The sequence below is a fragment of the Nothoprocta perdicaria genome, unplaced genomic scaffold, assembly GCF_003342845.1.
Source record: "Nothoprocta perdicaria isolate Ctin4 unplaced genomic scaffold, notPer1 scaffold_47, whole genome shotgun sequence".
Taxonomy (NCBI): domain Eukaryota; kingdom Metazoa; phylum Chordata; class Aves; order Tinamiformes; family Tinamidae; genus Nothoprocta; species Nothoprocta perdicaria.
Window position 1 is genome coordinate 2,183,379 of NW_020455721.1, and position 72,089 is coordinate 2,255,467.

Sequence of the window (72,089 nt, forward strand, 5' to 3'; positions counted from 1 at the left end):
CATGCAGAGTGTAGTTGACACTCAGATCACATTTGGAGGCCTCTTTTGGATCTGTGGAGCCCTTAAATTCCACCTAATAAATCTGAGGATCTGGAGCGTGATTCTGCTGCGAGGTTGGCATCCAAAGCAACTTCTCTGGTAACAAGATGGTGCATGGGATCCTGATCATGTTTCTCCTGTAGGAGACACTCAGGTCTAGGTGCAGATGGGCTACGTTTTGCTGCTCTCTTGGTAGCTCATGGAGTTGGTCTCCTCATGGATTGGCCTGCTTTTTGTAGTCACCTTATGCCAGCCTTAAAGAGGATGGCCTTGGCTAATTACTTCTCTGGAGAGCATAGGTGAAAATGATGGAGCTTAGTCATCACAATATTAGCATTAATATGGGACTGGGTCAAAATCCTGCTTGTGGCTATCGCATTCCTATTGGTGAGAAATTCAGGTTAAGTTAATTGCTTTTAGGTAAAGACACAGCTAATGAGGGCTGTATCATTTGGCACTAAGCTGTACCTTAACGTGCTTCTAATGGGGTGATTATTTGGAGCAAATCGGTTTGAGATAGGAATAATGCCCTTTACTGGCTCCATCTGACTGTCATTCTGTCTTGCAGAAGGAACTGAGACACTTGGGTCTGATGACTGCTACAACAGGGGAAAAAAAGGAAAGGAAAAGAAAGCCCTTTCATTCCTATGCATGCTATGAATTTTCATTTCAGCTTTTTAAAAATGAAATGTTTCCTACTTGCACGTTTAGAGATAGAAGTGTTTATTTTTCTTTTTGAAGTCAGCATTTTTGTTTGTTTGTTTAAAATAAGCACTTTTTTATTTTAGGAAGGCGAGCCAAAAAGGATACTGGAGATTTTGTTTAGGCCTGAGCAAAACGTCTGTAGTCAAAGCAAAAGAACAGCTTTGTTTGTTTGTTTCATTATAGAAGTTCAAAGTTAACAATTTTTTTACTCCTGTTTCAGTGTTCTTGCTAGATTTAGAAATCTGTTTTTTACTGCACTCTGTCAGCATACTTCTCTGCATCCTATTGGAAAAAAACCCTCAAATCCAAATACACACCAAATATCTAGGTATTTAAATGATCTGAGTAGCCTAGTTAGAAGTATTAAGAAAAACCACCCAAGAAGCTGGCATATATAAAATTTTGATCTGAATTTTGGACCAGATTTTTTCTTTTAAACCGGTCCAGCTAATTTAGGTGTAATCTTTTCAGTGTGCTGTAGCTGGTTCGCACTAACTCAGAAATGTCACCTCACCTTGAGCTGATTTGAATTCATATATATATATATATATATATATCTGTAAATATTTGCTCTGCAGATTTTGGGAGAAAATTTTGAAATCTGCTTGTTTTGAAGAGTAGTCTGTGGCTAGCTCATTAGCAGAAGACATTCCCATACATACCTGTGTTAGCACTCCCTTTCAAAAGACATGTTTCTCTTGCAAGCTGGATCAAGTTTGGGAGATTGCACCTCAGGGTAGAGAGGAGTAATAAGAGATACTTTTCAATATTTGCTGTATCTGGCAAATTGCTAGATTAATGGCCACAATTTCAGGAGAAAAAAAAAGAAAAAAAAGATCTTTAAATCATTCTTTGATTTTGTTTTTGCTTTTCATTTATGCTGGAAGCAGAGCTGAAGTGCAACTTTTTAATAGAACGCACCCTTCAAATTATATTAAGTATTGTTTTGCCCGCTGAAGCGCATGCTGTTATGTGCAAGGCTTCTGCATATTAGAACTGAATTAGGAAACACTGTTTTGCAAAGGATAAAGACATTGCTTAACCCCGAAATCTCTTCCACACATGGACCATCAGAAGGTTCTGCTTTTCCTGCCTCATTTGTTGAGGAGGTGGTTTCGTATGGAACGAGTATTTTCATTTGCCGTGGGTGTGGGCACAGGTTTTGCAGAACTCAGTGTCTGTGTGATGACAGGATATACTTCCTTCATTATTATTGCCACGTATTGAAGCATTTTATTTCAGTTTGGTAGATTATTTTTGTTTCCATAAATTATGCCGTCTGTTTCTTGCATAAATGATGGGATGGATGCCTGTGGTGTTAAGGAAAATAAAAAGGGAAGGAAAGATATAGCCAAGATTACCTTTAGTGTCATGCAAGTTATTGCCTAGCAGTCTGAGATGAGACTGCAGAAGTGTCTGATAAATATGCCTGGAACAAGCCTGAGCTGGAACTAGTGGGGCAGGCAGCAGTTGCACATCTAGCTTTGGATTTTACCTGTTTTCCTCAAAAGGCAGATGTATCACTTGGAGTCGGAATCCATCATTTCCCCATCGCTTTCTTAGTTTAGTTTGGGTTGACCAGAATGAGTTCTGAGCACTACGTTATCTTTTCCAGGTGGTGTTTAATATCTCGGATTACTGCTTGTTGATAGATCTCTGGGCTTCTTCCATATTTCTGCTACGAAGTGCTTGATCTATTGCCTTGATTTAGACCACTGGGAGCAGGGGGCGCCTCTCTCGCTCAACTGGTGAGGGGAAACAGAGAAAACACAGCCTGCATTTTGGGCTTGGTGGCATTAGCAGGCTGGGGACCAGGGAAGATTTCTCTTTCCGAGATTCCCAGCGGCATGGGAAGGACGGTTTACGCATGCAAGATTTAGAGCTGCCTTGCTGTGGTTTTCCCACTGAGCCCCAAGCAGAGGTCGGCAGCAGGAGGTTGCGGCCGGGCTGCCCTGAACCGCCGGCTCTGGGGGCCGATGTGTCCCCAGCTCCCAGCTCGGAATGGGCTGCCACGCGCATCAGACTCCAACTGGGATGTGAATGCAGGCACTGAAAGGGACTGCTTGCCTCCCCCAATGCTCCAGATTTGCCAGGAGAGACTTTGGAAGCCCAGCTTTGCCCCTCTGCTCAGGAGTGGCTGCTGTCTGAAAGGTTCCTTACTGGCTCCACAAGGGCTGCATTGTGAACAGGACGAGGTAACGATCCTAGGGAAAAGGCGCCTATTTTGGGATGGCAGGCACACCTGGTGGTACCTGGACCAAACTGCACATCAAGCACCTAAATTAACTGTAAGGACTTGGTGTTTGTACATATATTTGAAAATCATGTGCTCTTCATTTGCTAAAGGGACACTGCCAAGACTGGTAGGCCTAAAATTAGCTTTCCAGCTGTGTTTTGCTTTGCAGGCATGTGCATGTCTGTTCCGTTCCTGGAAGCAGCTGGGTGTTGAAATCCACCAGAAACCTGCTCTGTATGAAATGTTAAAGAAAAAAAAAATGGGAAAAAAAAAGTATTTTTTTTTCTCAAGGTTTCTCTCCCTCCTCTTTTTCACACACCCATTCTCTCTTCTGTTTGTTTCTCCCATCTCTTTATGATGATCCTTTCAGGCTGAAGACCAGGACTACCTGTCTTCAAGGACTTCTAATGCCACATTTCCCTAGGGGTTTAGAGCCCAATTGCTGAGGTCTAGGTTTCAGCCATCAGTCTAAGGTGGCAGCTCCAGAACATAAACTCCTTGGCCCCCTCAGAGCCTGTTCAGGGCTAGTCTCAAACCTGAATCTCTGCTTCTCCTTGACATACAAGTTCATGCTGGTGTCTTTCAGTGCATTATCCAGCCTTGCAAGCAGCAGAGGAAGGCCTGTGGATTTGTGGCTACAGAAGAACTTACCAATCAGGTAGTTTTGTCTAAGTCACAGCATTTTCTCAGAGGAGAGACAAATAGATTTCCTAAGCTCAGGAGAGATTTTGCTGTTCTGCTTTTTAATAGCTTTTTGTGACAGTTTATTAATTTTGCGCTTCTAAACTCTGACTCCTTAGCGTGTAAGCTGCTAAGCTCTTGCTTGCTCTCTGCAAAGTTCCAGTTACAGTATCATGGATGTACATGGTTTGCACACCTGTGGATGAATTTCATGTGTTTTTTTTTCTCCTTTTTTACTAGTATTTTCTCCTTTTCTATTAGTATTGAGTGCACCAAAAGCTAAGCTTTTAATTTCTTTGCTTTGCTGCTCATAAATAGTTCAATTTAGCATAATATTGAACTCCTAGAATCTGACTGTTGTTGAAACTTTAACTTGAAAATTGGTACCTGCTATTGCTTCCAAGGGTAAAATGGAAGACAGCTATCCAGTATGGTCCTCTTCAAGTGCTTTACTGATCAATTTTCATGAAAGGCTTTATAAAGAAAAGTATCTGCTAATTATGTTGTCCAGATGGAGAAAGTGAAGGCAGAGAAATGGATAAATGGCCTGTCTGTATCTACAGGGATTGCCAGACTTTGATTCTGCAAGATTTTAGGGTATCTATTGCCAGATCAAAAACACAGGAGCCCTTTGATGCACACTGTTGATCCCGGGTTCATGCACATTGATAGTTTAAATGTGTTGAAAAGATTCTGAAGAGGTAATTTTCATTTGGGCTTTCTGCCATCTCTGCACTCCTATGTCTGCTGGTCATTCACTGTGCAGCTCTCTGTGGACATCTCTTCCCATCTTTTCTTATCTCCCTTTTCCTTCTGTACGTTCAAAGTTTTATGTTCTAGGGTGTCTCATGCCTGCCATCTCTTTTTCTATATGTAAGCTGGAGTGTCTGTATGTGAGTGTCTATGTGTAAGTGGAAATACTACAAGCATCCTGCTTTCAATATTGCCTTGTATATCTAGGAATTTTAAGAATCTAGTTTAGTCACCAAGCCAGAGAGAATATGCAAGAAGTGACTGGTTTCCCTATCGCAATCAAATTGAGGACAGCATGAAAGTATAAGACCTCATAGACAAAAGGCATTTATTTGCCAGATCCTGACTGACATTGCCTGGAGTTTTGTGACTTGTCACAAATGCCCCAACCCAGACACCAGTGGGATCTGTAGCAGTTCAGAGCCAAGCCAAGGGACCTGAGCACAGTCTTAGATGGGAGCCACGAGCAGCTGTGCTCGGTCTGAGGCTGGTTCTGCTCTCCAGAGAGTTCTTCTGTGTCCCACGTCAGCGGGCAGCCACTATTCTGAATGGGTTCCCACAGCAGCACACCTCTTTGATCAGAGATTTTTGGCCATTTCGGTGATGAGGAGTGGTCTGAGAATGACAGCAGGGGCTGCTACTGGGTGCTCAGATAGCCAGGACATCTTCTAGGGGCCCCCAAAGGCCTGGAGGCCACAGGCAAGCTGAGACTAGGTGAGCACTGCCAATTCCTGATCACTCTCTCAAGCTAGCATAGCTGACAGGGGAACATCCCAGCATAGCCTTTCTCAGGGACCTGTGCCTCCTTGCAGTGCTTGGGCTCATTTGCTCTGACCTGGACAAAGGACTCTGTTCTGCTCTATGGCCACGTCCCAGACTGAGTGCCACATTTTAGGCAAAGTGGTGGGGCTTCTGCTTCAGAAAAATAAATACATGTGCAGATGCAGACAAAAGAGTGGTCCCTTGCTTGTCCTAATCTCGTGCAGTAGTTTAGAGCTACCCTTACCCTTTCAGGAATCATCAACTGAATCTCAGCTAGTGTCTTAGAGTTACTGAGCTGTAGCTGAAGATAATGAAGTGTCAGCCTAGATATTTAGAGAGGTGGTGAGAATCTCTGCTGACCCATCACAGCCTGCTGCTCTTGTTCAGGATCCCACTGTTTCCAAACATGATGCACATTAACAAGGCCAGGGCACATGGCCCCTTCCGGGCTTTATGGACCTGGTGTTGCACAGATGACTGTCCTAGTGTTAGATGGAAGTGTTGCCTAGGAAGAGGGTTGCCTGGGAAGAGGGTTGTCTGCCTTGGCTGATCATCCCATGCCTGTGTCTTTAGGGACTGTGGCAGCATAGCTCACCATTGCCTTTAAGTGCAGCCTTTCTTCATCCCTGCTTCCCCAAGCTAATGGAAAACAAGCTACTCATCTGGGTGGCTCCTTATCCCAGGAGGATGCACAGCAAATCTACCATCACTTTGATCTGGACCAAACAAGTGGGGAAGGCTCCGTGCTGTTGCAGAGAGTTGCTTGTTTGGCTGGAGGAAAACAATAAACCATTTTAAGTGTTCTTGCTTGAAGAGCAAGCAGCCCCGGCTTCTCTCCACAGTGCAGGCTGCAGCAAAGAGAAGCTGGCTAAAATATAGCAGACAAAGTGTGGAAACTGATAAGAGAGAGGTGAGGCAATGAAGAAAGCTTTGGCCACCTGAGCTTGTTCTGTTCTGGGTTGGGGATCATCTAGGTCAACCCCAGAGAGTACAGAAGGCATTTCTGAGCTCATGCATCACCTTCAGTGATGTGCCCACACGAGGCTGACGCAGGAGGAGTGACAGGAGCCAAGAGCAGGCGGTAAGAAAGCTAATGTTGGCAGGACCTTGGTGTACCTTTTCCTTTTTCTGTATGCTCACAGTCCTTGCACCAGGTTTCTGCAAGCCCCATGCTCCCCCATGCCTTCCGTATGCCTCCCCCAGTGGGATGCTCTCGGAGCATCCTCAAATCTCCAGAAATCTCCCCAGCAGAGCTATTCTGGGCTGCAGAAGGCCATATGAGGACATCACCCCGATCTACTTTGTCTCAGGGATTCTGGCAGCAAATCCTGCTCTGCTCGCCTTCACCCCTTTCCAAATGTTCGAGTGGTCTGTGCTGTTGTCTTGCTGCATGTTGGTATTTCTGCCTTTCCAGATCATCTGTGCGTCCCTCTTTATTCAGCAGGTGAACAGTAATTATAATTCCTGCTGTCTTCAAGGCAGTGCTTCAGGCTATAGGGATCTCTGGGCTGCCAGAGGCAGTTGGCCTGGGCTGTGGGAGAGGCAAAGCCGAAGAAAATAAGAGGTCAGGAACAAGAGATGTAGAAGAAGATGTTCCATTGCTTTTAATCCAACACATGTACAATTTCACAGCACAGCAAGCAGCAATTAAGGCTTCTGCATAAAATCCCCTCCCAGGGATCTCCCTCGTGCTCTGGCCCTCTTGGCCCTCGCCGGCAAGTGAGCAAAGGGAAGCTGCCACAAGCGGTGGCCCTAATTCCAGGCAGGCTCCCTGCTCCCGGCCTCGCGCCAGCTGCTCCCCCTGGTCGCAGGACAGGTCCTGGTGAGGGAGGCTGGCCGTGCACATGGCGGCGAGGCCCCGCAGATGCCCCTGCTCGGGTAGCCGCTGCCGCAGCTCGGGCAACGCACGTGGGGCCGCAGCACGCCATGCCAGGCCACGCTGGCCCCTGGCCTGTGCTTATCCTCTGCAGTGTCCTGGAGGAGTGATGTTTCCTGCTCATCCTCATCCGCCTCTCCTGACTGGGGAGGAAGGTGGGGAAATGTTTTCCATCTGTGGCCTTGATGCGCTGTGCGAGCAAAGCCAGCCCGGGCCCATTCTATCCTTCAGGGAGAGGCCGGGAACGCAACAGCCTCCTGAGGCGCCTGCTTCCCAATGCTGCGCTCGCTCCCTGCTTCACAGGGCCGGCAGCGTGTCCTTGCCAGCGACCTGGCACCTGTCGCGGCCCCTCAGCACTCGCGGCGCCTTTTGGGGAGCTGCTCCTGCGCCCCGCGTTTGCAGCGGCCTTGTGCGGAGGAGCCCGAGGCTCCCAGACCTGGCGGTGCTCCGGGCTGACACATGTCCTGTGGTGTGGAGGAGCCCGAGGCTCCTGGGCCTGGCAGCGCTCAGGCTCTGGGTGACCCACAGTGCGGAGGAGCCCAAGGCTCCCAGACCTGCCAGCGCTCCGGGCTGAGGCATGACCCATGGCATGGAGGAGCCCGAGGCTCCCAGACCTGTCGGCGCTCCAGCTGTGGGTGACCCATGGCACTGAGGAGTCTGAGGCTCCCGGGCCTGGCAGTGTTACGCCTGTGGGTGACCCACAGCGCTGAGTCTCCCTCTCCTCGCAGGCGGCTGCTCAAGTCACCTCCGCACGTCTCGGAGGTCTCCTGGGCTCTGCGTTTCATGCAACTGCTTCCCTCGGCATGGCCTGCAGGAGACAGGAATGTGCGAGGGGCTCTTGCAGGGCCAGGAGAGGGACGGGAGCCGGGCCCTGGCGCTGGAGCAGGACTTGCCCTGGATTTTGTCTGGGAGCAGTGGTGCAGCTTGCCTGTGCGCTACCAGGTGTAATCCATGCTTCTCAGTGGGCCGGGGAGCTGCTTGCACTAGCGCTGCCCTCCCTGCGTGCGCAGAGGTGAGGAGCTCCAGCAAAACCCCTCCTCCAGGAGCATCTAGGAGCACAGGCTCCTTCAGAGGACTGCCAGGATGCTGCTTTCCAGGGACGCCTCTTCGAGCCATGCTGGACTGTTTCCTCGCCCATCTCCTTGCAGGGCTTGCAAAGGAGCCCAAAACGCCGGGGTTTCACCTCAGTTTGTTTGTTTGCTCATCCCCGAGTGGCGCTCAGGTTACGTTGCCCAGTTCGGCGTTTTGCCGCCTCGGCTAAGCATCTTGTAAGGAAATCATTTATAATAAAGCCGCTACGCCGGGGTTTATCGTTTATAAGTGCGGGTCAGGGTTTAGTTCACCGTGTTAAACTCTCCGTGCTGCATGCGATTTCTCAAGCTTTGTCAGGAACAAAAAAGTTGTAGGGATGTGCGAAGCATGCCTGCCTGGTTTCCATGGCGACGCTGCTAGTTAGGCTATGGAAATCCTGAAAAGGCCACAGGATGACTGACAATACAAGGTCTTAGCGGCTGATCTGAGGAGCCAGCCTGAATTAATGAGATTTTTCACAGAGAGTTATTAGCCAGGCTAGCACCGTGCGGCACTTGGGCCTCTCTCGGCTTCCCTGCTGCAGTCTTGGGAAACGGCAGTGGGAAGAATTTAATTGCTGTTTTTTAAGCCTTTTTAAGAATATTTTAACCTGTAACATGTTAAGGATATAATGCAAAGCAGGTTTGTTTCCTTTTTTTTTTTTTTTTTTTTTCCCCTGGTCATTCAGTTACTGTTATTACTGTGTTTTTGGGTTGCCCTTTATCTGCACAGAGATGGGAAATTCGATAGAACTTATTACATTGAGCAGTTAATTCCCACATACTGTGAACACATTAGTGTTCAAAGTAGGTTATCTAGAGCCCCATTTAGAGCCCAACGAGAGATACCATGTCATTGGCTTCATATCTCCTAGGGCTATATTAATTATTTACTGCTGTCTGCTAATACAAACTGTTAACTCTGGCTAGCCATAGTTTGTTCGTTTATCCATCGCGTACTGCTGCTGTTTCATGTTTCTGCGTATGTACTCTATGCATAACTATAAAGTTGTGTGTAGTTTTGCACGCAATTGAAATGAAACACAAAAGGGGGGGAAATAAAAAAGGACGGAGATGTGGAGTTTAAACCAAGATCCGAGTTCCAGGATCTGAAACGTAGGTTTGGCAGTGCCTGAACGGAGGGGTTTCGCGGGCTCGCTAAGAGGTGGGTGGCTAGCGGTTAAAGGGAGATGTCTGTGCCTCTGACCTAAACAGCTGTGTGTGTTTCTGGCAGGAGAAGCCCCTTTGCTGCCTGTTTCCGACGGCTGCAGCCAAACGCTCGGATGCCGCCCCTGTGTCCGTGTCCGAAAGCGGCCGGCACGGCCGTTCCTGCCCGGTCTGCACCCGCGTGTTTCTGGTAGGTGTAAAACCCTAACGCGGCTGCTGAGTAATCCACAACAAAAGCACATGCGGGCTGCATTCCTTGCATGCCTCTACAGTAGGCTAATCCACTTAATCTCACTGTTCACCTCTGCGGCTGGAATTTCGCAGTCTCCTGTGATTCAAGTGATTTGTACTTCTCCGATTAAGGACTCCTTTAGGGGCTGAGGGGCTGTTTTCACCCAAACGCCGTCTTTCCTCTCAAATGGTCGTATGGAAAGGAAATAGAAAAGGTGATGGGAGCCAGATGGTCTCTTCTGGTTGTCGTCTTGTCATTGTCTTCAATTTTAAAAAATGTTTATTATTAGTTTTCTGTTTTCTCACAGCTCTTCCATATGTGGGCAAGGTCTTTTTTTTTTTTGCTGCATGGCAACACTTCCACTATCCAAGATTAATAGAACTTGCTTTTGATTTGTTGTTTTTTTAAATGGAAAAGATAAATGAAATGCATTGAAGTGACTTTCTTTTACATCAGCGCACCGGGAATTATTGACAAACACAAAATACAGGAGCTGGATGCTTGTTGTGAAACAAATAGTCAAAAACCTGCTATAACCAACTGTCTACAGGCACTCGCATGATGTGGGGATGAATGTGAGATAAATGCCTAGATAAGCAAGGGGATAAATGGGGGAGCTTGGCCTCAGAAGGTGCTCGGCTGATACAAATATCAATTTAGGGCCTGCCCTTGAACTACAAAAGTATAAGCAAATAATAGAGGTGTCTCACCTGACTTAATGAGTCATAAAGGAGAGGAAATACAACCCCAAGCCCCTGGAATAAACCTTTCATTTAAAGCAATAAACTGGTCTGCCCTGAGCCCCTCAGTTCAAGCCAAGCTTAGAATTCCTGTGGGGTCGCAGGATGTCTCTTGCGCTGGAAGAGCTTTCGCTTCTGCTCCTCCTGCCCTCCAGCAGTCCCGTATCCCACCCAGCTGCCGGGGAGGACCCACCGCTGGGCAGGGGTGGCTGCCCATCAGTAAATGGGTCAGCAAGGGGCTGAGGAGGCAAGCAAGCAAATAAACAGGTGGGCTACCTGGCGAGACGGTGCTGGCCACAGCTTTTCTCAGGCACAAAGGGTAGGAATCCCCCACGCTCGCTGGAGAAGGCCAGAGCCATTTTACATCTAGATCCAAATTAGGTTTAGGCAGCAGATTAAAGCCTAGGTTTGAGTCTGAAGATGCCAAACCTGGCTAAGTAACCTCTGCCCAAAGCGATGAGAACCGCACGAGAGCAGCTTCTCTCGCGCGCTCCTGCCATGTGGGCTCGAGCCAGGGCTCATGGAGGAGAGACGCAGCCCGCTCCCGAGATGAGCCATCCTGGTGGGATTTCAGCTGCATCAGAAAAAAGTCTCTCTGAACTTTGGCCATAAAGCAGAACTAAAGCTGCCAGGACAGTCAGGCAGTATGAAGCAGACCTCACTGTGAAGCCTGGAGGTCTTGTTGTGCTGTGCCTGCTGCAGTGCATGTGAAACGCACAGAAACACTGTGCGTCTCCCCACCGATGCAACTGTCTTTGTGCAGCTAGTGCAGCCACCATCACCGTTTGGGAAGGGCTCCCTGGTAGAATTATTGCAGCTGAAAGGGAAAGATAGGAAGATAAGAGGTGATGGGCAGTCATCGGGAAAATAAAATAGAGGCTTGCTGGGGTATATTCCCACAGGGAATTGATAAGAAAGGTGATAGCTAAGTGCCACCTGAACTTTGAGCTCAAGATGTAGAGCAGATAAGTGAACTAGAGTGACTCAAAGGCAATAAATCTTCTGATCAGACAGAATTAATTCAAAGTTGTCACAAGAGGCTGGGGAGAAAATTTGGAAACCACTCTGGAGCAAGTGTCTATCAAACTGGGAACAAATACATTGTGTTACGAGCTGTCAGGCTTCCCAAAATGTGTCCCCCATGCTCCTGGGGTGCAAGCCAGCCCCTTTCCTGTCCCTCACCGTGCACATAGTGCTGATACAAAAGAATAACACAGGAGCTCACAGATAATCTTTTCTATCCAGGTAAGCAGCTGCTTTTGAACAAGTGCAGGTACAGATAAAGAAAATACAAAAGAGCACATGTTCTTCAAAAGGCACCATAGCAGAAGTAGCATCAGATGAGACTGGATGTGACCAGAGAGCTGTACCACCCAATTCAGTGCTTCAGTCTGGTTTGCAGAGCCACATCCTTGCTAAGACTTAATGGAGCGATACACAGTTGGTTTAATCACACTCCTCCTTCTTACGTTTAGTCACAGTCCTCCTTCCTCATGTAGCAAGATAGGCTTGCCTTTGCAATGCCCAGGTTCACTTGTGCTATCTAACTGCAGGAGAAGACCACCATGCAGGTTCCACCAGCATTTTATAGCACCCCATCATGATGGCACTCCCACGATCTCTCTCCTCAGATTTAAGCAAGTCTTTGAGCTCTGTTTCTATCAAGGCATCTGGGCAATGTGTAGCCACTGTTCCGTGACACTCCGTGTTTGGTGGCACCAGGGGCTCGGACGGTTGCTGAAGTGTGACCTGCTGGGTCCTGAGGAGGTTGTGAGCAAGCGGTGTTCATAAACCCAAGCTTGCTCCCTGTAATCTCACCCAACTAAACTTAACTAACCCTGGGAAGGTTACCTTTCCCACTACAAGGGCTAGAAACTTTGATTATTTTTCTAATAGTCTGTAGCGTATTGGCCATGGATGGAAAGAGCCAGCCCAAAGAGACACATGCATTGCAGACTGTCTTGCTTATGTTCTTAGTCTGAAAACATTCGTTTTTTTCACTAGGGAAAAACTGAAGGGATGGGCTCGATCTAACCAGATTGATTAAAGATGTCTCTGCCTCCACATTTCAAGTGGTGAATGTAATATGGGGGTTGGCTGTGATTCATTTTCGTGCAAAGGCAGCACAGCTCACGCAAACCACCTTCACCAGCAATTTAAGCCAAGACAGAGGATGTTGCACGGAACAGGATGGGGCCCACTGGCACCGGCTGTTCTGGCAGCTCTGCTTGACAGCAATAATTTCCTTCAGAGAAGTGTTAAAAATACCTTGGGGAAGTTCAAATTATCTTGAAGAGGCCTTTGGGGTAGTGGGGAGGATAGCAACGAACTGGAGTTGTGCCTGGGCCCTGATCTATCTAAAGAAGAGGGAGAAGTCGTCTTTTTTAATCATCCTAGGTTGCATATTGCAGAGAACTTTTTAAAAGAAGTGCAGTTCTTTGTCCTTCAAAGGCCAAATTTGAGAGAGACCCAGAAATCGGGTTGCTGTCTCTCAGACTCCTGTGGGGATGACGAGAGGAGACCTGTCAGCCCTGAGCCCTCCAGGTCATGCCCCTAAGCAGAAAGAGGGGCAGCACGGGGAGGCGAGGACAGAGGAGCCTCGTGACAGGAGCCCTTTTGCTGATTGTCAGTAAATTTGCTGGCTGCTAATGAAGTGCAGTGAGAAGCAGCTTTCAGTGAAATCTATAAAAAAATGTATGTAGCTGAAAATGACCAGCTATTTTGGGAGAAATTTCCCCACCATATTTGAGCAGCATCCTATGGGTTTGTTTGTTTTTATGACTGTTTTTTTTTTCTTCTTTTTTTTTTTTTTTCAGCAGTGAGCTTAATAAAGATGGATATCAGCAACAAACTGTCAAGTCTTGAGCTAGAGAGATTTTTCACTGAGTGAAATAGGCCAGGGAAAATAAATAATCCAAGAAGTGGCAGAGCTTGTAAATATTGACATGTACAAGCAAGGAAACAGAAGTTGGGCAAAATAAAAAATAGGTTGAGGACTGCTATTTTTAAGGTTATTGCTTGAAAAAAAGATCGACATTTACTTGGCATCTTGTCTGGGGGAGAGGTAATATTTTTTTTCAGTTAGAATATAAGGCTTCAAGTGTTTGAAGGTGCATATTGTTGTTTCTCCAAGCCAGGATCTCTATTTCAGTCAACCTTCCTTCCTGGCCTTTGGAACTGAGGTCAGGAATAGTCCTTTTTATTCCCTATAATGTCTGTAGGAATTTCTAAGGAAGGGAAAGAGGAGGAAAGAAAATCAAAGTGAGATGAGTGCAGAGACCACTCTTTTCTCTGGTTTCCCAGCAGTAAAGAGGTTTGTTTGAGATCCCAGTAAGATCTTTTTTTTTTTCTTTTCTTCTCCTCAGCTGGACCCAAGTCCACTGCCCCATAGGGTTTGTCAGTGCCAGCCAGCTAGCTGAGGGGAGCAGGGTGTCTTTAAAACCCTTTGTGCTCAGTTGTCTTGCCCTGTGCTTTCCTCGGAGCTCTGACAAATTAGGCTGGACTAACATCCGATCATTTATGGGTACAGTAACCAGCCGATCAAAACTGGTTAGATGCCTGAGTCTGTCTTTCCTCAAGCCAGTCTGTCAGCTTTGGGGCCAGGGGAGGGTTTGCCTTGTGGCTCTGTCAGCACAGACTGTGAAAGCCCTCAAGCCCTTCAAATATTGCTGTCATACACAGAGCAAACTAGAGATTTAACCTGAAAAAGAGACTTTTTTTTTTTTTTTTTTTTTTTTGGCAGCCTCTTAGAGATGGCCAATCTTATTGTTCTACCCTGTCAGGGAGTATAAGTGATGGCTGTGCAACAGCCAGTAGAGATTTAGCCACTTGCAATAACTTAGTGGTCAAGGTGCTATAATTACAGGGAGTGGAATGGGGTTATGAGGGGTGGTGTTCTTACAAGGCAGCTATAAAATTCTAAATAAAAAATATGTTTCTATATTCAGTGAAATTAATGGGAGGGAAAGAAGAGTGGTCTTTAATTATTTCAGACCCAGACAGTTAAGGCAGATGTACATCATCAGTCTTCGAGGAATGTCCTGGGGACACAGCCAAGACAGTTCTTTTTTACTTTTTTTTTTCTCCTATCACTGCTGATTTAATATCTGCAGAAGTGCACATGGAAGAGGATAATACAAAACTTGCACTTTTCAGTTCGAGTCCCTGTAAATGACTCCCCCTTGGAGACTGTTGGAAAAGTAATGGGGTTATTTTAGCACATGGGAATTGGTGCCTTCAGTCCGTGTGCCAGAAAGGCAAAGGTGGGATGACCTCCTCTCTGTTAAGTCAGGGAAACTATGGGGCTGAGCTGAGCGTTTAATGGAAATAAAAAGCAAACCTAATTCCAAGCAGGCCCCAGTGAGCATGCTTTTATCCAAAAGGCAATCAGAGAGAGGAATATGACCTACCAGACAGAATTGCTGAGGCAGAGGTGATGCTTAGAAACAACAATAACGAAACACGATCAAGTATAATTTTGATGGAATGAAGATATTAGAGGGAAAAAGCCCCAGTGGGCCAGTTTGGCTCATCCCAGCCCCAATATTTCATCGGCTCTCAGAAGACCCCTGGAGGAAGCTGTGTCACAGCAGCATAAAATGTCAAGGCTAAACTAGGCTGAGCGCTACAGTACCTGCTGCTGTGGTAGAGGAGCCTGCTGGTAATGAACTTGCTGGCGTTTCCAGGCTGCCAGGCTTGGGAAAGGGACACTGAATGGTGCTGGCGTCTACTTCATGCTCCGATTTTCCCTGCCCCAATACCCACCTGCTTCGTTGGTGCTAGCTATGGTGCTAGCACAGTGGGGAAAACGTCGGGCACCAACTTAACTCCCAACCCTGCTTTTGCTGCAAAAGGCATTTTGAGTGTCACGAATGAAATTCAGACCCACTTCAAGGCGCCTGAGGCTGCTAAATAGATACAAGAGATCCTTAGTAGGAATGAGAATCGGGCCCACTGCGCCTGTAAATTCAGGTCTGTCACTTGGAGCCCTTAACGCTCAATAAATTTGCGAGGAAAATTAGAAAAACAAACCGGAGCTGCTGTGAGGGAAGTATGCTGGAAAGAGAGGAGCGTGTTTTTGGAGTCCCCCAGAGGTCCGGGTCGCTGTTTGGTGGCGCGTAGATCTGCGCTGCCAGCTCCCGGAGCGCAGCCGCCGGGTTGGGAGCAGGGAGACGTTTTCCCAGCCTGGGGAAGGTGGCAGCGATGGGAAGTGGCTCTGTAAATCCTGTAATAACAGGGTTGTCTGCTCGGGCTTGGCTCGGGACCAAGTCAAGGTTTTTACAGCGTGAGTTCATCTGCTGGCTTTTCCCCGGCTGTGATGTAATGCTCTGCGCCCCTGCCATATTTATTACACCCGGCTCCGCCGCAAGCCCGAGGAGCCAAGCCTGACCTTGCCAAGTTTGGAAACGGCTCCCTGATCTTACTCGCATCCTTTTGTCTGACCTGTGACATAATCAGAGGAAGGTCGGCTCTGTGGCGCTTTCCTTTGCACCCACCCCCCTGCCCCGGTGCCCTCCTCCTCCTCCTCCTCCTCCCTTCACCCAACGGTTCGTCAAACTGTCTCGCCTTTATCTCTCCTCGCAGGCTTCGCGACAAGTCACCGGATGATTTATGCCCTGATAACTTCTGCTTTCAAAGGCCCAGAAAAGCGGCCTGTGCAGGGGCAGCTGGTGCGGAGGCGTGAGGAAGGCCGCCAGCCGCCGCGCTCTGTGCCTGCAAACCTCACCTCAGCCTCAATGCCCACAGAGCAGGGACAGGGAAGAGTCCCCTGTCCCCCAACCGCTCTGCAAACACCAGATTTGGTGCCAGGTTTCTCCTGCGCCTCTGCTTGCCCCCATGTGGCAGCTCCCAGGGTCTTCTCTACCCTCCACTTCTTCCAAAACCACCACCAGGCCCTGGCTTAGCTGCGGGCTGGAGACACAGCCTGTGTTCCTGTGCTGTAGGCATCCCTGCAAAGCAACTCCTGCTTCCAAGAGCTCCTGGTGTAATTGTAAGACCAGAAGTGGGAGGTGGGCGTAGACAGACCTGGAAAAAACAGGACTTTTAAAAAAATTAGTTTTATTTTTTTTTTTAAGATCCAACACATTTTAATTTGTCTTGCCGGGTGATTTTCTCATTTTTGTTTGAATTTCTTAACTGTGAGAGCAAGGATGTTCCTCTGATCGCTTGACTAGTGTGCGTCTGAAACCACCGCGCCTCCCCGAACCAAAGGAGAAAAAAAAAACATGTCAAGACGAAGGGCGGCGGGATGAGGCGGAGAAATCATGAACAGATGAAAACCAAGTGTTGAAATGAAAGCCGAGTCCTCACCTAAACTGAAACCTTTGCAAGTAACACAATGAGCACAGAGCAAGGAACAATTTAGATTTAGGTAAAGATTCTTTGTAATTGCTTTTTGTGTGGTGTATTTCATTTCTCTGAGCCTTTTTTTTTTTTTTCCCAAAGGACGCGGTTGTACTTGCCTGAACTCCTAGGCAAACTAGTTAGACCTGAGCAAAATGTTCATAGCAAAATATGAACTTAGTTGAAACTTGCTTGGTTTCAGGTTTCTTCACAGCCTCCAAACTCAACCCTGGTTCACTGAGAGGTTTGCTAAGGACTGTGAACTTCGAGAGTGAACGTGGACAGATTTATGGGCCTGCGTGAAAATCCATGTGAAGTTTGCCTTTCACATGGTCATGAGGCAAAAATACCTCCTCTCCCCCACCAGCCCCTTCCTGCTCTGGCGAACTGACATTGATATGGTTTATCTTGTGTTTCTGCATCTGAGGCCACCCAGCACAAGCAGCATTTTGCTTAATTCAATATAAATTTCATCAATGTTAGCAGCATAATGTTTGCAGCTCTAGGATTACTACTTGTTGGTTTGTTGCTGCCATCATGGCCGAGGCAGGATTTTGGAGAACCCCCAGGTTCTCCAGATCTTTATTGATTTGTTTTGAGCTGAAATGAACGTTATAGCGCACACTGCACTCTGGATTATAACAAGCAAAGACAGACCTGGGCTTCATGAAGGCCTGTTATGAGATGTGAGCCTGCTGGTGACAAGCACCAGGTCTCAGGGTGGCAGGTCCTTGGGGGGAGTTGCATGCCTGGAAAAGGAGGACACTCCATCCCCAAGGAAGAGCTGAAGGTTTTGTGCTTATCAGGTGGTACTCATACTTGTGGCCTTGAGCAATGTTGGCTCTCTCTATGATCTCACCATCAGAATAATAAAATATTTTGTTAGGGCTAAGGGATTCCTTGGCCTCTGTTTTATCCTTGCAATTGCACATGGAAATGGCTGGATATTTGAACCTGTGAACTTCCTGTTTCTCTATTTCTGAACCATGTGTAGGATTTTTTCCAGCTTCAGAGGCCACAGAGATTTTTCCTGGCCTTCAGGTTGACTCTCTTCTCACGCGATGGGCAACTGTTTCCTCTTCTATTGGTAGGAGTTGCTACCTACAGCAACCTTTGCAGATACAGCCACCATTCAAGCTGACGAAGCAGTTGTGTAGAGACTTGGCCCTAGAGATCTAATGATAACTGATAGCACCAACCAAAGGGTTTCTGGTTGCTCATTTTTGGAGTGGTGTAGGCGGCCCATGGAAAGTTCCCCTCTGGCTCATGTCACCAGAAAGGAAAAAATACAAGAAGCTACAAACGAGGAATATGCCGATTGCAATGGCTTCAGCACCTCCTGAGAGACTTCTGACATTATAAAATTTTCACACACCAAGACTTGTCATAGAAAAGGCTGATTCTACCCCCAACAAACATTTGTCCTGTATTTCTTCTATTACGGGTGGAACACCAGGGAAATAAAAGTTTTCTCCTTCACCACATACCTCATTTCAAAACTAAACTGAAAATTACTTTTCCAAGTTGGAAATTCCTTTCCATTTCCCATTTCAAATTAATTTACCATTAAATGAATGTGTCTAGTTGTGAAACTTGAGGGAAAGCACTTGGAAGCAATCCATGTCTTGATTGAGCATCACTCATTTTTCTCTTTCCTTCTTTGCTGTCCCTCAGACTTTCACTTGTTGATTTGGTTTTGTTGTTGTTGTTGTTATTCCTGTGTAAGGTGGGATAGACATTGAATATGGTGACAATTTAGATGGGGTGAACACTGTAGTTGTCACCCAGCTTTGCTCAGTGCCTGTTCATGTCGCTTGTACAACAGGTAGAAGGATCTTTGCAAAAATACCTGACTCATTTTGTGGGATTTTTTTTTCATGTGCAGATGATGTGTATTAACCTGGGAATTAAGAAACGGGAGCGGATGGATCCTGGGTCTCTCCTGTACTTCTGAAAAATACAGATGGGCAGAGCTTATAGGCCAACTCATAGGTCATATGCCCTACTGAGAATCTTTCATTATGCTAGTCTTGCTCTTGATATATTTTATTTCTTCTGCTTTGGTTACTTGTATTACTTCAGTATTTATCACTTTGTGGTTTTATTTTATATTATCCCTGCTCCATAAAGACTCATCAGGCTGCAAATCCATATAATGAAGCCTGAGATGCTTTTTGCTAGCAGAGTTCAGCAAGCAGAGCTCAGTTTACAAAATTCCTAGCAGCACTCCTGAGCCAGTGTGCTTCATAAAGGTGTGAGTCAATAATTCAAACCAACATCTTACCTGCTCTCAAAATACAATTGCTTAGAGGGCAAATGTGGCTTCAGAAATAAAGGCTTGTAGGATTGAATAAAAAAAAAAAAAAAAAAAAAAAAAAAGCAATTTCAGGGCAGGGTAAGCTGCTGTTGTTTTGTTTGTGTCTACCCAAAATATAGCAGTGTTTTATAACAGATGAGCTTTTCCCAATGGGAATGAGTGAGACACTGTAATGGATAATAAATGCTGGGGGTCAGGAGGTTTTCAAACTTCTTGTGCAGAATGTGTTGGCTCTAAGTGACTCACAGCCTTTTATTCTTTTGTTCCAGTCAGCATGTATGAGTTTCCCACCCCTTCCATAAGACCCAGAGGGTCTCAGATGGAAGTTCAAGCCTTCCTTTGGGCTCCAGCTGAGGTTTGCATCCAGCTGACCTGGCTGTGTGGGGCAGTCTGGTTGGTTGGACAGGGAGTCAGATGGACTGGAAGTCATGTGAGTGAGCTTGTCAGAGATCATACTGGACCTTTATGCTCAGGAGCACCCTCAAACTTTAATAACAGTATGCTTCTAAGTAATCACTTGTTGTGAGAACGTGAGAAGGGATTTTGAGAACAGTGTTCCCCAGACAGTTGCATGCTATTTGGATGAGGGAACAAGGGTGGATGTCCTTACTAGTAAGATCCTCCAGATCTTCTAACAGCTCTAGCAACGTCCTGAAAGAAGTCATCCACCAAGCTGTAAGCCACAGTCTGGGAATGCCTGCCTTACAGAATGCCATGTCATACAAACCTCATCTTCTCTGTTGGCTCCACCATCTGGTTCACTGCCTTTCACTGTAAGACCTAGAGTGATGCAGCCCTTCCCTTCTTCAAACCATCAAACCATCCTGGAAACATATCTCAGCCTTCAGCAGCCTCACAAGAGCTCCAAGGAGCTGTCGATGATGAAGGGTCTTTGGCAGGAAAAGTGTATACTCTTGAATGGAGTCCCTGTGCCCTCACCTGGTCCAGGAGGTAGTGGGTAGCTGGGAGAGGTTCAAGGTAGATTTCTCAATGCTTCCAGCCATCGATGGTGCAATCCCTTCCCTTTCCCTCTTTCTATTAGATGAGAGCCCATAAGAAGCCAGGTACTCCAAAACCATGACTTGCGCAATGAGCAGTCACTTAGCTAAAAAAAGAAAAAGAGAGAGAGCAACTCGAGCAACTTAATCTTCTACTTCCTCCTGCTAATAAATGTAAAATGATGATAACAAATTTTCCTTACTTTGTGGATCAGTGTAAGTATGGTATGGATGATGTGTATGGATTATGGATCAGTATGAATCAAAGGATTCTCATTTACCGGGGAAAAAGATAGTCTTCTTCAGTTTGTGTCCCTTTTGTGAAAACTCCCTAATGGCTACTTGAAAAGAACAATCACTTCACACACCTACTATCAAATAAGAGGAAAGGTAGGGACTTCCCAGCTCTCCAGCTGCATTCGTGTGCTTTCCTAGCAGCTTCAGTTCTGACTCTGGCTCCCTTCAGATTAAGTTATCCAGTTTCATTTGGGTCATGAGGTTAAATAGATCAATTCCTGATGGGCCTCTGGTTCCTCCATCTTGCAGAGAGGCAAGTGAGTCTTTCTACAGCTCTGGGAATGTCTCTGAAAGCAGATTACAGAAGTGCAGAGTCCTGTGGGTTATAGCCTGATGTGTCCCACCCTGATCTGAGCATGAGGAGCTCACGGTGCTTGTGCTTAGGTTATGCAGTGCCAGACATCCAAGCTCATTGAATGGGAGGGAAGGCAGGAACATAGGCAGCTGTGAAAGCTCTTATATGAATACAGATGCTACTGCTGAGAAGTTGCTGGGAAGATGCACACCATTCCTAGGGCTTTTGCCAACATTCAAAAGAAATACATAATTTTTTTCCTCAGAGGATATGACATAACAGGAAAATAGATTCCCCTTTTGCAATAGTTGAATATCACAGTAGATTTGTTAAATTCTGTGCATAATTCTTCCTCTTATGGAGAAGTTCTCAGCCTCCCTCTGCTTTCAGTAGGTGTGAAAAGAATATTCTCATGACTGGGTGGTGCTGAGTGGGTGAGTGATACTGGGAGGATGGCAAGTGCGGGGGAAATTCTGTACTTAATTCAGCTGAACGTGTGAATGAGGAACTCAACTTCCTCTCACACGGCCTTGATGTGTGTGAGGGAGGGAAGGGGGAGTGGTGAGAGGATGGTAATTTCTTACTAAATATTGTATTCCTCATCAGATGGCACTGGGAGGACTGCACAGTGTAATTCAAATGGAGAGAAAGTTCTTGCATTAGGGAATGCATAAGCAATTAAATAACTCTTGGTGCTTTCCTCTGTAGTGTCTGCAACCACAGATCCCAAAGCCCGTTAAAGGCAGGTAGGCCTTGTGTAAGGGAGGAGAGCAACAGAGAAAGGGGCTTCTCCAGGCACAGTCGTCAATATCTGGACCTAACAGAAGTACAGAGGTGACTGATAGAGATTCACTGGCTGTGAATACAGTTGGGGAACATCTTTGGCCTGATACACAAGCCTGGGTTGCTTGAAACATTTTTTACAGACTTGCATCATACTGACTGTGGTGTTTTCACACACATTCCTTGTGCGCTCTCCCCTCCCCTTCAAAACACTAGCATATAAAAGGTTGAAATACCTAATATTGACATTTGTAAACAAGGAAATTGATTGTTTTAAAATATTTTCCATAAATTAAGTTCTCTGAAAACATTTTTCTTCAGGCAGTGTGGAAGAGGGAATTGTTTTGTGTTGATTAATTTTTGATTTTGGGGTTTTGAATGGCCTAAGACATCATTTGCAAGTGGGGAAGACATTTCTTTGTTCAGATAGTCTTACTATTATTTGTCACATATATATACTATACTTCCTATTTCACATCATTGACCTGCTGAAAGGCAGCAGTGGGTGAACTGCAGTGGATCATTTTCAGTGTTGGAGATGGGGCTGAGACCCTCTGAACATGCCACAGCCTGGTGCAAGTAATCTTTAGGATTATGGGGTAATGTGCTGTTTTGAGACCTGATCTACCATGTTGAGATAGGTATCTGGGCTTGGTATGTGCCAGAGGCTGCCGAGAGTTTGGACTGCCAGCACAGTGGAGGACCAGCAGCCTGTGTTAGGTAGATGCCCCGAATGAAACTGGATAATCTAACCTGAGACATGGCCCTGTGAAAACCTGCTGCTGCCCAAGCTCATTTTCATTGTCCTTTCTCTTTCAATAGTATGAACAAGCTGCTATCTATTTTTCAATGAAAAATACTTTTGCTTGGCGTGGTTTCATATTGCACTGTTACTATTTCGTGTTGCGGAAGCTGCTGCAGCTATAAATAACTTTACCACAAGCTCCTCTTGTCTGTAAGCCTGAGTACTAACTTAGGAAGAAACAGACATTTAGAGCAGGCTTGTGAAGTGAGATTAGGATCTCAAACTGGTGTTTTGAAGGAGGGAGTCTCCTGATAAAGCTGGTGAGCAGCTCCTGGTGGGCAGCAAGTGGCTGCTGGGATGTTTGCAGTGTGGCTTCCTGATAGGGCCTGTGGGAACCATCGGCACCAAACCGCTCGCACGTCACCCAGGGGAAGCGGTCGACGGTGTCTTGAACAGAGGAGAACCAGCGGTCTTTGGCTCTGCTAGTTCAGAAAATGGAGAGCAAGGGCTCTCCAGTTTGTGGTTGCCCCTTTTGAGACGTGTGAGAGAGCAAATGTGGGCATGGGCTACAGCCTTGTGGTACCAACTTGTGCTCTGGCTCCAGTGCAGAGCGGATCACTCCAGGAAATAGGCACCCAACCTAAGCTTCAGAATATCCTTGTCATTTCTTACGTTGGTTTTCAGAACCTTTCACAGTCCATGTCCCTGGGTGGGAACAGGAAGAGATACTGATGTCAAAAGATAAGTGTGCTGCGCAACTGTGGTGGCGGCGTAGGTGCGTGGGGCAGGGGAAGCCTTGGGGCAAGCTGAAAGTGTGACTCCCCTTTGCTGCACTCGCCTCTGCCCACGCGGTGATTCACAGCCCGTGCTGGAACAGCCCAAACAAGCATCCTGATTTCTTTTTTCTTCTTATATAAGATGCCTTTTTTTTTTTTTTTTTTTTTTTTGTGTAGCGTTACAGGATTGCTTAGGCATCTCCATATCTAGGGCCAGTGCTCCACAGGCTGTCAGCAGGTCTTGGGTGTGAAAATGGGCCAACACTACCTTTGGGGACTGTATCCCAAGTAGTGCCAGCTTGCAGCTGGGACACAGACTAATCCATGTTTCCCTGAGGCTACTGTCTTCTTGGTGTTTCCCTTCAGCTCTTTAGTACTGCACAGCTTGGAACAGGGGTTACAGCTGTGAAAACGGCACTCGTTTTCAATAGCAGTCAAGTGTGCAAATCTTCAGTCTGCTTTCGGTTCACATAGTTTCCTTATTGAGCCTTGCTGTCGAATAAACTTCACTTTCCCAAATATACTGAGGTTTATAAAATTTCTATCTAATCTGCGCCCTCTGAAAAGAAGTTTCCAGTTTACTTTGCTTTTTTACCACTGGGTTGAAAAATTCCAGTATGTTTCACAGCCCTTAGTGACTCTGGACTTAGGAATTGTGAAGAAAGTTGTTATCAGCCGAGTTTTGTTTTATTTTTGGTTATGTCATATTTAAGCCATGCACAGGCCTGTTATGAACAAGCTAGAGATCCGTGTGAGGCAACATAAGGGGCACAGTGGTGTGATTAAAACACATAGATACCTTCCCCTGGCCATTGAGGAGCTAATGAGCTGATGCTGGTGTGTCAACACAGCCATGTGAATAAGCTCTGTGCCACATCCTTCGTTGAGGTGAGCCTCAGCTGAAGGGGACACCAGCCCCACGCTGAAGGCAGGTAGCTGCCAGGCCACCAACACGACTCCACGCTGCCAAGAGACGCAGCTCTCGCAGGCACAGAGGCCACGTCGCGGGTGCCTTGCTCAGCCTGCGGTGTCAACCCGCCATGAGGTGCCGGGGCAGCTTCCCTGTGCTCCCCCATTCCCAGAACTGATTGTTTTGTTATCCGAGGTTGCGGCTTTCCCATTCCCACCTTGGAGTGCGGCCTTGCTCGCCGTGAGCGCTGCCTCGCCGCCGCAGTGCCCTGCTGCTCTCGGCAGACATGCCCACGCACCTGGTGCTGAGGCCTTGCCCCAAGGTGGAGCAGGGCAGCCATGCCCTTCCAGAGTAAAATCTCCAGGACGATGCCCTCGCTCCAGACACGCGTGAACTGTTCGGAAAGGAGGGCAGGTTTCTAGGGCAGACCGCATGGACGCGGTGACTCATTGTGTTCCTAAAAGCGGAGATGAGCTCGTTTCCATACAGCAAGAACAAGCTTTGACTTCACGGCCTCTGGTTCAGGGCCTCCCACTGTGGTGTAGCCGCCGTGGCTGCTATGACGCGTCCCCTGCCTTGCTGCCTCCTGCCTTGCAGTGCCCTGCCCTGGCTTTGTGCTAGCCCCGGAGCACCTCTGGTGGCACAGATAAAGATATCCCTTCTTTTTCCTTTATTATTATTTTTAGTAGGCTGCATTAGCTATCAGCTTAGGGGCAAGGGAAAGGGCAAAGAGGCCTGTCCTGAGTGGCTGGCAGCCTTCACCTGGCTTCACCTGATTCACAGAATCTTTGCCAAAAGCCCCACCTGTATCACTGTTATTTGCCCCTCCATGGTGCAATTACACGGGCAAAGAGAGCCAAAAATGCGTTTCCCCATTTACTGAGGGCTCAAGCACAAGCTCTGAGAGAGGCAGACCTTCAGATTTATTCCCTAGTCCTTTTGTTTTTACAATACTTTACTTTCCCAGCTGGACAGGATGAGAAACAAATACCACCAAAATACTACGAGAGTAGCTATTCTTGAAGTGTTTATAACCCAGCCTTGCTGGAGAATGTTTGGCAGCCTCCCAAGCAAGCCCATTCTCACTGTGTTTCCAAGCCAGTTACTGAACTTTGGGGCACTTATCCAAACAGAATCTGGACTTTTTGAAGTCTGCTTATCTCTATTTATTAGGGCCTCCTGTGAGGGTAGGTCATGGAGGGCAGATGAGGGCAGGGGTGCGAGGAAGAACTTGGGCAGTGAAAATCAGATGCATTTTACTTATATTACAGATACAAGCAGTACCCCGGTGTCCTCTAAATGCCTGGCCATACCTGCCTGGAGCAAGGTGGTGCACCCAGCGATCAGCCTGAATTAATAGCTGATCAGTATGAATTTCACACGTATCTTGATCATAAAGCTTTAAAAAGTCCTTGAGTCACTTATGCATTTTTAATTTACGGCCCTGAAAGTTAAACTAATTTAGGGCAACCGAGTTCAGACCAGGAGGGGAAGAGTGGGTGTAGCTGAAGCTTAAGACGTAAATTCTCCTGCAAACTTGAAGGGGTTAAGGTTAAAGCTGTCAGTTTTTTGTACACCTCTGCAAAGTAGTGGTTGGCTTGTTCCACTCAGCCTGGCTAAGAAAAGCAGTCACTGCCCCCACCTTCCTCTGCTCCTCTGCTCTGTTTTCTAGACAGTCGACTGTTACTTATTAATCTCAGGGAGATTCTGCCTCATTAGCACTGGAGAATAGCAAGTGTTTGTTAAATTCTCCAATTTTTCTTTTATGTTCCAGGGTGTTTCCTGTGATAGTATCTTGGGATCTCTCTTGCTTGCTTTCAGACACAGAGTGTGAGAGTCATATCAGTTTAGCGTAGAAATCAAGCCAAAACAGAGGAGAGAAAAGAAGAGCTGTGCAGTTTAGAGAATGTCTGTAAATTTACAGTCTGAAAAAAGTACTTTAAAACCTAAAAGCAACGGTATTTAACCTCATTTAAAAGCTAGTTTTGCATATTTAAAGAGAAAAATAAACCATTTAAATGAAATATATGCTACTGTTGATTTAAAAAAAAATCCAAATAGCCCAGTATTTTTCTATTCCAAATGCTATAAAGCATTTCAATTCGCAATAGAACAACCTAATCATGAGAAGAAAAAAAAACAAAAAGCAAACAAACAAACAAACAAAAAAACAAAAACAAAAACCACAGTTTGGGAAGGCACTGACTAAACCTGAGTGATGAGGAGAACATAGATATTTTATTTTATTAATTGGCTGTTAGTGTAAACTTCAACATTTTGTAAGTAGCAAGTGATGCCAATGTTATGTTTGTTTAAACTCACTGCTGTTTGAACTGGCTCAGCAGTAATAATAAAGCCCTTTGTTTTCAGATAAACATTTTTTTTCTACTTTGGGGAACCCATTTTATCTAACATGTGCCACAAACAAAATTCACCGTGTTACTCCAAGTAAAGCACATCTGTTTAAATCAAGTAAATTGAACGTAATTCCTGAGACTAAGTAGGAAGCAACTATATTCTGTTTTGGAGCAGCTTGTTTTTCCTAGGTGATTTTGTTTGTTTTTCAGCTCTGTGTAAACAAACAGTTTAATCAGGAACAATACTAGAGGACCTTAGTTCTCCTTTCCCTGCTATCAGTGGAAATAAATAATATATATAATGAAGATATTGTAATTATGAAACAATACATGCAAAAGATAACACTGTGATTATTTTCAGTTTTAGAAATCTGGCATGAGCCACCAAAGTTCAGCAGCAAGGTTGCAGTGTCACAAAGACTTAACTGAGAGGAGTAACCAGCCCTGCTAGAGTCAAAACAGTAATAAATAAGTGCACAAACATGCTCAGTGCAAGAGCTCACATTAAATCCTTGCTATACTTGAGAAATCCTAATTCAGGTTCCGTTCTGCTCCGAGCTCTTTGGTTTTCTCTCTCTAACACAAGCAACATGAGCTGGCTATACCCGTGCAGGAGTGTGAGCGCGTGCACACACACACGTAGTCCAAAACAAAACACTCTCCTCTGTGCGCCTCTACCTCGGGGAAAAGATGGTAGAGCAGATATATGTGACAGATGTTAGGCATGTTGCTTAATACATTAGTGGGAGGCAACAGGATACTGCTGAGATAAACGCAGTGCAGGGGCCCACTGGTTTGAGCAATCCCCTAGGTTTTTCTCTCAGTGTTTCGTATGAGCCAAGGGGATTTAATCAGTGTAGTCACCTCTTGCGATGGCAGGAGTAGGAACAGAGGTTGGTCTGCAGCTCTTTGAAAATCTGCAGCCTAATCTTTAGCCAGTTCCTGCCTAAATCTAACAGAGTGTATCGTGTGACAATGCAGTGACTCAGAGGAGTTACTCATGTGCTTAAATCTTTGTGAAGTTGGTATTTTTGTCATGAATTGCCAAATTCTTGCCTATTGTTAATTTTTATGTGTAACTTTTCTGAGAACATTTCGCTGAAGGAAATTCAAATAAAAGTGCTGTCAAAGTTCTGTGAAGACGGCTAACTTGAATACATCATTTCCATACACCTCGTTGTTGCTTAAATACTGTAGTTAATTCATAGCTTTAGCTACAAGTTCTTTAATAAGTCAGCTCTTTAATTAAATAACCTCTTCTCACAGCCTTGAATTAAACTTTCAAGAGGGAAAAAGTGTAGTGCTTTTTAAACCTTCTTAGTAAGTGGTAGGCAGGACCTGTGAATTTTGCATATTTCCAAAGAATAAAAATACTATGGAGAGGGGGATAAAGGTTTTTTTGAAGTTTTCCCATGTTTTATTTATGCGTTTGGGAATATCAGTGTTGAGTCTCTGCTCAGTGGTTTGATATTCAGGTTTCAGAGGTGAGCTGCAGACTCTCTGTCTCATAACCAAGAGGAGTGTTATATGTTTCGTTTTCATGGATAGGTGTTTTCCTAAACAAGTTCAGTAGTAAATGGAAATGGAGTCTGGTTAAAAATTGCTTTTCCTGTCAGTTGTGTGGTATGGCTGGTGTTGCGAACACCCTCTTCTGCAGACATCCCTGGACTCTTAAATATAATAAGAATATCAGAATAAAAAACCTAGTTTGCAAAGTAATTAAACAGAAAAAGCACACCCAACCCTTTAATTTTTTTTTCCTGGACAAGCTAGCCTCTAAAGAATCAGAAATTAAGATTTTCTTTCATGCAATGAGTGAGCTTTTTTTTTATGTTAGATAGTTTTATTTTATAGTTTCCCTTTAACTGAGCTGCCCTGACCCAAAACCCGGCATGGTGTGTCCAGGCTCCACCCTGGATGCTGGACCTCCCTAGCTGGAGGGCACCGCAGAGCTGGAATAGCAGTTGTTTGGGCTTGTACACCGAACCCTCGCTTTGAAAGATCCTACCCTGCGTCAGCACTTTGCCATTGCCTCCCATCAGTTTCTTTAGAGATTCATCTCTCACTCTGACAAGGATAAATTTTAAACTTCCGAGGCGGGCGGCTCCTCTGCATTGTGGCCGGATGCAGAGGCCGTGGAGGGACACAGAGGAACAATAACAATAACTCTAAGGAGCAGCAGCCGCTGCCCACTGCCAAGGGAGCGGGAGCGAAGGGCCCGGGCACAGCGGAGCCGCGGGGACCTGCTGAGCAGGGGCCAGCCGGGCAGGACAACTAGCGGGAAGGGCTTGGGGACCCCTCGATGGAGGTGAGCGGCTGCGCGACCCAAGAGCCAAGCAAAATGTGCTGGGAAAAAGGCTCACGTCCTACTTGGAGCTGCATTTTCGCCATTGCAATTGCATTGCAGAGGGCAGCCCTTTCTCTCAGGAATCTCATTAATTGGCTTTGTTTAAAAGAAAATAAAAAAAAAACTGCTGACAGGGTATTGTTGGCTGGTGTAGACAGCATTTAAATATGCTTTAAATCAGTTTACAGAGTAGCATATATGCTGGTTCATTACCTTCTATTTTGTGTGCCCAGGGAAGCAGGGAAGGGGAAAAAAAGAGCAGAGCAGAACGTACTGATAGATTTTAATCCTTCTTGGATTTACTATCAGCCAGGCTCCTGCTACTGTTTACCCAGCTGAGGAGCATCTTTAAGTGGGTGTCTCCGTTTGCATGGATCTCTTCCCATTGTGAATAAGGCAATGAGTAGACAATGAAGCTGTTACAGAAGAAAGATGAGCTGGCTGCAGCCAACAAATCTTGCACTCTCCATTTACAGGGCTATAATTATCCAAAGTTTTAAAACACAATGGTATACGCTGAAAGGGACCATCTGGGTGAGGACCAAGGCATCCCAATTAAATGATTGATAAGCAGCTCATGTACTGGAGGAGCTCACACCACTCATAGATTGCAGTGCTAAAATTGCCCCTTGTATTAGCAAACGTCTTTAAGGAGTTTGGATGTAACATGCGTAGGGGTGTGGAGGGAGGAGAACAAGCAAGGGGGTGCATGTGTGTGCACAGCAGAAATCAGATCAGCCTCAAGAGCAAGGTGGAACGAGCTTTAAGTGCACTGAGGGGGGAAAGGAGGGACTGCCTGTTTGTGTTTTGCAGTCTTCTGTGTGAGGCCAATGCTGCAAACCTGAGGGATTTTACAAGGAAATGTTAGCATCGGAGAGGGGAGAAAAAAATAAACCTGTGCTTGTGGGAGGCCCTGGCTTGCCAGGCAGGAGAGTAGGCTGCCTGTCAGCCTGCAGGAGCAGAGACCAGCATGACTGTGCTAGGGGCGCTGCGATGCGGGAGAAATCTGCACTGGCTTCCTGAATCTGCTGCAGACTTGGTCTTTGGCCTTGCTCAGTGGTGCTGAGCACTTGCAATGATGAGAAGTCTATCTACACTCTTGGCTTAAACCCAGCTGTCTAAATAACTTGTAAACTCTGATCACCATTTACAGAGTTAGTATATGATGCCGGACACGTTAGGACCCATGTCTCTTTTATTAATTCTTCAAGCTACATTAAAACCAAACCCAGCTTTGTCCAATAATACCTTCTCAGTCTGAATCAACTCTGCTTTGCAGTAACTCAACCTTGGGCATGAGCACAGCCAGTCTGACCCAGGTACCCTCTGTAAAACACTGCAATCAGCAGGAGCTGCTTTGCTGTACAACAGTTTGTCAGTGTTATCACCAGTAATCCATGCTAGACCATCCCTAGGTTGTAAGCTAGGCTGTAAGGTCAGATGGGGGTTTTGTTTGACTATTAAGTTTGAATATTATTTTTAGTCCCACCTGGTCAAGCTTCATCTTTCGGACATTGATTCTGCCTATGCAATCTGTTGTCCAATTTCAGTTTATCTGTGGACTGTTCTCACCCCCTCCACATATTTAAACTAAACAGATTGAGCCCCATGTATCTTTTTAAATAGATTTGTTTGCTAATGGTGCAACTGTCTTTTTGGATTTTCTGTCAACTCATCTCAATCTACTAGTACAATTATCACCATACAAGTGCTCAAACGGGATGTGGCATTCACTCTTTATCACTGGGCATGTGACTTTAACTTTGGTTGAATTCAAATATATGGTTTTGTAAGTGGTACTGTCTGGGGACTTGACATCTTCATTTGTGCATGACTGTAAATCTTCATGTTATCTGCAAGTCTTTCAAGCTGTGTTGTTTTCTTTGGTTGTCTTGCTTATTTTCCAAATGGGCAGGACTCCACATAGATCTCTGTGGAAGCAACCCTATTCCCTGATGGCTTTCTCATTAATCACTATCCATGAGCTGTGTTTATTGTGCATTTCAACTGGGCCATAATCATTTTCTATTGTTCTAAAATCTTAAGGAAAATATTGGTTTGGTATTAAGTCTGACAGAAGTTAAAATGTGTTATATTACATCAACACTATTGCTAGCCAAAATTCCAAACTCACCAAAAAACCCACAAGTTTAGTCAGAGATGGTCTGTTTCATAAACTTAATTGCCTTTTAAAATGGCTTCTTGTTAGTCTATATTTGAATCTTGCATCCTCTTCTCTATTGTTTTATCCAAACTGTCAGAAATAGAGTTACCTGGGTCATCTTATTTACTCTTTTATAGTGCTAACACTAGCTCTTTCTTTCAGTCTATCTTCCCTCACTAACAAAATTCCCCGAAAAATTGCACTAACATACTAGTTTGCAAATAATTAGTTTAAACCTGTTCATCCTGTCTTACCACTGGTCTTCTATAAAAGTGACATCCCTCTGTTGAATCAAGTGAATTATTGTTTTAGAGTTGAGAGCATCTCTTAAAGAAGGTGGTTAGATCAAATCCTCTTGAAGAAGAGGTCTATGATCATTGTTGAGACCCAACATTGTTGAGACCCTGATAAAAACAACCAGGAAGCAAGATCATGTATGGACTGCTTATCATGTTTGTCTATACAGCCTGTAGCTGTATAGTGTATATGCAGCTCATTAGCACTGCCTGGCACAGCTTGGGCTTGCACCGAGTGGCTTTCTACAGGACAGTGCCCCAGGTTAGTGTGGGGCTTCAGCACTGTCCTCACTATGTGTGCAGACATATCTTGCAGATAGTATGGGTGAAGCTGTGGCACATTTGCTTCTCTAAGCCACATGAAGTCTTCCAATGCTGTTCTGGAAGGCCTTGCATCTTAAAACTCTGCTCTGATGGACCTTCAGGTCATACTGCCATGTGTAGAGCCCATATCCATGCAGTGAAAATGCTGCTCTGGAAGGAAGCAACACAGCTTTCCTAGCATTATAGGCACTTGCGAACCAATCCTCCTCCCAAATAATGATGTCTTAGTGTCCCAAGGCCTCCACATGGGGACCAGAAGCTGTTGGGATGCTGCCAGCTCATCTTGCAGGTCTCTGACCTTTTTGTATTTACTAGTACAGGTAACAGCTACTAGAGCAGCAAATGAAGGTTAGAGAAGTCAGGTGTCAGATTCTTTGTTAACTATGTTCATCATCACCTAGCTGCTTTATGTCAATGGGCTGGACTGCTTTTTTATCCTGGGAATTATCAGAAGCCAGGAGAGCCCTCAGTCCGTGACTATACAATATGCTGCTTCTGTGGAACAAGACCCAGTGTTGGTATCAGGTTCTAAAAGATGTTTTTGCAAGATAAACAAACTAAGCAGCCTCTTACAATATATTTCACTGGCTTAATCTGCAGGTGACAAAGACATTGATTAAGTGTCATGAGGCTAGTAAAAAAAAAAAATCACACCTGCTTGCTAAGCCAGGTGTTAAGAAAAATAATAATGCAACCTCATCCAGAGTGACAACTTCAGTGTCTGAGCTCAGCTTTAGAAAACCCCTGAGTCATGACCTTTAAAGCACACCTAAGTTCTTCACTTCAGGAAATACATAGGACTGTTGCAAGGTCTCCCAGGTGCTTTCTCCAACTGCAGTTTTCAGCTCTGCTCAGGCCTCATGTAAACTGCCATCATTCAAGTACTGGCGATGTTTTTCTGCTGTATCTGCTAGCTGAGATGAGATGAGACCAAGATAGGTGCCATTTTAATATACAAAGCAAAGCTGTTCCTGTCCTCCCACCCATCTTTCCTGTCAGCCTCAATGAGCTGGAAAGAAATCAAGACTCATGGGTTCCTCTGATGATGGGGTGGGTAGGCGTCACTTTGCACCACCTTCTTTGAGTCTGCATGTCTTCATGAAAGCTATGCTGTAGTCAAATGCAAGGTACTTGCTTATAAGAGGATATTGAATTCCACTCTGTGGCCTGTGTTGTAGGATGTGAGACTTGATTTTCCTCAGCCCTAAAATTTCAGAATCTCTCAGGGGAAAAAAAAAAGAAAAGAAAAGAAAAAAAAGGCTGTTGCAAAGACAAATGAATTGTCACCTGTAAGTCACTGAAATATTACCATTTTTAGCTGCTGCTTGCTCTAAAAGAAACTTTACTTTCTTTGCTCATCACTTGACATGAGCTAGTTAATCTAATTTGCTTGTTGCTGATGTAGAGGAAAGAATAGTTTTCAGACCTATTCAGTTGTTGGTTCTTTCTCTTACCATGATGAAAACATTTGAAAACATGGACTTCTCTTCATAGTGAGAGATGGACTTAGAACACAAAGTTTGGGCCTCTCCAAGATATTCCAGAAATTCAAGGTCTTGGTGATTAGTATCAGGAGTTGATTTCCTGTTATGGAAAACAGCAGATTAAACTGTTATAAATATAGGTTTCACATAGCGGTTAAGAGATTTTGATCTTTCTCCTAATTCATTAAAGACTCTGTGATTAGAAAAGAGAAAGTATTTGGATGTCAGACTTCAGGCTAGGACTCTCCGTTTTTTTCGTAGCAAGTTATGTGCATTCAAAACATGTGGTATCCTTCACTTTTCATCTCAGCATTTCTAAAGCACCTTTTAAGGGTTTAGCTGTGAACTTCCCCTTCTTCATGTATTTAAGACAATTGTGAGGCAGGTTTCTTCTGAATGAAATGCTTTTCTTTTCAGATATATAGCTTAGCTGGGCTGGAACTTGTGGGGTTTTTTTCTTACTCTGTTTTCCCAGACCAGCCTCAGATCTTCTCTTTTCTTCAGTGCTCTGTGATCCCTCCTGTTTTATCTAATCTGATCTATCCTTTATGTCACACTCATCCCTGCAGTGTTTGAATGTCCCACCTGCCTTCTCTTGCCCCACGAGTCCCACTCCCTCAGTCAAGAAAAAAGTGGCACTACCATCAGATAAGACCAACAAATCCGGCTTTGCTTGATAATTCCAATGTAATCAACCAATCCTGCAGCTTGGCAGAGAAAGCTATCTTCCAAGCTGGGTCCAGGCAGCCTGTCTGTGTCCATCTCATCTGGATGTATTTGTACAAGGCTCAGTCACGCTGGTGATGAAGGCAGCAGGCTGCGAGGCCTGCTCTGATGATCTCGTGCTCTTCTCCTTGCTGTGGCAATTTTGCCACCAGCTAGGAGTTCACCACTGAACCTTGTGAAACTTCACCCTGACACCTTGATATATTGGCCAAGTGTGTGAGCTTGTCTCCCTCTCGTGGTTGGCCAGCTCTGGGCTTACTCCAGGGGTTACTTGGTTGGCTCCAAGGGCCATCACTTGTTGCTCCAGCGCTCTTTAGTTGCTCCTTAGTAGGACGATTGCTTGTTGCTTCAGTGCTTCAGGTGGACCTGGATGGCCTATATTGGGTGCAAGTAGCTGCTGGTTTTCTTGTTGTATGGTGCAAGAGTCAAGGATTGAAATCTTGAGAACTTCACGTGCTTTAATGCATTTAGTTACGACTTCTTAAGTGACCAGTTCCCAAAAAAATTAGGTTCCTGGGTTTCTGCCTAGAAATGGTGCTAGAAGTAGACCACGTGCCAGGTAGTTGTCTTGGAAAAATGACCACTACTCATGTCAGATAAAAATAAAAATAAAAAGATAACATCTATGTACATTGCAATTTTACAGCCCCCAAATCATGGGTATCATTACCTGTGTGCTACTGAGAGCAAGAACGTATTCCCACCCAGGAAATCACTTGTACTTTTGGTGCTGAAGATCCACCTTATTTGTCATGTATGACAAGAGTCACGTAGACCTTTCAGGGGGGCTAGGGCAAAAGCTGAGCTGACAGCCCTCTGTGTCCGAGGTCATTTTCTCATGTAATAAGCCAGGACACGTTTTGACCTTTTAAGAGGCGAGATGTGCAGCAACTTCCCCAGTTGCTTCCCTCCTCTTTCCTCTGCTCCACCCTCCAGCTGTTATATATATGGCTGGGAAGTGAGATGCCCACAAACTCCTGCATGAAAAGGGTAATATCTCTACTGGTTAATCTAAAGGTCAATCAGTGTTATCTAGGGTATACTCCAGACAGCTGAAAATGTTCTGATTTCACTGAGTGAGAGCAGGGAGAGACGTGCAGACTAACCAGTTTGCTACAGGGCTGTCAGAGCAGAGCAGTGTGTTGGGCATAGAGTGTCTTGTTGCTCGTCAGTGTATTCAGATCTGATTGTCTGCTAAAAATGGAGTTGAAGAAGAAATGCTGGCTTAAGATACTGTAGAAAATCAGCCCTTTTGTAGTTTTATTACCAATTATTATTTCAAAGAGGGAAGCTTCTAACAATGGATTCTCAAGAATAAAAAGTAGCAGATGCACATCAGAAGTGAAGCGTTAATGTTTGATTTATAGCATAGAGGCATTTTCCCCTGCTGCCAGGTGTCTCTTAAGCCTGAGCACTTCTTGCCTTATTAGATGTATTCTCCTGTAAATACTTTGTTGCCATTATTACGTTTTCCCATGCTGAAAGTCTATCGCAAAGACTTTTTTTTTGAGGCATTGGCAGATGGCAATTAGCACCCTTCATATTCTTCCCCCATAACTTCAGCAGTTTTTTTGCCTGCATCCACTTAACAGCTCCAGGCATGCCAAATCGCACACTTCTGGAGGACTTGTTGCTAGTAGCAGATCTTTTATTCTAAATGCCTAAGTAGCGTCTGAACTATATTTGGAGCAAGTACACGCCTGCCTATTCATGATCTTTTGTGTGCAGCCTGGACAGCTCGGTGCCAGCGTGCAGCGTAATCAGCTTCTCCTTTATCATCGAAATTCCATAGCTCTTCAGCGAGGAAGGAGGGGGGAAAGGGTGGTGGAGAAAGAAACAAGGATAGTAATTATATATGACCTGGGGAAAAAAGAAAGTCCCTGAGCAGCAAATTAGCCATGCTGTTTTACTAATGTTGTTTCTTATAAAGTCCCAGCTATGTGATTAGTGCACACTCACAACTCTCGTAGACTTCCTAGAAAGTTGCACTTGGCTGCGAATGTTGGGAAATTGTTCTCCTTTTCTTGAACTGGTAAGAAAAGTACTGACTTCAGTTGAAGAGAATTTCCACAGACTTAAGATGCAGAGGCCTGTGAAAAAATTCTAGGTAGTCATCCTGCATCCCAAGGCTGGGAAGACTCCTGGAGTAAAAGGACCAAACCTAGAGCAGCTGTAAGATGATATGGGGGTTCTTGGAGATGAGTTATACCCCCAAAATTTGGTCTATTACACTTTTTTTTTTTTTTTATCTGAACCTGTTGACCTGCTGGTCATGTGGGTAAAACCTGAGTAGTTGAGGCTTGAACGATCACCTAGAAAAATAGTTCCTGCTTAGTAATTTGGCTCTGGCAGTGTCTTATCCTGCATAAATGTTCAGAATGGATTCCAAGCATCTGCTTTTTCTAAATCAATTTTGTATGTGCTTATTCCTGAAGCATTAGAGTAAGATATGTTTCATTTAAGATACCGACAAATTCAGTTGATATGATCAGGTAGTGGTAAATAAAAAGGTGGTAAAATCAACCTCTTCACTCAGTTATATGAAAAATAGGTAAATTTGGGTTTATGACTTACTATACAACTGACATTTGTCCAGTTTGGAAGTTACTTAGCTGCTCAAAGTGGGTGGATAGAAAAATGAGTGAAGAGCTTGTTTAAATTGGATACCCAGCTTCAAAGCTTAGGTCTATCTTGTGAAAGCAAATAAATGGAACTGGTTAAAATGTATATACAACTCCCAGTAAACTGTGCCATTAAAGACAAGAATATAACACGGTAGGGGCCGCGCATGATGCCGGAGGACTATTGTACCTCTTGTAAATGCATTTGCAGTTGATTTGCCTTGAGAGCCAGCCTGGGTGATTCCTTTCCTATGCACACTCGTTGTTCCCAGAGCAAATGGAATTGCTTTTTGCATGGTATCGATTCTTACTGCTCTATTAAAATGGCTCCGTGCTTCGCTGCGTTACTGCTGCCGCTGCTGCAGACTGCAGCTGACCTCTTCCCGCTCGGTGCCTTGTGTGCAGCAGCCATATGCCAGGAATATAAGGCGCTATCACTTCTCTGTCAGACAGCTGAAGTTGTTAATTCTCTCTGAGCAGATATGTGGGGGTTTCCAGCAGAAGGTGTGTGTGTGGTGGGAGCAATCCGAGTTTTTACTGTGTACTGGATCTGTCTTAGCATTTACCCAATAGTTGTCGCATTTGCTTCGTTGCAAATCGAGGCTCTGGGGATTAAACAGGGAGGTGTTTCTGAAAGGAGGATTTCTGTCTAGACCTTATGGTGAACAGTCTCTTTGGGACATGTTCAACGTCGCCGGGAAAGAGGTCACTTTCTTGAGTGCAAATGGACTGAGGGTCTGACATCTCCCACTGGCCATGTGCCGTTTCCCTTCGCTCCTGCTTTGCCTGAGAGGAGTTCAATTTCTGTCTTCTCTGAGTTCCTCTGATAATATAATCTTGTTTGGAAGAGATAAGTATAGCCATTTCACTATTGAAATCGACTGTGTACTTTTTTTTTTTTTTTTGTCCAAGAGTCAGAAAATTGGACATGATTTCTGCAATGTGCTTTGGGAATGGTAGGTTATTGATTAATCCTCTGTCATACAGATCGTATTTGAAAACAAGACAGGTCTATAATTCTTTTCTTGACTGACATTTCTGAACCAAATAAATGAGTTTTATTTGTGTTTTGGGGATGAACTCTTAAGTAGAAAATGTTCTGTTGTTTTCCCCTAGGCAAAGAACTAGAAATCTACAGCTTTTAGGACAGCAATCAACGTGTTTTTGTTCAAGTGATGTATGGCCCGAGCTAGAGAAGTGAATTTGGAACTTCAAAATTCTAAAGTTTATGGATCAGACCCATTAAGCATATTCAAGAATAAATGATAAAGCCCTCACGCTGATCTGAGCACAGGAGGCATTCTTAGCACTGCATGAAACTGTCCATCTGATGCCATCCATCAGGGTGGTACAACACCAGCAATGGCTGTCATAAAAATCAGAGAGTGCTTTTGGGCTTCTCTGATGGGCTTGTATGTCAGACAAGGACTGCAACATCTATGTGTGCTTTACACCTGTGTGTTTTTCTTTCTCTTAGAATTTGTAAGTGATGGAGGTGGGAGCTATACTGCACAGACATCTGAGAAAGCTTTAACCATCATAGCTGGTTTTGTAAGTACACCCGTGACACTGCTTTGTCTAGTCTTGAGATGATACCAGTCTGGGTGCAGTGGCCGACACTCCGGAGGGCTGTGCTGCCATTCAGAGGGACCTGGACAGGTTGCAGAGTTGGGCAGAGAGGAACCTCATGAGGTTCAACAAGGACAAGTGCAGGGTCCTGCACCTGGGGAGGAATAACCCCCAGGCACCAGTACAGATTAGGGGTCGACCTGCTGGAGAGCAGGTCTGCAGAGAGGGACCTGGGAGTCCTGGTTGACACCAAGTTAACCATGAGTCAGCAGTGTGCCCTTGTGGCCAAGAAGGCCAATGGGATCCTGGCTGCATCAGGAGGATGTTGCCAGCAGGTCAAGGGAGGTGATCCTGCCCCTCTCCTCAGCTCTGATGAGGCCGCACCTGGAGTATTGGGGGCAGTTCTGGGCTCCCCAGTATAGGAGGGACGTGGAGCTTCTAGAGAGGGTCCAGCGGAGAGTGACAAAGATGATTAAGGGACTGGATCATCTATCATATGAGGAAAGACTGAGTGAGTTGGGCCTGTTTAGCCTGGGGAAGAGAAGACTGAGAGGAGATCTGATCAGTATTTATAAGTACCTGAGAGGAGAATGTAAGGAGGAAGGGGCCACACTCTTCTTGGTGCTGGCCAGTGACGGGACAAGGGGAAATGGGCACAAACTGAAGCACCGAAAGCTCCATCTCCATGTGAGGAGGAACTTCCTCCTTCACTGTGAGGGTGCCAGAGCCCTGGCACAGGCTGCCCAGGGAGGTTGTGGAGTCTCCTTCTCTGGAGATCTTCCAAACCCGCCTGGATGCCGCCCTGTGCCCCGTGCTCTGGGTGTCCCTGCTGGAGCAGGGGGGTTGAACCAGATGATCTGTAAAGGTCCCTTCCAGCCTCAACCATTCTGTGATTCTGTGAATTTGCCTTGTCAGCAAATGTATTGACTGTTTTTCTGCGGCAAATAAGGACCAAAGCTCAAAGCTGGGCTTTACAAGAGTAGAAAGTGGTTTTAATTTAAAATAAGGTAATTTTACTTGCTTATACTCCTATATTCACAGTCTTTTTGCAGTATTTAGGAGTTTATAGTGATCAGGAACTTTTGTTTCTTCATCTTTACCAACCTCTGTGAGTCGTTAGGATTTACTCCCTGTGCTTCATCTCTATATCCATATTTTAGAGATCTAACCCGATTCTTCATCTTCCACCATCATTTCTTAATTGCTGTCCCTTGTTTTAGGCTGTCCATTGTTTTCCCAACCTGAATCGTCAGAGAAGTTGCATACGGCTGTGCTGTGATCAGGATGACCTGCAGATCTAGGTGCCAGCACAGCCTTCTGTCGTTCCTTCTGGTGCTTCCCCACCCCATCGTTTCCACTCATTCTTCACAGGCCAACAATAACGCTTCTATTGCAAATCTCTGCACCTCTCTTCTGGTTTTGAGTTTGATTTTTCGGCTTCCATTAAAAAATTTCCCATAATTTTCCAAGGTAGTGCAATATTTTTTTGAAGTAATGATGAGTTGCTGGATTTTCCTTGCACTACGCTAATAGTGTAAACTTCTGAATTAATTATGTTATAGGAGAAAGTGTCCTGGTCCTGATAAAAGCAATCATAAAGAGTCACTCACTCTTCCCAGTAATAGCTTTAGTGCTCATCTGTCTGCAACATGGCAGGAAGTCTTTCGAATCAAACCAGATTGGGAGATCCAAATCTGAAGACTTCTTGTCCGAATGGACATTTGTCACTGATAATAATAATACTCCTTGACGTGTTTGATGGTTGGTCAATAACTAAGCAATAACTGACCTAGCGAAGTTGAAAATTCAGAGCTCCAGGAGTGCACTTGTTATGCCCTGGTCATCCCAAGGGCTGGCACAAATGCAAAATGGACACCCTTAGATAAAGCTGAGCTCAGAAGGGACGTCTCCCATGTCTGAAATGAGATGTAAGTAGCAAAATGTTCCCTGTGCCTGCTCAACTGAAGTGGCACCGGATACCCATCTGGAAGGAGCTGAGCGAACAAAGGACCAGCTGCGTCATCTGCCTCGAGCTGGGTTATATATAGGGCTTTTTGGAGCAGGAGGACGGGAGGTTCATCCATTATTAAAACATAGATAATAGAAACTTTATGCCCCACTGATCTTGCATTAGACAACATGAACTGAAAGATGAGGTCTCTGCTAATTCAGTGCCTGGTACTCCTGAGACCAGCTCCCATGTGAGGAGAAAACAGACAACCCTTGTCTGTCTAACTCTGCCTGGGGTTGATCCTAACCACCTGAGAGGTCACTGCTCCCTCTGTGGCATTGACCTCCTGTGACAGCTTCACTTTGCTGGAAGAATAAAGCTGTCAGTAAGAAGACGACCAGTATCTACATGAGCCAGGCTGCAGTTACAGAGGGCAAAGCCAGGCATGATAAAATGATCTCTAGCCTGGCCTGACCTAATACATAACGTAAAACATCTCCCTGCTTTTTTCCTTCCACAGTATTCTCCTATTAGCAGCAGTATTCTTAAAAACAAGAAAAGGAAAAATGTGTGTCCCTCAAGTGAGCTACTTCCTGTGGAAAGCAGGGCTGGAAAAAGTCTGAAGCATTTGCATTTCTTCATAGGAAAAGTCACTACTGCACCATGGACTATCCTTGACAGAGGAGAACAGGCCTACAGCTAAGGGATAGCCTTCTGAGGACTCACCTAAAAAAACCCTAGTTAGCTTTTCTCTAGTTCCCTCCATAACTTCATACAATATCAGCTTTCTCCTATAAAAGCTTAGGCTTTGAGAAACTCTACCATGTGTGTAACTACAAACAAGTAAAGGAAAGAAAGCTAAACCTGATAGGGCTAGAAATCTATATCTGATATAAATATTTAATGTAAGAAAATCTGCTAACACCCCCCGCCTTCCAAACTGTTCAATCCCAACAGGTCATAAAATATCTCAAGCCAAACAATATGGCTGTTTGGGGCAATTTGTAGTTGTAGAGTGTTCTCTATGCAACAAAATTTTGTGCAATGAAAGGCCAGCATGTTTCCTCCAACTGAACCATTCCATGCTAGGCAATGCAGTGCTAGATTTGTTTTGGTATTATGTGATTTTGGCCACGTCCCAAACCACTGGCAATACAAGTCCTTAGCAGCTGACTCTTTATGGTAGTTCTGGATACCAAAAAGCTTAAATAATGAAGTCCATATTTTTTCCTCAGTAGGAAAAATAGAACCATCTGAGTGGTATTTAAAACAAAAATAGATTGAGAACTTCATATACTGTAAAATTTTAAATGTGCTTCACTTATTTTGAATATTTTCAGATAGGCTGTTTTCAATTATTCAGGAAAATTTAAGCCTGATGTTCAGACTGAAATATTTTTCACATATTTTTAGTTTCAACGTTTTACTGAGGCCAAGAGTAAGGCAACTGGAAGAAAGAAACCCCTCGCTTTTATTTCTTATTCAGAGTGTATTCTAAGTGGCACGAGTTGAGCTTCGAGGGGTGCAATCAGAGACATTAATTGCAACCAACGTGTACACCTTCAGAAGCAATTCTTATTTGAAGCACTTCAAAACTTAGGGAGAGACATCTCCTGTGCAATTAGACATAGAAAGCCTCCCTTGTTCTCTTGGAGCAGTGTAAAAAAGAGGACGCCTGGTAACTCCAAGTGCTTTTCCCTCCTGGAGAAATGTTAAGCCAGAGTGAGGGCGTCCGGGGATTTTCTTTTTTTTTTTTTTCTGTTACAGGGGAAACAGAAATAAACCCTGTTAGGCCAGTGGGTCCTTCCTCCCCTTCTTTTAATTTCTCCCTGGAGTTCTGAGGAATATAGTGTTTTGAATAGTTGGCCTAATTTTAAGCTTCCTTCCTCTCCCTCCCCCCCAAGATTTGACTTTTTTATTTTTTTCCATGCACAGTGACTGTATGACCCTTATTCTCTTCCAGAACCTTCCCAGGAACTCCTTGCTAAGTACTTTTCACAAACCCCAGTTTATTTGAACATCTTCCATTTATGCATTAAATGATGTAGAGAACAGCTGAGATGTGCTCTTCGTTCTTCTTTTCCCCAGTGGGAGGACTCTATACATTTTTTGAGTATAGAGAGGAGACTGAGATGGTTTTATTTTGAATATGCTTATTTGTTACAAGTCAATTTTGAAAAGGCAAAAGAACCTGGAAAGGGATGAGTCTAATGCTGGTCTTTAGTCCCTGCTAAAGTTCTTCATCTGCCATACTAGATGCCCCTCCAAAATCTGTCTCCTGCACAAAGCAAATGTGGTCTTGTACCTTCACTGACAAACAAGGTTATGTGGCTCCCTGTGGTATGTGATTGCCTGGGTTGCCTGTCCCTTGTGAGCTCTTCCACAGTCCTCAAGAGTCAACTACTGGTGGTGGTAATAGGGGATACATTTTACTCAACATCTCTAGGGAATGCAGTAATGATCATTTTTAGTCTTGGTAATTGGTTTTACAATTTGTAGGTAATTTCCAAAGGGAGAAAAGGTTAGAGATGTAAAAGTATTTAAAAGTAGTAAAGGATTCTCCCTGACATGTTGAGAATCTACAAAGGAAGGAAAGAAGCACCATGACAGAGTTTGCCAACGTTGCCCCTGGCTCAATGCAGAACCATAACAGTTAGCAATAATAACACCCAAAGCAGCAGCAACTTTATGCTTTCTCCATTTCCATCCTTTAGCTCTGTATTTTGCGAATGGATGGGGATAAAATATGGATAAAAGGCATACTAAAATATGTCTCACTATCATGTTCATATTCTAGGCCAAAGGCCACAGCACTTGTGGAGTCTACACTGTGGTTATTCACATTCAACAACCGTCTGCTACCCACAGCCTCACTCACCACATCATTGTGCAGGCACCTGGCAGAGGTGGCATCTACTCCTGCCTTGCAAGGAGCCTGCGCTGGATGCTTGCTGTCAGCAATCCTCTGTGCTTGGTGTGCAGCTCAGCTGAAACTGTCTGCTCCCATGTTTTTTTCATTAATGCAGGTAAGGGAAAACAAAACAAAACAGATCAAGTAGTTTCCTTCTGCCCGGATAGAGAGCTGATTAACTAATACTGGTAGTTGCCAAGCAGGTGTATACCTCAGAGATGATAGCAGTGTAGGGAGAAGCTGCCAATGTTGCTAGTTTGCCTGTATTTTTATTATTTTCCACATAATTAATTAAGGATAGCCACTTTTCCGTGCACATGAAATTTCCTTTCATAAACCAGTGAATTTTTTCCACAGACTGAAGGCCAATTCTGATCTCACGTACACCTGTATAAACCTGCACTAACTCCATTAGAACCTCTCTGTATAATCTAATCTGCCTGCTCTCAAGTGTGCCTGGCCTTAGGGACCTCTTATCCCCGCTTATCCCCGGACTTGAACCAGCGTCAGTAGGCCTGGTCTTACTGTGTTTTGCCCTTCATATATAATTTATGAGCCAGAATGATGTTAGGTGATTTGCACTCTGAAGTAATCATCACTTGGGCAGCAATATGATGGATATGTAGGGGGAAAGCACATGGTAAAACAGATTAATCAAAAGCAGGAGTCTATGCCACTGTCAGCCCACAGCTAAAGATCCTCTTGCGTGTGAAAAATGCTAAAATAATGGTGAGGTATTTGTCTCCTGAATTTGTACTATCACTAGGAAATTCTTCCACACCTAATAGGTCTGAAAAGCTTAGCAGTGTTTTTAGAAAAGCTGATGGTCAAATTCTGCTACCAACAAGCTTTGCAGGATATCTCAACCTCAACCACATGCTTGAGCATGCGTTGTCTCGTACCCTTTTCCTCTCTGTTTGTCCAGTCATGAACACAGCTGTGATCACCCCATCTTGTTCCTCCTTTTCTGTCATTTTTCACGAGTTATCACGATGCTCTCACTCCACAAATGCCCTCTCTCACCTCTCAGCTCCCTCACTAACCAAGCGTGTCATTCCTTCTCTGTGTCCCACCAAACCTCTCTCTTTTGGTTAGGGCAGGCATCAGTGCTATTGTGGTAGCTGCTGCTTTACCTTCCTCCAGCAATAGCTACTTCTAAACTTTTCTTGCAGACAGATCTCCTTCCTCCAAAGATACTTCATCTTTCACATTTATATTTCCTTCCTCTGGTTATTTTTTCTGCTCTAGCTTCTTGATTCACATTTCTTCTTGGAAACTTCAGGCCCTCCTTGAAGATGCACTTCCAAGAGCAGTCAAGTCTAATCAAGCATGAGTTTTGTTGCTCCAAAGATGCCAGACTGGAGCCAGACCCGGGCAAAAGGGAAGAAGGATTGGGATTAGGATGAGCAATTAGGGAGCCAGCCCTAGAGAAGCAGCCTTGCTATTGCCACTCTCCAAAGCAGAATGGAGAAAGAGATGACTGCTGCCGAGTGAGGCCACTTCCATGCCTCTGTCCCCAGGGCCTGCAGTGCGACCTCCTGCACCACAGCTTTGCTCATGGCCAACCTGACTACCTGGGCTCTGATGCTCCTTGCTGCAACCAGGGTTTTCCTGATGCCTCCCCCTCACCAGCCCTGATAGCCCAGAGCTGGTCCACTGCCTGTTTTCTCTGTGTCTGGAAGTGGCTCTGGGATTAGGCAGGAGCAGAAGGGAAATGCTGAAAGCAGTAACAAGAAAAACCTGAAGGCAATAAATAGCACAGCAATGTGCTACACTTGGCCCCAGCCAGTGAGGGCTAAGCATGGAAAAACAGAGGGGATGGAGAGGAGCGGATCTCTTTCCTGCAGACCCGTGGGTTAACTCACTAGCAGACCTTGCAGCTGCGTCCTCTGCTCACAGAGGCAGTGAAGGGGTCCCCTGTTCTGGACATCGCAGTCCCCTCAGTCGCCCTCGTGCAGCCCCAGTGCTCTGACCTGCTTGGCCCATGTTCAAAGGCTGCCTCCACAGCACGAGCTGCAATAAACTCAAGTCCATTACCTGCACTGTGCCAGTGCCACAGTTTTGGCACTGTTTGCACCCTGCCACTCTTTGCAACCCTGCTGGAGCCAATAGGCTTTAGCGTGAGCCAGAAATGACTACACCTCAAATTTATTTTAAATTAAAACTTCGATTTTGCAGGAGCTTTTTATTGCCCAGGGCAAGAAGAGGGGTGGAATGACTTTGGGCCCATCCAACATAAACTGGAGGTGGGCAAAGCCCACCCCATCCCCACTGTGCAGTTCTTTTGCAGCGCTTCCTGTTCAGCTATTTAATTTGGTTGCCGTTGGCCTGCTTTAAACTTGGGGTTTAATCTACTGTGAATTGGTGTAGCTCTACTGAAATGTGGTTTTCAACCTGGGGTCTGTAGATCCCTAGGGGCTCTGTGGACTATTTTGAAGGAGTCTGCAAAAGGTAACTAAGAAAAGCAAACCTACCATCAGTAGGCTTCAATTGCCAATATATAGGCTTGTACCTCCAGTGGAACTGTTTAGGGGTGCCAAAAAATGAAAATGCTTGAAAACCACAAAATGAGTGCTGTTTTACATTAGCTGAAACTCTGTCCTTGCCTATTCATTGAGAAAAAATATAGTTTTGAAGAGCTGATTAGGGAATAGTAGGCAAACACTACTGCTTAGTCTCAGAGTTTGGTGTGTATTTTTTGATGGATTTTGAAAGCAGTCTAAAATGCTGTCACATGCACTGAATACCCATATGTAAGCTGGCCTGCCTGAATAGTAGGAGAGAACAAATGCAATTGGAGTCATTTTAGCACAATAATTTTAAAAACAGGTATTCTGAATATCACTTCAGGAGGCCCATGTCCATCTCTCTCAAATTAAACATGAGTAATTTAGGTAATATTTTAATATGGTCTCTGTAACATAACCTCAGCTACAAAAAATGCGAATAACCTCTCACTAACTTCACAGCAGTAAAAGACCTTTCATTCAATTCCAGTCATGTCACATTAATTTATCTTATTTTAAGCTCCCAAATTTTGTATATTGTATAGCTACATGCAAATATGTTTTATGGAGTGTTTTCATAGAATCATAGAATCACAGAATGTTTAAGGTTGGAAGGGACCTCAGAGCTCATCTAGTCCAACCCCCCTGCTCACGCAGGATCACCCAGAGCACGTGGCACAGGGCTGCGTCCAAGCGGGTTTTGAAGATCTCCAGAGAAGGAGACTCCACAACCTCTCTGGGCAGCCTGTTCCAGGGCTCTGTCACCCTCACTGTCAAGAAATTTTTCCTGAAATTCCTGTGGAACTTTTGGTGCCTCAGCTTGTGGCCGTTTCCTCTAGCCCTATCGCTGGCCACCACTGAAAAGAGGCCGCCCCCTCCTCCTCAAGGCTTCCCTTGAGGTTTTTATAGACACAGATCAGGTCCCCCCTCAGCCTCCTCTTCTCCAGGCTGAACAGACCCAGCTCCCTCAGCCTTTGCTCACAGGGCAGATGTTCCAGGCCCCTGAGGATCCTTGTAGCCCTGCGCTGGACTCTCTCCAGCAGCTCCACATCCCTCTTGTCCTGGGGAGCCCAGAACTGGACACAGTCTCCAGATGTGGCCTCACCAGGGCTGTGTACAGGGGGACAATCACCTCTCTCGACCTGCTGGAGACGCTCTTCTTAACGCACCCCAAGATCCCATTGGCCTTCTTGGCCACCAGGGCACACTGCTGCCTCATGGTCAACTTGTCATCCACCATGACACCCAGGTCCCTCTCTGCGGGACTGCTCTCCAGCAGGTCCACCCCTAATCTGTACTGGTGTCCAGGGTTATTCCTCCCCAAGTGCAGGACCCTGCACTTGCCCTTGTTTTATTTATTCTTCTTTCAGAAATGGCTGGAAGATGCATATATTATTTCACTAAAGATTTCAATGTTTACTGTTTTTTTCATGAGCAACAAAACCTGTAAGTGTATCCTCTACCCTACCCTCCAAGACAATTCAAGGTGTCTGAAGGCAACAGTTTCAGAGTTTCAGCCAACATTTTTGAATGCAAAAACTAATTTACTCAAGTATGTCTAAGCAGCTTCCTTGGAGACTCTCACATATTTTCTTGTGTTCCTTCATAATTGTAATTTCAAAAAACCCCATGACTTTTGTAAATTATTTTGACTTTTTTCAGAACTGTGCATTCCAGTGGAATAGGTTGCCATGCAATTTTGTTTCTTTATGATACTCTGACCATATTTCAGACAAATATGAAAAAAAATTGGAACTGGATCCACATTTCTACAGAGTCTGGAACTGTTCAGATCCAGAGTTCGATTTCTGATTGTGATCAGCTCAGCTTATTTTGGTGATATTCTTCAGCTTGCAGAGAAAAAAAAATCTTTTTTGCAGCAAAAGTTAATTGGTCAGGTTCTGCTCACTGCATTCAAGTGAGCAGTTCTCTTAATTGCACTTAACAACACCTATAGGGTAAGGTAGGCAGAATGCAGCCTTGTGTGAGGAAACGATGCTGCGATGTTGCTCTGCAATGCTATTTTGGGATTTTCTCCAATCTTTGCTGTTCCCAAGACTTCGGGGAGAATTATGGTCTCCTTGGTCATTAACAAGTAAATATACTTTTTAGGAAAGCAACTGGAATATTACACAAGTAACAAAAAATGGGGTGTCCCAAAAGGTGACTGGAAATTGAGTGAGGCTCTTAGAAAAAGAAGTTCATTTTACAGCAGTGCTTCCATGTATGTTCCGTCTTTAACCTTTCCCCTCTTTGAATATTTGCCATGTGCAAATGCCATGTGTTTCATATAGATCTAAACCACGCAATATTTTTATATAGATTACCTCTACATAGCAAGTACAGTCTATGATAAAAAGCAGAGGGTTTTGTTAGTTCATATTAACATGTGATCTCAGCAGTATGTAAAACATATGCTACTTACCATAACATTTGCATGTGCATTCATATGTTTTTGTTGCATGTGGATTATCTCAGAGCCTTTGGGTCTACCCCGGTTGCAAATGTTTGACTTAGATGGATGCAAGAGACAAGGCAGGCTTATTCTTTAAAACATAGATTGGCTTCCTCCTTATTTGTTAATTTTGTGCCTGTATGTGTGTTTATATGTATATGTTTCTCTCATACATTTCTCTGAATTCACTTTCATGACAGTCATAAAACTGCAGCTTGTGTCACCATATCAATGAGTTCAAAGTAGGGGATCTAATCATCTGTTACCTGAAATACAAGTGAGAAGCCCTGCTTCCCACTCCCTCTATTTTGACTTCTACTGTCATGCCTACAAGCTAATTTCCTCATTATGAACTGGACCATCCATGCCACACATGAACATACACTTTTTAAGGCTACAATGAGGAAAACTCATGCTATTTTCTCTTCATGGAGTAGAAGCATTGACAGTTCATAAGTTATTCATGCTCATTGCCCTCAGGGATCCATTTATATAAGCTGGAGTGGTTGGTGTATATATTGGGTGCCTGCCTATTTCTTTTGCTTGGCTATCGTAGGGTCCCCATAACCATAATTGTATCCCAACATTGTCATATATTTCTGTTTCTACCCCCAGTTTTCTCAGGGCAAATAAGGCCCTCAGGGACATGACCTGGTCGCCTCATGCCTAGAGAAGTTTAAGTTGGCTTTCTGAAGTCCTAGACTAGTGCTACGGGCTACTGGACCTTTGTTACCCTCTGTGCCAGGGTGTGTATAATATCTCCTGTCAAACACACAACCAAGAGAAATCAACTGGGCTGCCATAGCTCCAACTCCTGTCATTAGGCCCAATCTCTTTCCTTGAGGGATGGTGCAGTGTTCGTCGTGTCCACTTCAGCATTTTCCTCCCGTTCAGCTGCCACCGGAATTTGCGCACTGATACTGAGCAAGGGATGGGTGAGCGTTTTAACATCTCCCTCACTGGACAGAGATATCAGTCAGGTTCGTTTGGCTTGCTTTGCATTTTTTAACAGCCTGAATACATTATGCAAAACCAACATATGCTCGGGAGCCTTCTTACTTAATCTGTGGTATGTGTTACGTGCATCATACCCTGTGCTTTGTTTGCCATCACATTTGCCTACTTGTCTAACTCAGCTGTGGATGTCCAGCTTCCAATTTAAACAGAGCAGAGATGCTCTAGTTATATCGAAGTGTAGCTCGTCTGCTCCCATGGAAAACACTCTGGGGAAAGCTGGGGATGCACTGTTGAATTAATCAGAAGGAGGAAGTGTTCTTGGAAGAAGCAGCACTTCCCCTAATGCAGGATAAGACATGGCCAGATGCCAAGGGTGGGGAGCAGGGGCATGATTAAAGATCTGCATAAAGGAGGAAGTGCTTTTCCCTGTGAAGATGAAGCATTTTCCTAAAATTTTATTTCTTGCACCGCTTGGGAATCATCAGTGCCATCCTTTTTTGTTTTATCTTCTGCTTCAGTTGCAGATTTTCCCTCTTGCTCAGCAGTCCATATAGTAGAAATACAATTTCCTTCCTCTTTGAAGCTTGCAGATGCTAATTTGAAACAAGGGCAAAATGAATGTACCCTTTTTGGCTACATTTTGTCCCCAGGTATGGATGACAGGGAAGGACAGCATGAACCTTTCGAACTTGATTCCTAGTGTCACACCACTGGTGTCATCAGAGTTTGTTCCACACTCAAATTCAGTCTCATCACAGTATTTGCTGAAGATCAATAATTCACAGATGTGCGTATGTGTATGTACACACTCAGAGAGCGATTTATGGATACAGTAGTGTTTAATGACACCGATCACTACCAGGTGTTCAAGTGTAAGAAGGTTTCAGCCCATCTCATATTTATACAGCAGTAGGACAGGAGTCCTCCGAGCCCGCAGTGTAAATCCATTTGACTCTGTAACTGCATGAGTGTAGATCTAATGACGATGCCTTTTCCCACCCTCCCTCCCCCTTGTTTCCTCCTTCTCTCTGCCTGCCCGGATATGTTTCCTTTCATTTTCATGCGGAGTATGTCACTGTTTCATAACTCAGTATATCGGTTCCTTCTTTAGATTCCTCCCACCAGCACAGCTGTACCTCAGAGCGCAGACCCGTGTACCCTAGAGTGGGATGCCTGCCGTGGCAGATGAACCAGGAGGCCATCAGCGTTCCCCGCTTCTGTTTGCTCAGCCTCCACGCAGAAACACATAGAGATTTTTTTTTAAAAAGATCCAGACATCCGCTGGAGCTAGCATTGTTTTCATTGATTGCTGCCATTGGAGCTCTGGAGACAGCAGTACTGATCCACACGGAGACAAGGTTTCCGTAAATCTGTCAGACTTGAATTCTCTTCCAGAGCCTCATCCGGTCGCTTACTCCTGTTTTCTTTTCCTCGCTTTCAGTTCCTGATAGAGTTGAGTTCAAACAAGCCAGTTATTTAGCAGTACCCTTGAAATAAAGGCCTGATTTAGCTGTGCCTCTTGAATCCTGGGAACATAAAGTTTCCTCATGCATTCAGGATGAGTGTGTTCACAGGTACACATGCATAAGCTGTCCCACGTCCTCTGGCACACACCACGCCGTGGCAGAGCTCTCTGGCACACCTCTTGTTAGCCTGCGGGGCCTGAGTGCTTTCCAAAGCCAGGGATTAGATTCTTTCTCCTGTTAAGGAGTGGCTATTAGCATTTGATGCCTTCTGTCCTGCCTGCTGCTGTTACGCTACATTGGCCCCATGTCAGAAATGACATTGTCATGGGATTGAGCAGCCCAGCGGATTGAAAATGGGCTACAGAGTCTTCCACCTCTGTGTCAGGAGTTGGTCTCTGACCTGGGCTAATAATGGCTGAAAGTCATTAGCATCTCAAACAAGCACAGGAAGTTCCGTCTCCAGGTGAGGAGGAACTTCTTTACTGTGAGGGTGACAGAGCAGTGGAACAGGCTGCCCAGGGAGTTGTGGAGTCTCCTTCTCTGGAGGTCTTCCAAACCCGCCTGGATGCCGCCCTGTGCCACATGCTGTAGGTGTGCCTGCTTGAGCAGGAAGGTTGGACTAGATGATCTCTAGAGGTCCCTTCCAACCTTGAATATTCTGTGATTCTATGGTTCTGTGAAATGAGCGAGGGATCTGCTTTCCCAGCCCTAGCAAATATGTAGCCTTTTCCTCCCCTACACAGAAGTTTGCTTCAAGGATGCTGTGAAGACACCCACAGCTAGAAAACATCCTTTTGGAGGCAGCGTCAGGATGGACTGGCCAGATGTTGGGTGCCTAATGTGCAGATATCTTCAGCTGTTGTCCTCTCTTTGCCTATGACCAGCACCAAAGCTTCCTACCTTAAGGGTAATCTTCAAGGGTGAAAGGGAAGCCTTGAATGCCCTTGTAGTGCCATTACTGAGGGACACGTGAAGGGTGGGAGACTGTGCTAGGCTGAGAGGGCAGTTCATAAGCTTAGGTATTTGCAAGTTAAATCATAGAATCATAGAATGCTTAAGGTTGGAAGGGACCTCAGAGGTCATCTAGTCCAATCCCCGATAAATAAAATGTTGTGCTAGATAAAGCAAATTCCCTTGTTTATGGGGAAGGGTATCATTATGAACAAGAAGTAAATGAGACACCATTTACTTTACTAATTTGTTTTCACCTTTGGGGATCAGGTGACACAGCAATATGAATCCAAAAGCTTCTTTTCCTTCAGCTGGAGTGGACTGTGTGTAAGAGAATTTGCTTTCCCTATGATACAAGATGCTACATAGATACCACATGCCTGACCTGCTCTAAAACCATCTGTCATCAGCTCTAGGCGACTTCCATTTGTCTTGGTGTAACAGCTCCTATGGTTGGTTTAGTGGCCTGTGTGTTTATGCTCCTAAGCCTAACAGTGCTGCAGCTGGCTTAACTGGGTTATTAGCCTTGCTTATGGTACTTTGTTGTTTAGTCGGGAGCTCTGATAAGCAATCTAAAAATGAGTGACTTTGCAAATCCTCTCCTGTAAGAGTATGGCATTGACATGGATGTACAAAACCAGAGACTTGGAAAGATACAGCCATTGACTCTGTCCTTCACTTCTTCCCTTATCTCTGTATTTTTCCTCCCTGGAACACAAAATAGCCTTAGAATTTGCTAGTTGTAGTAGTTTTATTATATGACTGCCTTCTATCTATGACAGACATGTTATTGATTACATTCCTGCAAAATTACATTTACATTTTGGGTTCTCTTCTCCTGGAAAAGCTGGTACATTCAGCCAGGGACCATTTTTCTGTCCTCCCCTCTTCTCTCAGACACTAAGCATTAAAGCTAAAGCTCTGCTTCCATCATGGCCCACATGCGTGGAGGCTGCCATATACGTGTGTGGGGACCTACCAAATATAGTCTGTGATGAAACCTCTTGTCACTCTATGAATCAGCTGGTAGGAGAGCAGCATGCTTAAAAAACATTCAAAAGCAGTCACATTGTTAATTCCTGGCACACATCAAGAAAAGGGGAGTCAGGAACCCAAGGACCTTCTGCAGGCTGTCTCACGTGACAGTACGTGGTCATCTGCCTTCTTCATGCCCCTTTCCAGAATACCCTCCCCATCTGCAGAATTTCTCTCGCTCCTTAGTTGCCATGCTACTGTTCTTTCTTTTATTTTCCCTGGTAAAGAGTCAGTTCTCCTGTGATTTCCTCAGGAAATGGAACAAACTCAAGTAAGTTCTTGAGTCCTCTGCCCACCCCCCTTCTCCCTCTGCATTCTGCACGTCTGCCTATTAGATTATAAGTGATTTGTACTGAGGCTTAGCTTTGGCTGGTGTCTTGTACATTGTCAGCTTCATTGTCGTCAGTAAATGCACACTTTACCCAGGCTTCTTGCTTTCTTCTTTTCCCTTGAAAAATGAGAAATCCCTTGAAGCCGTAAAATAAAACTACAAATCCACAAAGGTTTGACCGTGGTGCCTTAAACAGAGGCTTTATCCACTGTGCTGTTTGAACTGTGGGTACGAGCATTTGTGACAACCTAACAGCGATGCTCTGTCCACTGGAGAAAGCCTTAATTGCTCTCCATGACAGCAAATAAATCCATGGAGATTTTCAAGTTCGAACTTGAACTTCAAACTATCTGTGTTGTACAATACATGACACTATCAGCACAACACAGATTGGTAGGCACATCCTTTTTGACTGCAGCATGTTACTGTTTCCTGGACAAACGAGACATCGTCACTTTTTATTAATATTCATTTATTTGTTCTCTCTAATTTGGACACCTACTGAAAGAACACTTGTGTGTTCAAAAACAGAAAGCAGGTATTCCACACTACAGCATAGCTGCATGAAATTGTTAGGACAAGTAATCAGGACATTAATCTTGTACTTGGAAGATGTGCCCCACTTCAGATTTTCTTTAAGAATATTGAAAAAAATCTTATTCGTGACATGCCTTGAGCACCTCAACAAGAAATAAGTAAAGTCCTAAGAAAACTGGAATATCTGGGCTTAAATGTCTCTTTGCTGAAGTTCCCAGATGAAAAACAAAATAGCACTCCCTCATCAGAGAGGTGTCATTGACACAAATGCACTGTAAAACATTGGGATATTAAGCAATGGCAGTTCCCTCATAAGCACTGCAGTCAGGCGAGCAGGGATTTCTTTCCACTGGGGGCATCATCATGTCACTTACACACAGCTCCTGGTGGCCCGGGCCCCAGGGAGGATGGATCTCACAGGAGAAGCTGCAGTGTTTGGAGAAACAAGGCCAATCATAGCAGGAAAGGACATTTTTCTTTATCCATTCTGAATTTGTTTTCTGATCAACCATCAGGGTTTTACCGTAAAAATTGGTTATTGCACCAAAGTGATGCTTTCCTTTAAAGACTTTCCAAATGCTGCTAATTTAGGGACATTTTGGAAGAGCAGTTGGCGAGACTATATTTAGGTAGTGCAGGTCCATGCTGAAGCTGAGCTGATCTAAGGAAGTGTCTGACTGTTAGGCTGACTCATGCCTCTCCGAGGCACTGGATGGTCCTTGCAGCGGGGGCCTGACAGTCTGGACATCTGGGCTCTGTCCTTCGCTTGCAGCAGAACTGAGATGACCCTGAGAATGTCTCTTAATATTTTGTCCTCCGCATCATCTCCAGAGAGGGTGGGAGGGTGATGGTACCCCCAGGCACGGGTCTGCATGGGGTTTGTGCACAGCTCACGCAGGATTTAGCCTGCTGTAAATTTTCACATCGAGAAATTTGGATTCAGTGTAGAGTGGATGGACGTAGCCCACAAACACTGCCATCATTTCAGGGCGAATGCCTGGGCTTGCCCATTGAAGCAAGGGATCCTCTCCAGTTTGCTGAGGTGCATGGAGTGTTAAAGGGCTGACATGCAGAGTGCTTGCCCTGCTAATGGATCAGGATTTTTATAGACAGAAGGGATACGCTGTACTCGGAGTGGTAAATCCGTAATGACAGACGTTCGTTCTATATTTGTGAATGACCTGATTTGGCATGCATGCAGTTCATTCTCCTGACAATAATGGAAACATGGTGTGAGACAGACAGAGAAATAAAGCTGTGGTTAAAGCGCGGCTATAAATTTATAAGCGTTTAATTTAAAGTATTTTTCCAACCTTAATTTCTTGCCTTGTTAAAAAAAAAAAAAAAAAAAAGCCTCCATTTAAATAGTCTTTGAAAAGCCTTCAGCTTTCCTCCTCCTTTCTCCTCCTCCCTCACCTCCCTTCTAAGCTCCAGAGATGAGTTTAAGACATCTGTCAAAGCCGTGGTAACGGATTCCTCCCGATTTGCGAGGACCTTGGAATCTGTGAGAGCATCCCCTGGCTGCCACTTGGCGAGAGCTGTGCCCGATGTGTCCCTAGGAGGAGGGAAGCAGGCATCACCCCGAGCCGCAGCATGTTGTCCTCCTGTTAATGCACAGCTGAACCGGAGAGAGGGGCCGGGGGGTTTTCTGACAAAAAGAGGGAGTTTGGAGGAGAAAACACTGGAAACTTAAGACACATTAGCAGAGGCTGTAGTGCCCTCAAAGAAGAGCCCTCCTTGTTTTGTGCTCTGTGTTTTCCCCCTCTCTCTCCCTCCCTCCTTCAGGAAAAATTCCTAAACTGCCTTGGCTTGATACCAACTATTCCTTTGGCATTCCAGCCAGAAAAACTCACTGGGGTTGCAGAAATTGCCATACACAATGCTTTGGAGAACTATTAACACATACACCCAGTCCAGCCTTGAATTACATGAAAGCTGGTATGTAGCTATCAGTCCTGCACGGTCAGGGGTCTTGACCACTTAAAAGCCTTCCAGACCCTTTCCCTCCTCTGATACCCCCCAAAATAAAACAAATCCTGTGCATTTTCTGACAGCTTTCAGCATGTGTGACCATAATTGTGCCTGGGATGCTGGCGGAGAGCCCGGTCCATCCGCCTCACCCGGCATGGGGAAGGAGCGGGAAGGATGCCTGGAGGATCCGCTTGGCCAGGAGGAGATGCAGGGGCCGTGGGGCCGGAGTTTGGAGCTGCCAGCGAGTGGGAGGGCAGGATGCTCCTCACCCAGCCTGGGATGAGAGGGGACGGAGATGGAGAGCGCGCGGGAATCTGCCTCCCCCTCTGCTTCCTTCTGGGGAACTGCGTGGGGCCGGCGGGTCTACCCAGAAGCAATTAGGCAAATGGAGGGGCCAGCTACAAGAGAACTAATTACACTGGTGCATTGTATCCTAGCAGCTTGTAGTGCTTTTACCCCTCTTAGTACAGCTGGGTCCTCCCTCAGTAAATGAAGACACTCGGCTTCAGTCGTGCTGCTGAATCAAAACCAGTGCAGGGCTGTCTTGGCAAGCAAGATAAACCTGCTCAGCACCTGTCCTTTCCCATGTGCTGCCTAGCACAGCTATTTACATTAGCTAAAACAAATAGCAGTGTGGACTCGAGGAATCTCCAGGCAGCACGACTCTTTGAAGCTGTACAGTGTCTAGCAGAACAGTTATCTACCCTGCTTATGACCTCTGGGAAGCGAAGTGATAGAAAAATCCCTGACATTCTGGAAGAACTGCCCCTGGAAAGACAAGCCATGGAACTTAATTGCTTGAAATCATTTAAACTTGAAGTAAGCAAAATTCTGGAAAAATCTATCAGCAACAGCAGGCATATACTCATGGGGATAGCATCTTCCTCTAGTTCTCAAGACGCTCACTTTCAGCGGATAAGCCTTATGGGAGCCTTATGCTGTGACCAGCAGAGAAATAATTAGCAGCCCTTATCATGAAGCTTCAGTACCTGCACCACATGAGTCCTGAAGATCCATGTCACTGAGCTGCTGCTTCCTTAAGCTGCCTCCTGTATTAGCTTGCCTGTTGAGCACATATTCCCCCTCAGTTGTCCTCAAAAAGTAGGTGGAAGGATGTGCATGCAGTCTAACACTGCAGTTAACAAGGACATGTTAAGGTTGTTGCAATCACTAAAAGAAGAATAGCAGGAGAGGTGCTGGGATCATGCTCAAGCCTCCAAAGCCAGATTCTGGCAAAACTTTGAGCTAAACACAACCTTTTCATGCCCCTGATAACAGGATGAGGGCTTAACTCCACCCCCCAGTAATATTATTGATGTATAGGTCTGTCATCATCATCATGTTTAATTTCTCCCTATTTTACTTTGCATTAGTCCTTGGGTGTAGGTACCCTGGGTGGGTATCTTCTTGCCTGCATGAGGATGGGCTAGCAAGGGAAGAGGTGGCTCACAGAGGCTGTAGGGTCTCCATCCTTCAAGGTTTTCACAACCCAAGCGGATAAAGTCTTGAGCAATCTAGTCTGATCCCATAATGTCGCTGCTTTGAGCAGGTTAGACTAGAGATCTGCTGAAGTACTTACTGCTCTGCGTTATCCTATGTTCTCTCTCTCATCTTTTTTTTCATGATAAAAGACAGCTATGCTCTACCTCGCTGTAGTGAGAAGCCTACCTATAGGTAACTTGCTGACGCTATTTTCTAACCCTGCAGGACTTTCTGAAGGAAAAGTTATGTGTAGGAATGCAAGTAGTCTTGGATTCTTCTCAGCTGCCTCTTATTGACCAGGGCAGATCAACATTAATTGTGCGTGTTTGTTAGGAATAATATTTGTGAATGCTTTTTGGCACTTTTCCCTTAAGCTCAGTAAGTTATTACTCACTGTTCAGTCATGCCCTCCGAGTGATGGAGTACAGCAAAGGATTTCGTGTGTGTGTATGTGTGAGCAGCCTTTCATTTTACCTGATAATGTCATTTTTGTTTCCCACACACCACCTACCTCCTCCACTCTTCACCCTTCCTCCTCCTCCTCGCTTTCTCCTCTCCCTCAAATGCCCTCAGTGATGCTTTGAGAGCTGTTGGCAGCCTGTTCCCTGTTGCAAATCAAGGACTTTAATCACAGCACGAGGCCATCATGTGCGCAGATACGATAGTGGTGGTGTTTGCTAGTATATTGTTTTTCAAATGAAAACGTTAAAAATAAATCACTTAGGGCCTTTTTGCATATTAATGCTTTGTAGTCTGAATGTGTGCTAACACTTTCTGCATTTGGAATGCTTAATTGATAAAGATTACACTGATAAAGATCTATAATTAACTGATAAACATTAAAACATTGTTTGATAAAGATTTATAATGGTCCTGAGGAAAATGATGGGAGTTTTCCTTCTCTCCTGCATTCTGTAATAAGTGACAAAGGAATAAGAGGAATATGGGGTTTAGTTCCTTGTAAATGTAACTTGCTTTATTATGCCTTGAAATAAGGGAAATCGCTGCAATAAGGGAATGAAACTCCCCCAAACAATCTCTTCTTTTCTTTCTCTCTCTCTTTTTTTTTCTACTTTTTTTTTTNTCTACTTTTTTTTTTTTTTTTTTTTTTTGAGAGAGAGAAAGAAGTTAATTTCATCTTAATTGTAATATTCTGGTTTCTGGGAAACCATCTGGGGCCAAACATTGCCGTAAGCAGATAGGTAGTTTTTCCTGCTGTACTCTTCATGGAGAACTTGTTAGAAGCAACACCTTGCATAACAAAAGATCAGAGATTAAAGGCTGGGGGTATGCCTTCATGAGACTAAAAATTTGCTCACATATGAGGAAATCCTTCAAAGCCCCTCTGAAGGCTGTGTGTGACATGAACAACAGTAATTCTGTAGGCAGGGCAGAGCAATTAAATGGATTTTTCTATCAAATCAAAAGTAGAAATAGAGCCAAATCCACCCACCTGAGGAAATTCAGTTGAAATACCTGCAATGACTCTGAATTTGCCTTTGATTCATCCCATCCTGGATCCCCTAGACCTTGTTCCTCTCTATTGAGGAGGCTTTATCCTTCAACATTGGACCTAGTTTGTTCATCTGTATCTCCTTGGTCTGAAATGTTACACTGTCAACTTCCATATTCTTGTACCATTTCTGAATCCAACCTGTATTTTTAAATATATCTGGCATGCAATAGTCTTAAACTACTGATGTTTGCCTTTTCTTAGTTTTCTTACTTAAGACCACCCAATATAGCTACCTCAAACTTCCCAAAATAGTACTCCCACAAAACAATGCTAAAAATTAATGGTCAGTTCAGTCCTAATGGTGGTTGCTCCTTTAGTCCATCTGCCCTATTTATTTGCAATGCTGAATATATTTATGATCAATTCTCTCAGCAGAAGGAGATAGTAATTATTAGCAGTGTTCTGCCTATTTAGCTGGTTTTGCCTAGCACCTATGTCTATCATTATAATCAACTACTGAGTTGAGGCGATGGTATCATTTAGGTGGTATCATTTTCCTTCACCAGCTGTGTTTCATAAAGAAAACGGTGCTTGTGCTTCTCAGTTCCCACGCAAGAGTCTTGAACCAACTGCACTGCAAAAGGAAGGTCAATGCAATCATCCAGGACTCGGATATTTTTGGAAAAGAGATATTCCCCACACAGAGCCTGTATCTCATAAGAAAATGGGACTGTGTTGTTAGGGGAAAACCAATATGGTTTTAACATCCCGCAACATACTGCTGCCAATTTTTTTTTTTCCACCCAGGAGGTGAGAACAGGCATCAACCATGTCCAGCTCTTCACGCACTGACAGCCGTCATCGTGCTGCTCTCTTCCACAACAAAGCCCTGCCAAGGAATTGTGTTGAAGGACAGCGACATTCAGGCAAACTTGGCAGATGTTCCCCCATCCGCCTCCATTCCTGGTTCCTGGTGTGCCAGCAGGATCCCGCGTGTCCGGGATCGTCAGGGTCCGGCGCACTGAGGCCGGGCATGTCGTGCAGCAAACCTTTCCCGGGAAGTCGCGCTGCCTGCCTGCCTCGCAGCAGGGCCACGCGGCGCCTGGTGGGGCTGCTTTGGCAATGTGTGAAGCGGTGCATGGTCCACTGGTCTCTCCGAATGCAAATTCCCCGCGAAGGAGGCCGAAGAAAAGGGTCATTCCTACACAAGCAGGATAAATATAGGTGCAATAAAATCAAATGATTATCCGAAGACTGGTCAAAGCTGTGAAAACAAAATGTGGATATTTTTTTCCCCAGAATTTTGACTACTGCTGACAACCAGAACTTAAACTCATTTTATTTTTTTTTCTCTTCTTAATAAATACGAAGGCTCTTTTGTCTTGAAAAAATATTTCACCTGGAAATATAAAATAAGCACCTAGAAGGATTTCTCTAAATATCCTGATAATTTGATGATGAGCTTTTCTTCAAAAATCATGTCCATGGCAGGCATGTACATTATCTTTGATATTCTCTACTTGAGCTTCAAAACTGCGGCCTATTTGAGTATGTTCAAGTTTAGCTTTCTGTGGCTCCACAGGCTACAGTGACTTCAGTTGGAGAAATAGCTTTAGGAAATGTTGATTAAAAAAAAAAAAAAAAGATTAGTCATATTGCTCTGCTAATTACATTGGCCATATTAATGGCACAGACTGCTCATTTTCAGGCTCTGTTGGAAAGATTACCCAGAGAGGTGTTATTCTCTCAGTACAGTGTCAGATGTCACCCTGTGGGATATTAAAACCAAGTCAAGACTGTGTTGAAAAATATTTTTTTCCGTACAGTAACACATACAGCACTAGATCACATTAAAAAGAAATCCTTTCGCTGAAGAAATGTTAATGTAGGCTGCCAAATGGGAGAGATTTTCCATAGTTCACCGTTAATGTAAGATCTCAGCTCTCCTGGAACATGCTGTCCTCTAATGAACAGCTCTTTAATGAGAGCAGAGAATCAGTGTTTCATATCTATACAAATGACAGCAAAGTTTGGAAAGTGGTGTTTCTGTTTTTCTTGCTTTTCCTTTTTAGTATAAGCACTAATTGGCTTTAAATAAAACTAGGTAGAACACAATAGATTTATGATATTTTTGTGAAACAAAACCAGATCTCAGGCATTCGGAGAAACAGTCTCCCCTTTTATTAGGTAATTATGATTTAGTGTTTACTGTCTCCCTGTTGAGTCTGTGGGTTGCCTTTAAAGTGGCTCTGGGATGAATGTCAAAAAAGGAATTTACAGGCAAACATTTTCAACATGTAAAATGCAGGAGACATTTATTATTTTCCTAAGTAATATTTCTTCCATACTTCTATGTTGCTTTTTTTTTTTTTTTTCTGAAGCACCTATAAATTGTCCCCAGTGGACAGGTTGCTGCATCATCAGAAAATGATTATTTTGGAAGAGTTTGGGAAGGTTTCTCAGAATTTAAATATTTCATGTAATAGCAGCAGCAGCCCTCTTCCAGGCTTTGCGTTCGTCTTGCACTTAGAAATTAGCTGCAGTTGATTTAAGAGGATCTGAATCAAGAATGGAAAAAGAGACCTTCACTCCAGCTTGCCATTAGGTTTGTTGCTCGTCTTGTTTTGAGAGAAGACCTGTTGGGGACAGGGACTGACGAGCCATGACACAGCTCACAAGTTCTCCAGCCTCAGATTAGGGCCTTGCAGTTCTCCAGGGCAAAGTGACTGCGCTCAGGGCCTGGGGCAGCAGGAGGAGGGAGAGCAAAGCCCTCGTTCCCTTCACTCAGCACTCCCGTCCCCTCCCAGCACCTCTCCAGCAATACAACCATACAACAATGTCAATAAAACATCCATGGAAGTTATTATCCTTAGGAAAAAAGATGGGAATACGATGAAGATTGGTGAACCTGCATCAGCTCTTTGCCCAAAATTGCTATGCAAGGCAACAGTCGGTATTGAGGAAGGAGGACTTTTTTGTAAACCCTTGCACCTGAAACCTTAATCTTTTTTCTGAGGAGATTTGAGCTCCAAACTTCAAATCACAGCACAGCTTACACGCTCTTTTGTAATGCTGCAGACAATCCTTAACAAAAACAAAAAAAAAACCAAAAAAAAACAAGGATGTAACCAATGCCGGTCAAGCATTACCTGGCTTTCAAGTAAAAACATGGATAATTTCCAGCTTTACAAAAGGCTAGTTAGTGAACTGCTTTAGTCATGAAGCAGAAGAGCATTGTCATGTGAATAACCTGGCATTCAAGGCCTGCCAGCTCTGGGTAACACACTTAGCCATCGAGCTCACCGAGGGGATTTGCATCCCGGATTTGCGTCCCACCATTCAAGTTGTGCTTTTGCCACTAACCACCACCTCAGCTGTGCAGCCACTAGCCCAAGGAGTAATTGCTATTTCTCAAATGTTTTATTTACAACAAACATTCATGCAATTACTTGAAGAGAGGGGCAAGCCAGACAAACATTGGTTGAGTGAGCTTTGGAAGAGTTTCAACATCCGATATGTCTTGGAAAACATTCTTGCTACATGGGACTTGGTAACTAGCAAGACAATTAGTGGTGTTCGGAAGGCAGTGTGGAAGGAGCGCACTCCGCAGCTCCAGAGAGTCTGAGAGAAAAGATGACAGTGTAGCTCAAACAGTAAGCCCTGGATGAAAAAGATGGATTTGATGAAACAGAAGAGAAATATTTATGAACTTAGGTAATCACATGATGAGTTACAGGAAGGTGAACTCGTTGAGGAAGCACGAAGGCAGAAAGAGGAGAGAAAGCAATGAGAATGTGGAATGTCGAGAACTGACAGGTAAAGGCCTTCCTAAATAGTTTATTTGTGTTCAAAATAGATCTGAACATGAATCAAAGCTTGAAAGTAAAGAGAAAGATAACCAAAGGCTGCTATAGTTCATCAAGATATTTGCAAACAAAAAAAAAGCAAAGTTGTTTATTCTCATGTGATTTTTTTAAGAGCCCATGGACCTCTGGAATTGCTTTCCTGTTTCGAGTGGAATTCACCATGTTACACCTTGATCTCCTTTGCCTCCCCTGTTTCTATACCATCTGTGCCTGATGATGACCCAGATGATCCTTCATTGCTATTCTCCACCACCTCCTATTAGTCAATGGTGTTTCTGCCATCTGTCAGCAACTTGTCCATACAGCTAATTTTTTCAGGTTTTTTATTATTACCTTATATTTATTTTTCTGTAATATCATCATATTATAACTAAGATATCACTTATTTAAATATATTTTTATTTACGTAGGCATTTACAGGGGCAATAGAGAGTTTGGTGGAGGGGACTGAAACACATCCCTTTTTTCTGTTGAAACCACAGCCTGCAAATGCTGATTTTGCTACTGTGGAATTCTCTTAAGAACATGGGTGCCAATATCAGAGCGGGATCACTGTGGGCTAATCCCAAGTTTCTGGAAATGTTGTCAATACGGGAGAAAAAGGATTTCTTATCCTCTCCCTCTTACCCTCCCTATTGTGGAATGGCGAGAGAAGACCAAAGTACCTGCCATCTACAGTAGCTGCTTATTTTTTAAAAGTCATCTTTTATTTATTTTCTTAAGATGTATTATGTAGAAGTAGTTGTGTATAAAGTAGTTCTGAAAATGTGTGTGTAGCATGTCAGGTTCTTTACTTCTGAACAGACCAAAAATACCTGCTCGCAGAGATTGCTGTTTTGTGCATTGATGCACTTTAGGTGTATTTCTGGTCACTAAAATACAGGGTAAGGCAAAAATTTGAAAGTAGAAGCTATTAAAGAGTTCATCTGTAAATAAAAAGCAAGGCTATACGGTAGAAAGCTAATAATGCAGCTGTTGTAGACCGTCAGGTTTCTATTGAATTTGGAAAAATCAGTGTGACATTTACAGATACCTCTGTGTGCATTTGTGTGCAGCTGATAATGCAGCTAACGTAGCACAATGTTAAGGGCCAGCGGTAAATTTAATCTATGATGTGTAAGACTTGTAATGACTTGTTATAACATATTTTGAAAAAAAAGGGACTCAAATTGACATGCAAACTATAGGAGAAAAAATCCGAAGTGCATCAGGAAATGTCTAATTTAGACTGTATTCAATGTTGATTATACTGAGATACTACATTTCACCCGATATTTTTTCCTGCTCTTTTTTTTCTAAAATGCACCAACCATTTGTCAAAAATAACAAAACAATATTGAGAAAAAGGAGTATTTTAGGGGCTGTTCAATAACAGGTGGACCATTCTGAGCTACATAGAAGGGGGATCAGTGAACCTGTTGGGGAATAAAAATGGCATACTCTTGGCCTCCTGTGCAAAGGACTATTTCAGTTATAGCAAGCTTAAAATTTCACAGTATTACTATAGAAGAACCTCAAAAATAATTGGAGTATTTGAAGCAGAAAAAGATTAGCTAGCAAACTGATTTATTCAAGAACAAAGTTTAATATTATACTATTTAAACAAAAAAGGGAAGACTTTTATTAGAGGCCAGGTTGAAGCACCAATACATACTGTTTTCAGTGCCTACACAGTCAACTAAATCTGAGTAAATGAAAGCTCCAGAAGAAATGTGGCAGGCTGCCACTTTAATAAGGTCTAGAAAAAGGTAGGATCCTTTTTAGATACTCGTCCAACTGAGAACAATTATCAAAATGGTTCAAACACAGCTCTGCCTTAAGACAATGTGTTTTGTAAGAGTAAGACAGAAGGCACAAAGTAAGTGTCCCTACATAACTGACGCCAAACAATGTCATTCCTAGCAAAACAAGTCTTATTGGTTTTCCAATAACACTTCAGGAAGACAAGACCTGAGACTAATTGCTTTTGATGGTTTTATTCCCCGAGCAAGCGTGGAATTAGGAAAAGAAAAAAGCAGTGAACTGGATTTTAGCTTTTCATTCTTTTTTTTTTTTTTTCCCCTTGATAAACTAGAATCTGAAAAACAAAACACAGGACAGTAAGTCTTATGTGAAACCCCAGCACAGCATTTGGTGCTTGTAGGAAGAGCCAAGGACAGAGTCTGAGTTTGCTTCCGTGGGGAAAGTTGAACCCACCGTTCACATAGTGAGTCCCTGGGAGGAAGCAGGCACTTCCTGAGAGTCTTCTTGGGAATCACGATGTGGGAAGTGGTGTGCAGGAGGAGCAAGGTCTTCTTCCCCCACGGGGCTGCTCTGGGACAGGAGAGCTGCCAGCAGGTTGGCCAGGGAGGCAAGAGAGGAGGCTGTGCAGCCCATAAGCCCCAGCCAGGGTTCCCATGTGGTCACAAATCCTGATTTTTTTTCCAAGCTTTTGGGAGGAGGATTGAAGAGCGCGAAAACGTGCGGGAGCATCTCACGAACAGACAGGAGGAAGGATGATTCATCGCCCCGTGTACGTGATCTCTGTGCAACATTTGGAATTAGAGCCTGGTCCCGACTGACAGGTCTGCACCAAAGCAGGAAGTTTTTATATTCCTAGACATAAAAATAAGCAGAGCCGTAACCATTAGGCCATATTTCATTATAACCAGGATTTGTGCACCACTTCAGCCAAATCGAATAGGCAAATAAAGTTCCCTCTGATCCAGTAATAGGCATTCTACTAGAGATGCACTTTATTGCCTTTATTTATGCAATAAATATGTTCTCTTCAAGAACTCTGTCAATTATTTGGAGTAGTCTGCCAGGCAGAGCGTAAAAAGGCAACTGCGCCAATTACACCGTGCTACTTTTAAAGATATTTTGCTGCAAAAGTTCTCAAAACATTTTTTTTGTCTGACTCCAGGACTATCTAAAATATCTTCAGTTTCTTTCAGTTACTAATTTTCCATCGTAATTAACTTCATAATCTCCCCAGCCTGTGTGCATTTATGTGTGCATGTCTGTCTTCCTCCCATGCCAACATCCCTGATACATAGATAATTTATGAAAACAGAGTAGACGCTTTTTAATAATTAAGTAATAGATAATAGGAAGGGACTTTTTTCCAACAATGCAAAGTGGCTTTGAAGTAGAACACAACAACCCTGAAAGGTTAGTGGCTGATAAATTGCATTTAGGTAAAGAAAACCTGAAGAAAGCTGCTACCCTTACACCATATCATTAAGCAAATTAAAACACTGAAAGGTTCTTTTTATTTTGCAACGCATGCACTTCACTGCAGGAACATGTGAGCAGCAGTCCTATGGCAAACAGCCAGCTGCTTGCCCCAAACGAGATCACGTAGCATCAACACGGCCTATTCTCTCTAAATTACAGGGCAAACAATAACACAGGTAAAATTAGCCCCAGCTGTAATTATACAGCGCGAGTGTGCAGGGGATGTAGGATGATAAACGGCAAGTGCAGGATGCCTTGTGTCATATCGTGTAATCTCTCCTGCTGCAGAGCTGAAAGACAAAGGGAGAGTTGTGCCTTGTTTGTCTAACATGCTCTATATCACAAATTAGAAACCCTTCCTAATTAAGATATTGTTAAATTTCCTTTGTTAACAAATTTTAACAATGTTAATTAGTGATCATTGATGACATTTTAACAATGTTAATTAGTGATCATTGTTCATCTAACAAACAATTAGGGTGATTTGCGCTGCAGTTTGCAGACGCAGGAGTGCATCCCAGAGCCTTCCTGTCTTTTTTACCCCCAGGCTTCCTAGGCTAAGGGAGGGCATCTGGGAATGCTAATGCAATATGTAGCCACTCATTTAGCAGAAGCATTGCAGCAAAATCGTGTCTGGCTTATGAACGTTTAATAGTTCAAAACAGCTGTAACTTCACAAGGGTGTTCTCATTATTCGAGTGCGCAATGAGGTCACTCGGGCAACTTTGGCTCTAAATATAATATAATGCAACATAACACAATGCAGTGTGCACATGGTCATCCGTTTAATCATTTCCTACTATTTCATACATTTTTATCGAGGAGTGTGGATGCTGGTGGTTCTCGGAGGCCTAAGGTAATGGGGACAGTCACATTTTTACTGCAGTGTCCTCTGTCTCCAGCAGTATTCTGGCTGATGGGCTGTTAAAAGGCATAGCAGCAGCCATGCATGTTGTGGCACATCCCTGTCGCTGCTGTCATTGTAAAAAATGGGACCAAAAGCATCACAAAAACAACCGCTACGATCTTTTACAACACCAGTCTCAGAATTGCAACATCCAATGTGTTTGCAAGCAGAAAAAAAAACTTCCCTGAGAAAGAGGCCCGTTGGAATCAGGACTTAGGAAGGGGCTTGAGAAATCGGCGTGTCGGTTAGACCACAGGAGCGCAGAAATGAGCCTGTGTTTCCTGGCTGAGACAAGCGGAGGGCTACAGGCGCTGACAGCTGCCAGGCTTGATGCCTGCTTCCTCTCCATGAGACTCTAAGCTTTGGCTCAAGGAAGAGCCAAAAGACTGACCTCCTTCCCAACAATTTCAGGGGACGTTGCATCAGAACCTATTTATTTATCTATCTATTTATTTATGTTTCCTTGCAGCAAGGAAAGCAAAGGGATGAAGGTTGCGTGGTGGTGTGATGTTGCTGGAGGAACTTCGTGCAGCTATGCAGTTACTGGTGGCCGCAACAGCAGCTGACTGTGTTTGCAGGATGATAAAATATCAACATATGATACACAGCATTGCCCATCCATGGCTCGCCAGAGGAGTCATGCGATGTGGAAGCTCCCTAGCACCAGTTTTGCTGCTGTGAAGTGTTACCATGCTTATTGTGGAGGTTAGGAAGCAGATTAAGCAGTCATTCTCTGTAAGCCTTACCTAGACAAACAAGAGCAACCCCACTGCATTACAGTTTCTGCTCTACTTCTATATTTGCCTACAACACAAATATCCAACTATTCTTCTTTTGTTTCTGCACGCATTTTGTCCCAGTATTATTGTCTATGACATCAACGCTGAAGTGTTTGCGCGTTGCTCTCTGTAGAAGTCTTTCTGCAGCAAATGGTAGGTGAAACATGAATGCCAATATACCTAAACAGCAACTCTTAAATGCTAACTGTGGATTTGGAAAAGCATTGCTTATGCAAGTCTGACATAACATATGTTTTCTGTGTTTCCCAGGTTAGTGGATAGCATTGATATGATTAGATTATAAGGGTGAGCCATTAATCCCTCCTTTTCCTGATTATTATTGACAAAATTGGAGTGTAAACTAACACTAACCTGCTTAGCTCCAGCTAAAATCTCATGAATATAAATGTATCAGTCCATCCATCAAATTTACATTTCAAAATGCCCTTCATCCAAGGACTTCAGGATGCAAGAGACAATCAATGTAAAAATAAAACAGTCTTACTTTGATAAGAAAAATTCATCTTAGAAATTTCATGATTTTTTGGGTGACACTTTTCTCACTGGAGATCAGGGGATATGCCTGAGCTGTGTCTTTCAGCTATCCACTTGGTCTGGTTATTTTTATGCAAATCCAAATGCTCAGGGAAGCCAAATATCATTCATGCCCATTGTGATAAGGCTCTGAATCTGTTTCTGTTGCAGACCAGCTCCCTTTTGACTCTCCATTCCCTGGGAATGGGTGCAGTTGTCTCTTGAGTGAACACTTCCAATGTCTCGATAGGTGCTATATGGACCATTTATGTCCTACGTGTTAAAGTAGTAGTATCCAACTTTAAACATACACATTTTATGAGGTGGGAGAGGGGTTTGATAAACAGTTGCTTGTATTTCTGAGTACCTCGTTGCCACAGAGCAAGGAAACTCTATGGTAGTTTGCAGAGTGGATTATGGTTGTCAGACATAAGATGTGGAAAGCAGAACATATTTTGACTTGTGTGGTGACAGACAGAAATGGTAAACTGATTTTTACCTTTGAAAGTTTCCATTCTGTCTGTGAAAGTAGATGAATTTGTTCTGTTGCTATGACTTTGCTATGTTCTAGATTCCAAGCAGCTGTGATTTCTTTATCCAAAATAGAGGTAGTTATCCCAAAGGTAAAGTGAAAGTGTGTTGTTAAGATAATGGTAGCACTATGTTAACTATAGAGAGTGTGCTGCAATTAGAGATCCATTTGCACTTGGTAATTTTCTATCAGCACCTGTAAGCAACAGTAAGAAGTTGCATTTCCACCACCCTGTAATATTTACAAATTCTTGGAGTCTTCACACTCCACTACCAAAGGCAATTGTTTCTGGCATCATTAGGAAACTGTGAAGCACTTTTTTCTGAGTAGGGTATTCCCAAGAGTCACAGCAGAAACATGAGGCATCCCAGCAGCAGAGAAAGGGTAAATAATTCCCTTTGTATTCAGACTAACTGACTTTCTATCTACTGGTCAGAAGTCATCAGCAAGCATTACTTACACTGTGCACCTGTGACCACTCTCTTGTGTTGTATGTACTATTAAACAAGACTATTTATGATTGATAAAGATAGCCATAAAAGGTAGTTAGGAAAGGTCAAGAAAGGTTTGTTAGTCTGCTCTTTTTCTACTTCAATTTTTTCACATTCACCACCTCCTAAAAATCTGTTTGACTCTCTTGAAACTATCTTGAGGTTCAGAGATTCTCAAATCTGGAGGATGTGAAGAGGAAAATTAGGGAACAACCTTTTTCACCTGACATGTCTGCCCTGCTTAGCTGTTTTCCTAAAGGAACGGCAGCTGTGCAGATACGCAGTTTTCTAGGTTACACTCAGGGTCGAACACATAGCTTGGAATGGACTCACTGAAGATCCTTGGCTTCATCTTTAACTTTTGACATTTATCCTTCCCCCAACTTTGTCTTTCAAACTGGTACATACTGCATCCAACTGAGGGAGGATTCCTCTTTTCCAAGAGAGACCCAAAGTCCTTGCAGAGGTTTTGCCAGGTTTCTGTGTGACACAGGCCTGAAACATGATCTTCCTGCAATGGGCAACAGAGGAAACTACCATTTCCACCTCTGGCCTCTCCACAGTTGCACTTCTTTGGCCACCCTTTGCTGATAGCAGAAGTTAATAATTCCACCACCACCACCACCTATTTAAAATGAAAGAAGGTCTGTTACATACCCTGTACTAGAAATCAGGGATTTGCAGAAAATAGATGCCAAAGGGCTGGTGACATTGGCCAGCCCGCTCTGCTAAAATACCACCAGTTGCAGGCAGGCGAGCAAACTATCTGACTGAATTAGCAGAACCTTCCCCTGACATTTACAGCTCCACTGTGCTTGGCTGTCATGGAATTTCATGCAAATCCTTCATAATGGCCAGCGTAACTCAGATTAGTATTTTCCTTTAAAAACAAGAAGTTATTCAGAGAATGTGTTTAAAAGAAGAAGAAAAAGCAAGGGTGCTAGCACAAATAACTTGCACATTGCAGCATTTTGTGATAATGCTTATGTTCTTGGTCTTTTCCTAATTGGATCATAAATACAGAAAATGTAGGGGGAAAAAAGTGAAATATTTAGATCCACATCATAAACAAAAATGCTGATATATGATGAAAAAAATTCCAGTGGATTTGTGCATTTTTTTTTTTTTTTTTTTTAATAGGGATGGATAAATAATGTAATGTAAGGAATTTAAATTGACTGCTTTTTTCTACCAAGATCTACGTCTTGTAAAGTCAATTCTTTAATCATTGGCAAGTGTACCTCATAGCAGAATCAAAAAATGTTCTTCTGTTTTTATATATTAAAGCTAGATACATAAACAACCAGCCTTCTCCCTCATCTTTGAAGGCTGCTGCTTGGAAAACACTAGGAACATTCCCCTTGACTGAAATACCAGTGTTGTATATTGCTACGAATTTATGAGAGGATAATTAGCTTCTAATTCCTCCCAAGTGGCATCCTTCTGTTCTTCCCCCTTCCGCTCTACCTTCCTCATTGCCTTCTCCTGTCTTCCATTTCCTCCTTTCCCACATCCATTTTTTTGTTACCAACTTTTATCTTTTGTGACTCTTATCTATTTGTATCCCACCTTGCAGCCCTTCTTTCATACATGACACCTCTTGCTTGCCACATTTTCCCCTGTCCTGTTGTCAGGCTCCAGCCCTCTTCTGTCTATTGCTCTATTCATCCTTTCACTGCTTAGTTCTCCTCTCTACAATTTTCTGCTGTTGTTTCAATGTATAGGACATAGTCTAAGGCCATTGTCAGGAAGCCACATACTTTAAGAAGCCCTTAGTTAGCTTTATGGTCTGTAGACTGCTTAGCACCAGCCCATAACAGGCTTTACCATGCCAGAAAATTAAAATATAGCATGGAAATGCTCAGGCAATCATATTATTATGCAAAGTGTCATCCATCTAGTGGGTCATCTTATCAAGAAAATTGTCCTGTACCATCATATTTTTCTTCAGTCTTTATAGCCTTGGTCATTGCCTAGTTTTCAGTCGGAAGGATTTTCTTAAACGAGCAAAATGGCCATAACGAGTCTGCACTCTCTCCTCCCACTATGCGATCTCTCAGTCTAATTTTCCAACTCGATTGTCTAAATAGCAGCGCCCAATTCTAATCTTCATTTTCAGGCAGGCATTTAGGTGCTCAAATACCGCTTTAATCTCCCAAGTAACAATCCGAGCTCTCAAACACAACAGGTCGATGGGCACCCTTGCCCAGGTCAGCCAGTCCAGCTGTGTATTTGTTCTTCTTGATTGCTATTGCCTTGCAATGCACTGCAAGCAACTTATTATCACCTCACAGGTGCCTGTTGCCCCTTGCAGGGTTTTGCATGTCACCCTTGAGGAACGTGGCTGCCCATCTGGCAGAACCTTGCCCCAGCCTCCTTGGACCCTCCAGTAGAGGAAATGCCCAGAGCATCACCCAGCAATGCCGTTTGCCAGCACGGTCTCCTTTGCTCGAGTCCAAGTAAGTCTGTTAACATAATTATCATACACATATGTAATATATATAAATATATGGACTCCTCATGTCTCCAGTTTGCAGGCGGTGGTCTGGCAGACCCCAGATGATGGCAAAGTGGTCCATGGTCAGCGCAGGTGAGTGTTGGGCTCAACACCATAAAACGTGCTGGGCTCAACAGCAGCAGTGCAGAAGGCTCTTGCCACCACACGTGCAGGGAAATATGCAGGCGTTGGTGCCTTGCAAGCAATCCTATTCTTTTTTTCCCAGTTTAATGGACGCCTCCTCCCAGCACCCAGTGGCTGATTTAAATCACAATAAAGGAACTGACTCCCCGCTCACAAAAACAAGGAAATAGGCATTTATGGCTTAAATCTGCTCTGACACCTGACCTTAACTGTGACTGCTGTGCCAGCAAATAGAGCAGCAACAATAACAACAAAAAAGGCTCAGTTTAAAGCCTGTTCTTGTTAACTTGGGGTGTTAGATATAACTGTGAAATTCCGGCTTTTGTGGGGTTAATTGCATAACTCTTTGCTGTGCTTTAACAAGATGTTTTGTAGCTGAATAGCTGTGATTTCCTTTGTTTCTTTCTGTGGGCCGAAGGTAGTTTAAGTGGGGAAATTAGCCATTTAATTATTATGAGTGCAGGAGAAGTAAAAAGACCATATGGTTTGCTGTTGAAATTAGTTGCAAGAAACTTTTTTTTTTTTTAATAATATGTGATATTTTTAACAAGCAGATGTGAAGCCGCAGCGCCTCCCGCAAGAGCCTTGCCACGCTTATCTACGGTGCCCAGCACTGCAGAGGGGTATTTTTAGCGCCGGGGGTCACTGCCTGGAGGGAAGGGGTAGGGAAGAGGGGCAGGCTGGAAGCAGGAGGGCAGCTGCAGGCCTGGGACGGACAGCAGGGACAGGGCAGTGTGTGCAGCCTGTCTCTGGGGTGGCTTGGAGGTGTCCAGCTCCCAGAGTAGCCCTAGAGACCTGCACCTCTGCAGGGGAGCATCTGCTGCCCCTTCTTGCATATCTGAGCATTTCCTCCCCATCCTGGACCGCCCAGACTTGATGACACGGATCCCATTGCATAAATCTGGAAGATTGTTCCTATTGTGATTCTTCCTCTTCCTAGCCAGTTTCTGATGGCTTTGTGTTTTTTTTCCCCCTCCATCTTATTTCCTCTGTCATCCTTTTGTGTTTCTTCTAAGGAGTTTCTCATCAGTCAAAAGACGGTGACACCCAACCCTCTGGTCACCAGTTTGCTACCACCTTGCCAAATGTCAGGTTAAAGTTTCCTGAATAAAAGCCCATCTTTAATTTGTATGAAAATTTTGTGGAAAACAGAGACAACATAAAAGTAGTGAAGAGTAAGAGAACGAATTTTGCTATGCAACCTTGCAGAAGAAATGTTGAATAACAACCACCACACTGGGTTACTTCTGCACTGGCTCCTGGCCAGGCCAATAAAGCACCACCCAGCAAGAAGTACTCTGTGTTCGCTGCTAACCCATGCAATCCTTTTGAAGTCGGTGGTTTTGCAAAAGGGTAAATTAGGGCAGGATTGGAGCCCTTCAGGAAACTTTGAACAAAGTGTTCAATCATTGCCTTGCTCATGCTGCAATGCAGGAACTCAGGTTGCTGTTTGGTGTGTATAAAACATGGGTGCTCATTTTTAGGTCTCTTTTACACT